Genomic DNA, 71,174 nt, shown 5'->3' with positions numbered 1-71,174 from the left:
AAGCCAGTACAGTGACAAATCTTGGAAAGTCGCGCGCGGGTCACTTTGAGTACACCTGGAGTCGAAAAAAGTGACAATGGCAAGTATTCGCTATTTCCACAATTCGGATTCAGACGATTTGGAATTTGACGTTAATCTGTACATGTTTGAGCCAGAATGTATGGATGAAGAATTGCAAGACATGTAGAGAAGACAGACTGAGCAGCAACAGTTAGATGACAGTACTCCGATTGCACGCACTCGCCGTGGAGAGACTTGGTGCTGCTCCTGTGAATGTTGCCAGTCCATGTCAACAGAGGAAGAAAGCCTTTGCTGCATGGAGTGGGACCTCATCCAGTCCAGTCAAGAAGAGTCCTGGGACAGTTGTGTCACCTGCGCAGAGGACTATACCAGTCTCCTTTTTTTTTTCAAAAAATCAATTGGAAGAGGCAACCAAAACCGGAGTGGCCCAATGGCCAGCTATCTGCAGAGTAAGTAGCCTATAATTATCTGAATAGCATTACAATCATTTCTTGTAATAAAACTGTCCAAAAGAAACTGCATACCATTTGTTTGCGTAGATATTTCATGGACTGTATACAGGATAAATAACCAAGACGTTTGTCATGTCTTTCCCCTCCCCCAGCCAATACAGATTAGTGGCCTATCGAGTTGTGCTTGAGTGGGCTCTGAAAGGTTAGCGCCTTGGCCGTGGCAATTGGAGAGAATTACCTAGCTGTGTTGTGACCGCCATCAGACAAAAATACACATCCCCCTCGGCAAGATACATCAACTTCAAAAAGGCAGAGGCTTTTTGGACTTACACCATGCATGTAGCACAGTTCTGTTTTGGTTTTTCTTTTCTCTTCATTTGTTTTTATTATGACAAGCTTGTTATCCTCCTCCTGAACATGGTTACCTTTTATGAACATCCACGAAATGTAGAAATCTTTTTCTTTATCAAAAGAATGTTATTATAATAAAAAGAACATATTTACACATTTAAAGTTTGATCTTGTGTTTTTACTTGAACCACAGTAACGGGATTATGGGACATGGAATTTTAGCACAAGAACTATATACAATATAACATATTTACAGAGCCATACAATACAACATATTTACAGTACATATTTAGTACTTCTGAATTCTGATGTGTGGGCCTAAACTACTTTTCCATGAAGTGAGATCTGGATTTGGCAACCAACTCCGCCTTTTCTGGTCTTGGAACAGAGGATATATTACGTAAAAGTTTTCTTCGCCCTCTTCGATGGCGGGGCACAGTTTAAGAGAGCTTTACCCTTTCGTCTTCTCTTCTCTTCATAACCAGGTCAATCAGGTCATCCCAAAAAGACTGTGTGGTGGGCACGTACATGGGCTTTGCTCTCCACTGTTTGATCTGCTTTGAAAAAACAGCTCTGTGCTGTGGTTGTCCTGATAAAAAAAAAACATCTCAAATTACTCCAGCATTTCATTGACATAGCTGAATAGGTAGGATGCAAGAAATTATAGGTCAGTATATTAGGGTTGTGAACGATAAACCGATGCGACCGGATATTCGGTTCAACAAGTGAGAGATACGGCTGCATCGGTAGCAGCCTCCTCAATTGATACGAATTATCAATGAATTCCTAGATGAATCGGTTATAGAGTCATGGATCGGGTATCGCGAGACTTTGAAGCGGTTGGCGGCATTACACCAGCGTCTCTAAAACAACGCGAGAGCTGAAGCTGCCCGCGAAACGCCGTAGCTGCCTAGCTGGTATGAGTGATAAACAAGGGAAAACACAGAAAATGGAGGAGGCGGAGGTGGAGAGGCGGGCGCAGCACAGGTAGGCGGCTGCGACGCTGCCGTGTGACCGCAGGCACTCCACGACCGCACGTGAGAGACGGACGGCTTTGAATGTCAGTCGCTTGTGTCTCAACTTGCGCCACAAGAGGCGGCCGCAGCACGGGTAGCGTCCACGACACTGTCCTGTGACCGCCATCCAACCATTCAGCCAGACTTTTTTTGGTCCATGTCTAAAAATAAATACATTGACATGTGATTTTATTGTTCTGTTTTTTTTTGTCAGTACAGCCACAATGCTTGAGGATATGTGGTTTTTTTACATATTTGAAAAGAAACTATTGTACTGTCACTTTCATAGAATTGGCTTCTTTATTTTATAAAATATCTACAACAAATATTAACCGCAGAATCAAATCGTATCGTTCTTACACTGTATGGAATCGAATCGAATCGGTCTGTAATAAAAGGATATCGTTTTTGAATCGAATCGTAACCTGTGTATCTAGATGCATATCGAATCGTTTATCACAGAGAGATGTGCAACCCTACAGTATATACAACATTCTATGACCCAAAGGATACTTGCATAGTCCCACACAATTGCAGTCAAAACACCTCAGCAGACACCTACACTGCCTTTATATTATTATAGCCCTTTTCACATCGAACATTCTGCTATTAGCAGCATCTTTGCAGAATATTGATATCAGGCTAACCGACCCAAGGGTGATCCACATCTGCTGCTTTGTATCCGGACATCGCTGTCATTTCACACCTCAGTGGAACAGTCTACATTTCTGGGGGGTGGGCCGTCAATGGATTGGTTATGGTAGATCCGGCTATTCTACTGTGGCAATTCACATCGAAGACATTTGCATTGAAGCAGGCTAAGACAATATATCAGGGCTAGTATTTCTTTCAGAATATTTTCAAGATGTAAATGTCAGGGTATGTCTTTCTGATCTACAGGCTTTTGGAACACAGCAGACTGAGAGCAGGCTATTCTCCCTAGATGTGAAAAGGGTTTATTTATTTGGATATACAAGCACATGGATATATATTTTATATCATGTCATACCTTCTTTGGTTGTAGCAGGTGGTCTGCAAAAATTTGTGTTGTGGTCGATTACTGCTAGTTGTGTCCAAGCCCTCATGCCGTCATAGTGGTAGTGAAGTCTCTTTTCGGCATAGACTAAGACGCACCCGACCCTAAGCCGTCAGAGAGTTGGCTGTTCATTTTGTGTTCTGCTTTTGGTTACGTTGAGCTAAAATAAACGCTCGGAACCCCACACCACGCTGTCTCATCCTTCATTCCCCTCCCTGTGAGCATTGAGGTTCACATCTGGCGCCTGAACAGGAACATGGAAGCCCAGTCGCCGCTGTCGCTGGCCCTGCAACACCTCGCGGCGATGCAGGAGAGCACCACCACGCTCCAGCAGCAGCAGTCCCAGGCCCTGATGGACATCGCGTCGGCCCAGCAGGGCGATCATGCTCTCCTGATCCTGAGCGGCCGGCAGCCCGGGGGGCCCCTCAGATGCCAGGGCAGGTGTGCTGGTGGTGCGAGCAGCCCGGCCATCTCCAGGCAGAGTGCCCGCTCATGGATGTGGGTCAAGTGGTTCGGGTTGCGGGACCGCCAGCCCCCTCCCTCGGTTCGGAAGGGATGTACCGTATGTATACAGGGGGGTACACACCAGGGTCTGCTGGACTCGGGTTGTGAACAGACCATGATCCACCAGCGCTTGGTTCACCTTGGGGCATTGCTAGAGGCATCTTGGGTGAAGGTGAGGTGTGTGCATGGGGATATACATGGTTATGCGATGGTGGCTCTGGAAATGTATTTTAAGGGGAAAAAACCTAGGGTCAAGCCTGGAGTTAGCACTCGCCTCGTGCACCCTCTAATCTTGGTCACGAATTGGCCGGGGTTCACTAGCTTAGCGGGGGAAACTATGAGGGTGCGGTCACGTATGTCAGGGAAGTGTGAGTCGTGTGCTGTTCTCAGTGGTGAGACAGAGGTGCCGACAGCCTGGTGGAGCGGTTCAATAAGACACTAAAGAACATGATTCGTAAGTTCGTGCACAAAGATAGCCGTAATTGGGATAAATGGTTGGACCCTCTGTTGTTTGCAGTGCAGGAGGTTCCCCAGGCCTCCACGGGGTTTTCCCCCTTTGAACTCCTGTTCGGCAGAAAACCCCGGGGTGTCTTGGACCTGGTTAAGGAAAGCTGGGAGACGGGTCCAAGCACCAGCAAAAACGAGGTACAGCACGTCCTGGACCTGCGCCAACAACGGCTGTACGACAGAGGGGCCAAACTTAGACAGTTTTCGACCGGAGATAAAGTGCTTGTATTTGTGGCACCCCTGAGAGGGAATGGCCACATTAATATTATTTTGTATAACGTGTTATGGGACACTTTCATTAATATATGTATTTATTTTCATTCATTTTATTTAAATATAGAGAACCATATGAAAAGGGTCATTTTATTTTGAAAAGCAGTGGGGCGGAACATTTGTGGTTGCTCCAGGTGTTCGGGGGGGTACGGTAAAGGAGCCCCACCTTCCGCTGCGACCTCAGACACGTTCTGGAGGAAAACAGAGACGCATGGTGTCTTCATTACTCCGCTCTTCACCTGCTTTTACAGGTCGTAAACGGTGTGAGAACGGGAAAATGTTGTTTGTGTTGTCGCCTTGTATCCATGCTAATGTTAACAAGAGAGTTTAAGATGGTTTGCTTGAGTTATTTACGGGTAAAATGCACTAGAAACGGGCGAAATTTCCCGAGCGGCCGCCATTACGGCCCGAGTTAGTTCAGGTCAAGTGCTCGTTAATGAGAGTCTGTGCCCGTTATACACTCTAAAAAAACCCACGGGTTATGTTTTGTATCTTTTTTATTGAAATGTATTTTTGTTAATGTGAATATTTACATTAATATTATACACTCAACAAAAATATAAACGCAACACTTTTGTTTTTGCTCCCATTTTTCATGAGATGGACTTAAAGATCTAAAATTAATTCCAGATACACAATATTACCATTTCTCTCAAACACTGTTCACAAATCTGTCTAAATGTGTGATAGTGAGCACTTCTGCTTTGCTGAGATAATCCATCCCACCTCACAAGTGTGCCACATCAAGATGCTGATCTGACATCATGATTAGTGCACAGGTGTACCTTATACTGCCCACAATAAAAGGCCACTCTGAAATGTGCAGTTTTGTCTCACAGCAAAATGCCACAGATGCCACAAGCATTGAGGGAGCGTGCAATTGGCATGCTGACAGCAGGAATGTCAACCAGATCTGTTGCTCTATATGGAATGTTCATTTCTCCACCATAAGCCGTCTCCAAAGGCGTTTCAGAGAATATGGCAGTACATCCAACCGGCCTCACAACCGCAGACCACGTGTAACCACACCAGCCCAGGACCTCCACATCCAGCAGGTTCACCTCCAAGATCGTCTGAGACCAGCCACTCAGACAGCTGCTGAAACAATTGGTTTGCATAACCAAACAATTTCTGCACAAACTGTCAGAAACCGTCTCAGGGAAGCTCAACTGCATGCTCGTCGTCCTCATCGGGGTCTTGACCTGACTCCAGCTCGTTGCCGTAACAGACTTGAGTGGGCAAATGCTCACATTCGATGGCGTCTGGCACGTTGGAGAGGTGTTCTCTTCACGGATGAATCTCGGTTTACATTGTTCAGGGCAGATGGCAGACAGCGTGTGTGGCGTCGTGTGGGTGAGCGCTTTGCTGATGTCAATGTTGTGGATCGAGTGGCCCATGGTGGTGGTGGGGTTATGGTATGGGCAGGCATCTGTTATGGACGAAGAACACAGGTGCATTTTATTGATGGCATTTTGAATGCACAGAGATACCGTGATGAGATCCTGAGGCCCATTGTTGTGCCATACATCCATGAACATCACCTCATGTTTCAGCAAGATAATGCACGGCCCCATGTTGCAAGGATCTGTACACAATTCTTGGAAGCTGAAAATGTCCCAGTTCTTGCATGGCCAGCATACTCACCGGACATGTCACCCATTGAGCATGTTTGGGATGTGCTTGACCGGCGTATACGACAGCGTGTACCAGTTCCCACTAATATCCAGCAACTTCGCACAGCCATTGAAGAGGAGTGGACCAACATTCCACAGGCCACAATTGACAATCTGATAAACTCTATGCGAAGAAGATGTGTTGCACTGCATGAGGCAAATGGTGGTCACACCAGATACTGACTGGTTCTGAGTCCCCAGACCCCCAATAAAGCAAAAAAATGCACATTTCAGGGCGGCCTTTTATTGTGGACAGTCTAAGGCACACCTGTGCACTAATCATGATGTCAGATCAGCATCTTGATGTGGCACACCTGTGAGGTGGGATGGATTAACTCAGCAAAGCAGAAGTGCTCACTATCACACATTTAGACAGATTTGTGAACAATGTTTGAGAGAAATGGTAATATTGTGTATCTGGAATTAATTTTAGATCTTTAAGTCCATCTCATGAAAAATGGGAGCAAAAACAAAAGTGTTGCGTTTATATTTTTGTTGAGTGTATTTGAAAGTGACTGAGTTTATTAGCTAGTGTAGCACAAGCACTATGAGCACTTCTGCATAGCTAACAGATGCTTTTAAAGGGTTATTCCAACATCTTGGATTTTCATGATACACTGTGTGTGGATAGTGATTTCTACCAGTAAAATACTGAATTAGACAAACATGTGATGTATTTACTGATACTGTTTTTTGAATATAACTGTGTAGGAGAAGAAATATGATGATTAGAGAAACTGAAATAGCTTAAAGAGAACATATTCCACTGAGGTTGTGGAATAGTTGAATGTAAATGACTAAGAACTAAGAACCAGCTGAATTGCATAGTGAAAACTTGTGTAGTGTTTACATAGCTTGTATTTTGTGTAAAATAAATCAGACTCAGACACGTTCTGGAGGAAAACAGAGATGCATGGTGTCTTCATTACTCCGCTCTTCACCTGCTTTTACAGGTAACATATTTGTCACCACGGTCCTCATCCTTAGGACCCGTAACAAATCTTGGGGGCTCGTCCGGGATCGCCGCCACCTTCCGGTTTGGGGCTGATCCACTAATGACATCTGGGACCAGGACTGGAGCTGATGCTGGTTGAGCGACCCAACCAGCATCAGCTCCATCGAGTGACCTATCGAGTGGGACAGTGAGGAGCTACAGCCATGGCCGAGAATGGGAGGAAGAGCCTAGTGTGGGACATTAGGAAAAGCCTACTCACCCTGTCGGCAGAAGAACTCTACGAGGTCACCAAAAACGTGGGTTCAGCAGGACCGGATCAGCCAGAGCTCAACGCGGAAGACCAGGAGGACTGCTTCGAACACATCAGTTCTTTTATGTACAGTAAGCCATTGCTTGAGTCAGAGGATGGTGGGATGGTGAACTTGTTAATGTTAAAGGACTACTTTGATGAGGTGATTGAGAATCGACAAGCACAACATACAAGTGATGATAGTGAGGCTGTAGATTCATATACTACACAGACAGTTACACCAACTGTGCAAACAACTCACTCTTCAGTTGACATGGGTGTTAGCCCTATACAGACTGTTCCTGTGACCACTACAGCTTGCAGGGTTAACCAGTCACAAGTTGTAGGTGCGGCTAGCCAGACTGGCCCAGCCAGCTCTATTCCTGATAGCAAGTCCAGTGATGCTTCCACAGTTAGCTCTGTGAGAAAATCAGCCAAAACTGTCTCTGATATCACTAATACTAAACTACAGGAAATGTTAAGTAGCTATGAGGAGCTTGGTAAGATACTTAGGCAGAGCATGATGGTGCCTACTGAACAGTCACCACAACACCCTACAGGGTTACCAGTCCAAACTAACCAAACTCAAAGTGACTCATTTCGACCTAGTCCACACGGGCAGCCAAGGGCCCAGCCCACCCGTGAGGGGACAATCTCTCTGAGAGATATCTCTTATCTCCAGAGAAGAGAGTTTAAAGTGCAAGGGGGTCAAGTTGGGGATCATTCATCAGACATTAGCTACAACAATATTTGCAAACAGATGGATGAGGCGATTAGAGAAGGCTTCCCTGATGCTGAAATAGGTTGTGGTGTTCTCAGAATAATAAAGCCTGGAACTTTTAAAGATATGCTAATCAATAAAGAGGATCTCACCTTAATGGAACTGAAGGGGTTCCTCCAGGTCAACCTGAGAGAGAAACCGAGTTAATAGCACCGAGTTATTTCGGAGCTTAGCACCGTCCAGGAGTGCAGTAAGCACGATAGACCAGTTCACACAACAAAGACTGACCCAATTAAAGAACTCACAGCTAAAGTTTATGAGCTCGCTGGTCTGGTGGAAGCAATGAGACAGCAGACCCTATCGCGACCATTAGATCCAGTGAACCCATATTCACAAAACAGGGCAGGAAACAGAAAATACAAAACCTTTGGGTGTCCAAATTGTGTTGAACAGAACCGCTCAGATTGTTGCCATTGATTCATCTGTGGGGAAGAAGGTCAAGAAGCAGGGGTTGGCTGCTTAACAAAACCAAAACTCAGGGAAACGCGAACCGGTCTCTGCCGCGGGGCAATCAGTGACCAAGTTGAAAAAAGAGCCCCAGAGTGAGCACTTAAGGGAGGTAATGACCCAACCTAGCCATAACAACAGCAAATCGGGTTCCCCCTTGTCAGTAACACCAGCAGGAGCTAACCATCAGCAAAGTGAGTCACTTGCTCCGTCTCGTGTTTTGTCACTCCACACTAAACGTGGAGCAGTTGCTAAGCTAATCGGAAAGAAAGCCCTCATACAATGTAATTTGAACGGCTTAGCAGTGAAAGCATTACTTGACACAGGTGCTCAAGTTAGTATCATAAGTCGACATTGGAAAGACAAATACTTACCCGACTTAGTCATGCGACCTCTGTCAGAGATCATCAAGGAAATGGACGAGTTGAAAGTGTGCGCGGTCAACGGGGAAACCATACCATTTGATGGCTGGATACCCATCATGATCAACTTACCTGGGGGTGAGGACCCCAAACTCTCCATCAGTACCCCGGTCCTCGTCAGCACTTTGCCTATGGACAAACCATTGATTGGTTTTAATAATCTGGAACAGATCATTGAGGGACAACCAGAACGGTTGATACCTACTCTTGTCACCTTGCTTTGTAATGCCATTCGTCTTCCCCCTGAGAAAGCGGAAGTGATCGTAAGCTTCATCCAGACGGTAGAGCCAAACATGACAGCAGGGCGCTTAAGAACAGGTGAAAGGGACGTGGTTATCCCTGCTGGACAGGTCACCTGGGTAAGGTGCCGGGTTCCATCAACCATGAATCCGTCCGATTGCCTGGTATTGTTTGAGGCTGATGAGGGCAGCCAGGCCCTAGAGCAGTTAGATGTCTTGACAGGGTTAGTTCAAATACAAAATCAAGCTAAGCCCTACGTCACAATCGCTCTAAGTAATGACACTAAACATGACATTACCGTGACAAGAAAGACGGCCTTGGGCACCTTACAGCCGGTTGAACGTATTGTGGAGGCTGAAGCCCCAAACAAACCTCAACCTACCGTAACAGTTCGCGAGGTTACAGTCGAACCAGCTGAACCTCCTCCACCTTCGTGGTATCCGCCGGTGAACCTTGATCATTTGGAGGGGAAACAACAAGAGATTGTCAAGAAAATGTTGTTTGATGAGTGCAGGGCTTTCGCGAGGGACGGAAATAACATTGGTTGTAATCCCGATCTGAAAATGGTGATACATTTAAAAGATGATATACCAGTGCAGAGAGCATACACTTCCATACCGAAGCCACTGGTGCGGGAGGTTAAACAATATGTTCAAGACCTCCTGGTGAAAGGATGGATAGTAAAATCCAAGTCCTCTTATGCTGCTCCCATTGTGTGCGTGCGGAAGAAAGACGGTTCACTCCGTCTCTGCATAGACTATCGTCTATTGAACCAGAAAACAGTGCCGGACCGACACCCACTACCTCGGATACGAGACCTGCTCGATACCCTAGGTGGATACTCTTGGTTCAGTATCCTTGACCAAGGTAAGGCCTACCACCAGGGGTTTGGGGATGAAGGCTCCCGCCATCTCACCGCCTTCACAACACCCTGGGGCCTATACGAATGGGTGAGAATCCTGTTCGGTCTCACTAACGCACCCGCCGCCTTCCAGAGAAGTATGGAAGAGATATTGTGTTCTCTGAGGGATGACTGTTGCATACCATACCTTGATGACATCCTTTGCTACTCCCAATCTTTTGAGGCTCATGTCGAGGTGGTCCGCAAGGTGCTTCAGGCCTTACAAGTTCATGGTGTGAAGCTTCGGCCTAAAAAGTGTGAGCTATTTAAAGCTGAAGTTCGTTATGTGGGGCGCCTGGTTAGTGATGAGGGCGTCAGGGTTGACCCAAGAGATCTCGAGGCCGTCTTTGCTTTGAAGGCCAAAGCACCACAGACTGTAGGTGATCTTCGGCGTGTCCTTGGCTTCCTTAGCTACTATTGTTCGTACATTGAGAACTTCTCAAGAATAGCTCAGCCACTGTACGAGTTACTTCAGGGCAAGTCTTCAGAGCAGTTCGCTCATGGTCGTCAGGGGAGGACCAAAGGGCCCCAAATGCCATCTCGGGCGCCCATAGTCTGGACTACTGAACATCAGAGGATACTTGAGCAACTGGTCGACATGCTAACCCATCCTCCCGTTCTAGAATATCCGGACTTTGACCAGCCATTCGTCTTGCACACTGATGCATCCGAGCAGGGACTTGGCGCTGTTCTCTACCAACAACAGGATGGGAAGTTGCGGGTCTTTTCTATGCACCACATTTCACAATTTACACTGACAACAACCCACTTACATAAATCATGAGCACAGCGAAACTCAACGCGGTCAGTCATCGTTGGGTTGGGGAACTGTCGGATTTTCGATTTAGCATTAAGTACAGACCGGGGAAAACTAACATAGATGCAGATACCCTGTCCCGTGTTCATCCTGACATGAACAACTTCACGTCAGTGTGCACAGAAGAACTGTCACAGGAAGTGGTAAGCGTGGCTTGGGAGGGAACACGAGTAGCCCAGCAGAAAGAGGTTGCTTGGGTGGCTGCCCTTTTGGCTTCCTCTCAGGACGTTGTGTTGCAGCCTTGTGCACCCCTCCAGGAAATCAAACCTGATGATCTGATGGAGGCGCAAAGGGATGACCCCACCATGAGGGAAGTCATCAGACTAAGTCTAATGCCCAACTCACTGAAAGTATCAGGAGGTCGTTGAGAGGATCCGCTTGTAAATTTCTCCGCGAGTGGGATCGATTACACCTTGAGAACGGGATCTTGTACCGACGAACACCGGAAAGAAAACAACTAGTCTTACCTCCCCTGTACCAGTCCATGGTCTTAAAGCATCTTCATGACCATATGGGCCATGTTGGTACCGAGAGGGTACTTCATTCGCGAGAGAGAGGTTCTATTGGCCTCACATGAAGAGGTGTATCGAGGACTACGTAACAAAGAAATGCTGTTGCATTAAACAAAAAAAGCCAACAGTTCATGTGCGTGCACCCATGAGTAGCTTGAAGTCCAACTCGCCACTCAAACTTGTTTGTATTGACTACCTGCATCTCGAGAAAAGCAAAGGGGGGTACGAATACATTTTGGTTATGGTCGACCACTTTACGCGGTTCGCTTAAAGGGACTTAGGGCAGGATCAAGAAATAAGACTCAACAGTGACACGACGGCCGTTAGGGTAACTGCAGCCATATGCCAAGCCGGCGCGGGAGCGCGCATGAACTCTTCAGTGCAGCTGATGCTGTGACACGGTTATTTATTTACTCGCTGTTCACGTGACTGTTTACTACAAGACCTCCGAACATGCCTCCGCGGAACTACGTTGGTAGCATACATCTGCGAACAGCATCATGTCAAGCGACGAAGTAAGTAAACAAGTGTTTATTTTAGTGTAACTTTAGGATGTTTCTTTGACAACATTAGCGCATTCATTCAGCAAAATGACAGTTGTAATGTAAAGTACGTTTACCTTACACTGGCCAAATGGTTACTAAAGTTCAAACTTCACCAGCCACGGTGAATAACGAGCTAGCGATAACCATTGTTTTGTGACTGGTGAGCGAAGCTAATGTGCCTGCCACCAACGTTATGGTATTTGAAGAGCATTTGGCTTTGTGGCTGCAGCTAATTTCTGACTGTGGTAATTACCAACATAGCTAATATTTATAACATTGGATAAAGCTTGCTAACAAGCTGACATAAGTGTACAGTCATTATCATGTAACAGCAGTAGTATGATTCAATGTCTCAAGCTAAGTGTTATGTGCCAGTGTCACTGAGATAATTTGTGAAACCATTTCCATTATAAGACAATATAAATGGTATGAATAGCACTGATGAAAACAAAGTAAATACAAGAAAAACAGAAATGTCAATATGTCATAACTGGTATTATACTAAGTTGAATCAGAATAAAAATAACATAAAATAAAATCATAACATCCCTTTGAGGATTACTAAAGTTATTCTTATTATTATTGTTCTCAATGTTTTTGTTTCAGGATTTGGAATTGACTCTGGAAGGAGTGGCACACATGTTCCAGATAGAGGGCAGCCTGCTTGGTGCACCTGCCTGAACTGCCGACGCATGCCAACCCAAATGGAGAACTTGTGCTGTCGGCAGGCTCCGGACCAGTGTCTGAGCAGGAGTGCCCATCTGGAGATGTACTTCCTGGATGAGGGTACACTGCGTCTGGTCAGGATGACGTGGAACGACATCTTCGCTCTGGAGGACAGCCAAGATGTGGGCAGCGATAACAGAGAGTTTCGGTTTGCTGCCTACCGGCAATTTACGATATGGCAGAATGGGCGTCTGGGAAGAGGGAACCGGAGGCCGATACCGAGCTGCTATGTTATTCGCATCCGGGCCAAATTCCCTGACCCTTTTGCGAATTACACAGGTTACAAGGAAGCTCCATTTAGGGTGCCGGACTGACAATTTCTACAATACCTCAAAAAATAACATTTTTCAGCCAAAGATTTCATCCAAAAATAAAAACCATTTATGTACAGTCTATATTTTTATATTTATTTTCAAAGTTTACAGAAAAACAAAGTATTTTTCAAATTTGCAGTATGTACATAGTTTTATTTTGTATTTATTTTTTATATGTTTATAATAAAATAAATGTCTGGTAAACAAGACGGTCTTGTCTTCTCTCTTCTCTTGCTCACATCTCTGGATCATGTAGCTGAGGCCTTTATGGAGAGAAGAGAACAGTAGCGTTAGAACACATACCAATGCTCCAACTCCAGCCATTAGAATATCTTCCCTGTCAAGATAATGTCACCAGTGTAATCAGTGGTGTGTGTGTAGTTGGGAAGTGTGGCTAAATACATGTCAGCACTTCATGTTATTTTATATTATAATATTTTTCAATGTTTTGTCTATATTCTGAAAAGATTGAAATTCCTGAAAACATACTAACCCCTCAGACACTGGTTCGATTGGTGATAATCGATGAGAGATTTTAGCAGCTGTCCGCTTGCTGGGTGTTGATGTTCTCATCTCCTTACTTCCCTGAGTAGCTGCTTCAGGAGTTTGCTTCTTCTGGTAGCTGGAAAACAGCAATATTTTAAAAAGTTACAGTCTGAGTCAGCAAGCTGGCTGTGACTTTGCTACCTTGGTGTCTTTTCTCTTTGGCCAGAACAACTATGGCCATACAATGTTTGCCTGCAACAATAATAATATGAAAATACGCGTCTCAGTCGTTCGGTAATATTGTGCGCTTCACTTTTACAAACAATTTCTTCTGCTTTACATACAACGCAATGTATGATGTCTGGAGCAATCTTGTGTGGAAGGTAGCCTACAACACAAGTCAAAAAAAAAAAATGCTAAAAGCTCTCTCTCTGAGCTTGTTTACATGCGATTGTGCACTTCACGGTTAGCTCTAAATGCCTTTTATTCAGCTACATCACAACAGTATCATCAACACGTTAACACAATAGCCCCTGACACACAGCCTGTAAATACCGTTACTGTACCCCCTAAATACTGTATTTCCCGGGGACGGGAACGAGACGGGAGCCGGTGCTGTGTGTATGATATAGCTTTATCCCCTACACTCACGAAGCAGCCGGGGAGCCGGCTCGCTGTGTGTAGCTAGCGGCTAATATGACTACACAGACACGAACAAATCGTTAGCCTGTTGCTACAGCCAGCCGCTAACGTCACCTCCCGGATAACAGTTGGGCTTTCGGTCCCATATACAGGGACATATTTATAACTATTCGGTTTCAGACCAAAGGACCGTGGACAATGCGCAGTCTGTAATTATTCAGTGTTACACAGCGTTGGACTAAGTTACATGTTAGAAGCTAACGCTACTTTGCACTTTAGCTCATTCCGAGTCCTCGGTGATCTCATAAGATTTTCAAATCAAGCCGTAAACATGACCTGTAATGTATTCTTACCTGGTTACTAGCCATGTCGGCATCTGTTTTCAGTTCAAATTGAAGCAGCCTCCATGAGTCGAACGCATATCCAATGTTTATCCGGGTGCCAGCCCGGCTTTGGTCATAACTTCGTTTGGACTCACGGCTTGCCGCTGATAAAACCTTCGTTTTCTTCTTGGTATTACTTTTTAGTGGACTTTGTGTGGTGGTGGGTCATTTTCCGGCCGAAGCAGTGTCCATTACTACACATACAGTACTTGAATCCACCGCGCTTGTCTTCTTCCGGTCTCCAAGCCGTCGAGTACGCGCATTCAGCGTCATTTGACGTCACGTCCGCCGGACTGCGCGGGAAATTCGGACCACGAATTGCAGTACATCATGCAGCACACAGCCTGTTCAAGGCAATGGGGAGATATGTGTGTGGTCTCATTCTTTTTGGTTTTGAACGCTTCATCACCCATTAGCATTAAAAGACTTAAAGTGAATGTTTATTTTTTCACAAATCCTGCCCTAAGTCCCTTTAAGCCTACCCAACCAAGAACAAATCCGGTCGTACAGCAGCTGAGCGGATCTATAATGATTTCATACCTCGCTTCGGGTTTCCCAACAAGCTCCATCAAGATCAGGGGCGAGAATTCGAGAACGAGCTCTTTCGGACTCTCGGGCAGCTCTCAGGGGTTGGTCGTTCTCGAACATCCCCATACCACCCCCAGGGAAATCCCGCAGAACGCTTTAACCGCACTTTGCTACAGATGTTGCGTACCCTGACAGACATAGAAAAAGAAACATGGAAAGATCATCTTCTGCAAGTTATACACACGTATAACTGTACTCGTCATGAGTCTACCGGTTACTCGCCACACTTCTTGCTTTTTGGTTGTCACCCCCGTCTTCCGGTGGATCTCTTGTTTGGTTTAGCTGAGCAGGCTGACCCTGTGTCGCACAAGGGATATGCTGAAAAATGGCGTAAAAGAATGACAGAGGCCTATCAGGTTGCTAACAAAAATAGCCTCTCAGCTAGTGCTAAGGGAAAGTCGCACTATGATCAGAAGGTGAGGGGAGTAGTACTGAAACCAGGGGATAGGGTGTTGGTTAGGAACCTAGGAGAGCGGGGCGGACCTGGCAAATTACGCTCTTACTGGGAGAACAGGATATATGTGGTCAGGGAACAGGTTTCAGATAACCCAGTGTATGTCGTCCACCCAGAGGGTAATGGTCAGGGAAGGACTAGAACCTTGCACCGAAACTTGCTCCTGTTGGTCAATGATTTGCCAGTGGAGTTCCCACAACAACCAACTAAGCCAACCTCAAGACCAACGCCTAGACAGGCAAATGATCGAGTGAGGGTTAAGAACCGTGACGAACAGACAGGAAATGCTGAGACCTCGGATTCAGATGATGATTCAGGTAGTGGCTATTGATTGAGAATACCACCAACCTGGGCTGAACCCAGAACAGCAGTTGCTCCTAAGAAGCCAGCTGTTAGCCAGAACGGGAGGGAACCAGTGAGGCAGACACAGGTTCAGTCTGAGGAAAAATCTGTTCAGGGTTCGAGGAGTCATGATGAGTCAGGGCGAAGGATGCCTGTAATGGAGGCCGCAGACATTGTTGAGAGCCTGCCAGATATGACTGGGGTCCATGAGGGATGTCAATTGGGAAGAGAGGGTCAGGTGGCACCTGAGACTGGTCCCACACTACTAGTGGATGATGTTGTGGTGGTGGAGGAGGCAGGCCGAGATGAGTGGCAATTGAGGGATGAAGTTGAGACTTACCAAGATGACTTAGAGAGCAGTGATAGTCCAGCAGCCCTTAACTTACCTCAGTCAGATGCCGAGCCTGAGTCCCCTCAGCACAGGTGTAGTGAGGAGCAGATAACAGACGCTCAGTCTAGCCCACCAACCCCACTGAGGCGTTCCACTCGACAGAGGCGTCCAGGCCAAATGCTCACCTATTCATCCTTAGGTCATCCAACATATCAGTCACGGCCCACTGTAAATACTGTAGGTACTTACCTTGTGCCTTCTGCTGACCTGTGGCATCCACAGCCATACTTACCTTCATTCCAAGATCCACCTTTCGTCCAGTTTCCGTATCTATCTTTTCTTTATCCCATATGTAGTTATTAGGAAGAAATAGCTGCCGTAATGCACGTATGACACACACATAAGCTGTAACATACGTTGGTTACTTACCTACCCGGGAACCAAACATTCCTAAGTGCTTTTAAGTTTTGATTTGACTTGAGAATTTTGAGTATTATCTGTTGAGGTTTGGTAAGAATACAGGGACTTTAAGTAAAAATTTGTTTAAAGTGTCAGGAGCCACTTTTGTTGTCGGGGAGCGTGTGGCACCCCTGAGAGGGAATGGCCACATTAATATTATTTTGTATAACGTGTTATGGGACACTTATCATTAATATATATTAAATATAGAGAACCATATGAAAAGGGTCATTTTATTTTGAAAAGCAGTGGGGCGGAACATTTGTGGTTGCTCCAGGTGTTCGGGGGGGTACGGTAAAGGAGCCCCACCTTCCGCTGCGACCTCAGACACGTTCTGGAGGAAAACAGAGACGCATGGTGTCTTCATTACTCCGCTCTTCACCTGCTTTTACAGGTCGGTAAACGGTGTGAGAACGGGAAAATGTTGTTCAGTCAGGACCACTTTGTCAAAAATAATCTTTATTTATTTGCACAAGTTTCATTTGGCGGTATGGTACTGTTCTGGGACTCCCTGCTCTTCCATCCGCTTGCGTGGAAAGCCTGAGGCAGGAAGAGCACTTTCCTGCCCTTCATGAGCCATCACGAACGGCATAAGCAGGGAGCGTAGCATCAAAGAAAAACCCCCAGACAGAGCAGAGCAACCAACAAGAACAATGGTAAGGTACATGACAGATGATGGGAGGAGCTGGGGTGGAGGTGGGTTGAAGAAGCCGGCAGAGGAAGCAACGAGGGAGGTCAGGCTAGAGCAGTTTAAATAGCGCGCTCTGAATGCAATTTCCCAATAGGAAGCGAGCACGGGGAGTCAGCTGAGCCGTCAGCTGATCTCCTCGGTTTTGACAGCTACGCTGTTGCTGCTGATTTAGAGCTTGACGTCGTGGCCTGCCAGAACTAACGCTACGCTTGATTTCAGTCAGGACCACTTTGTCAAAAAGAATCTTTATTTATTTGCACAAGTTTCATTTGGCGGTATGGTACTGTTCTGGGACTCCCTGCTCTTCCACGCGCTTGCGTGGAAAGCCTGAGGCAGGAAGAGCACCTTCCTGCCCTTCATGAGCCATCATGAACGGCATAAGCAGGGAGCGTAGCAGCAAAGAAAAACCCCCAAAACGACCACACCGGCAATTTCCCTGACCCTCTCGCTACGAGAGATGTCAGGGGGCTATCTGAGTTAAAATAAATGTAGCCTATTTAGGTAGGAGATTAGCAGATCCGTTGCCCCTCAGCTTGATGAATAAGGAGGAGACAGACGTATCCTATCTGCTCTTCCACACGCTTGCGTGGAAAGCCTGAGGCAGGAAGAGCACCTTCCTGCCCTTCATGAGTTATCATGAACGGCATAATATATTAATAATAATAATAATTATAATAATTATAATAATAATGATAATAATACATTTATTTGTTGGCGCCTTCCAAACACCCCAGGTCACCTTACATGATAAATTCAATTCAATTTTATATTGTCAAACAACAGAGGTCATCTCCGGACACTTAATATTGAGCAGGACTAGAATACGCTCAAAATTTCAAGAGTCACCACAATTTCAAAGTCCCAACATCACCCAGGGGCAAGCTTTACAGCGACAGTGGTGAGAAAAAACTGCCTTAATAGGCTTTTAGGCAGAAAACTCGTGCAGCCCAGGCCCTTGGGTTCCAACTGCATTTGGTGTTGGTAGTATAGTAGTAGTAGCATTAACAGTAGTGGTGGCATTAACAGAAGCATGTATCAAGTAGTAGTCCATGGCAGCAGGCACAGCCAGGCCGGGAGCGCAGCAGCAAAGAAAAGGCCCCCAAAACGACCACACCGGCAATTCCCTGACCCTCTTGCTACAAGAGATGTCAGGGGGCTGAGTTAAAAATGAAAATAGGAGATAGGCCGATCAGTTACCCCTCAGCTTGGTGAATAATAATATTTTGATTATACTTATGTACTTCCAATATTCGGCTCATGGCTTGAGCATCTAGGATGGCGCAGATAACGTTCATAAGCAGGTGAGGACCATCTGCCCATGGCTTTTAGGTTGGACACATTGCTGCTGTAGTTGCTGCTCCAAAGCGGAACGAATGAGCCATGCAGCGTACTGGAGGGAGGCCGCAGAATTTGCAGAGGCGGCGGAGGCAAGAGGTGAACCAGGCTCATGACAGGGGTTCTCCTCACTCCGTGATGAACAGCGGCTCCTGTGGGCTGGCTGGAGCACGGCTCCCAGATAGCGGGCCATGGAAGACAATGGACAAAATCAGAGTTAGTTTGGGAAATAGGAACAGATATTTCGCTTCTGTCTCTATCAGTTTTGGAATGTTTCAGGAACACAAAGGTAATGACTGTGGAGAGTTACATGGCCTATGGTGAGGTCTTGGGAGGGGTTGAAGACCTTAGAGACTAGGAGTTGACAAATTGCATACGTTTTTATGGATTTGTGGAACATTGGAGTCCAAAAAGATGTCACCTTATCCTCATCGGCTTTTGGGCCTGCCGGCGGATGGACTAGGCTATAGCCACGGGTTTGGGACACAGCTTGCATGGTGTGAGAAAGAACTGCGAATGGTGCAAGAAAGAGCTTAGCGGCCAGTGCAGTGCCTGCTGATTAGAGCCAGGTCGACCACAGACCAGTCCAGTCTTTGGTTAACCTCTGAATGAACATGGCAGCCCTGGCAGAGAATGATTTGTGGTATCCATAGACAGAGTTCCCCCGTATGACATGGCAAGATCGGCAATGATGGAAAGATCCAGTTCGGCTGGACGGGATGGATAGACTTCGCAGATTACATCTCTGTATATGCCATAACAACGGAGAATCCTGCTAGTGTCAGAGTCTTTCCAGGTCTAGGATCATTAGGCTATCTTTTAACATCACGGACACATCACCACAATCTACCACACGCTTATCATTAGGCTTGTTCAGGATGGTCTTGGCTTGACTTGACTTATCACGCCGACGAGAGCTGCAGGTGTCTGAGGGGGCGGGCACAAGAGACTGTAGCCGAACGCCGTCAAGTCTGACAGCAGAGTCAACGTGACTCAAGCGATAGGCTATATGCAGCGGTACTCAATAGGCGGCCCCCGGGCCGCATCCGGCCCGCCGGCCACCTATTTGTGGCCCAGGAACTATTATTTTTTCAGTATGTGTTTTGGTTGGGTCAACACGTGTATCGGGACTTGTCTCCATGCCAACGATACACAGACAGCCTGTTATTGGGTCGCGCTGCGAGCGCATTTTTAAGTTTCACTTTCGTTTTTGAAGCGTTCGCATATGTGTGAAAATCGCCAATTTAAAGAAGAATGGACTGAAAGTTTGCATTCATTCTTCCTCCAACCAGCACAAGACCCGTGCTTAATATGCCAGGAGACTATCTGTGATGAAGATTTCCAATTTGAAACGGCATTATGAGTCAAAGCATACACATTTTGAAGAAACATATCCTCAAAATTCAGAGGTAAGAACAACAAAAGAAATGCACTAAATACGGTCACATGTGGCCTGACCGACCTCAATAAATGGACGTTTGAGTCATTGAAAAACATCTTTGTGGTCCTTGAGGATTTGTATTTGAGTACCCCTGCTATATGCTATATATACACATATATACACACACACATGTACAAGCACACGCAAGGCGACGTGTGTTTTTTTTTTTCTTTTCTTTTCAGTATATTTGTATAATCATCCTATGTTTGAATTAACCGGACCTCACATAATATAAATAGGCCTACTCACAACACAATGCACAGAACTTTGGATCAAGCCGTGAGATTAGCGACCAAAATAAAGGCAAAGCATTTCACCACAGGTGGCCGCCGAGTGCGGACCTGAATACACGTCATTGAACTTTTAACCAATAAGAACCATTCCGCTGTAGCGGAGGTGTCGAATTCGCCTACTGAAATCAGAGCGCAGCAGGGTTTGACTAGATTGACATCATTACCTGCGACTGCGGGGATCTGGCTTCTCAGGTTGCCAGATCTGAGAAGCCAGAATAGAGACGCCGTCGGGGGGTGTCGGAGTGACGTCTTCGGCCCGCGTCGAGGAGGAAGCGGCAGGTTCCCGGGATGTAAACACAGCGGCCTGGAGAAGAGCTGGAAGGTGAAGCGGTAGCGGCCTCTAAGCTTTGGATCCTGGAATTAATGCTGGAAATGGATAACTGGGTGGAAGACAGCGCTGCCATGATGGCGTCGTTTCCCGGAGCTGCAGAGGCGACTGCTGGAGTCGGGGCTCTAGCTCTTTTGGCCAGCGGGGCAGCAGCTGGAGTCGGAGCGAATGCTGAGTTCCGGGAGCTGTGTTTGCGTTTGCTGAAGCTTTCCGAGGAGCGGAGACAGGAGCTGATCGGCGGGTGGAGGTTGAAATTTAAAATAAAGCTAACAGTTCCTGGTGTGACGCTCCGACCGGAGCGGTAACATCGTTGGCAAACAGAAACTCCAGCGGCTTGGAATCGGCCAGTCATCGAGCAATCTGTGGCGTTACCTTTGCCTGCCGGGCGAGAGTTTCGACGGAGAGATGGAGCCCTCTCATCGTCGTAGATTCGTCGGCTTCCTCTGTTTCGGGGTTTTACTGAGGCTCCGTACCGTCATATTGCCGCGGGTCTTCATCATGGACGGAGAGCGACGACATCAGCAGAAGCAGGGTGAGTACGAACGTGAATAGCGAATTCTCTTCGAACGGGAGCTCGTCTTGAAAACGCCGGCAGAGGAAGCAACGAGGGAGGTCAGGCTAGAGCAGTTTAAATAGCGCGCTCTGAATGCAATTTCCCAATAGGAAGCGAGCACGGGGAGTCAGCTGAGCCGTCAGCTGATCTCCTCGGTTTTGACAGCTACGCTGTTGCTGCTGATTTAGAGCTTGACGTCGTGGCCTGCCAGAACTAACGCTACGCTTGATTTTGTGTTGTCGCCTTGTATCCATGCTAATGTTAACAAGAGAGTTTAAGATGGTTTGCTTGAGTTATTTATGGGTAAAATGCACTAGAAACGGGAATTTCCCGAGCGGCCGCCATTACGGCCCGAGTTAGTTCAGGTCAAGTGCTCGTTAATGAGAGTCTGTGCCCGTTATACACTCTAAAAAAAAACACGGGTTATGTTTTGTATCTTTTTTATTGAAATGTATTTTTGTTAATGTGAATATTTACAGTTATATTTAAAAGTGACTGAGTTTATTAGCTAGTGTAGCACAAGCACTATGAGCACTTCTGCGTAGCTAACAGATGCTTTTAAAGGGTTATTCCAACATGTTGGATTTTCATGATACACTGTGGATAGGGATTTCTACCAGTAAAATACTGAATTAGACAAACATGTGATGTATTTACTGATACTGTTTATTGAATATAACTGTGTAGGAGAAGAAATGTGATGATTAGAGAAACTGAAATAGCTTAAAGAGAACATATTTCACTGAGGTTGTGGAATAGTTGAATGTAAATGACTAAGAACTAAGAACCAGCTGAATTGCATAGTGAAAACTTAGTAGTCTTTACATAGCTTGTATTTTGTGTAAAATAAATCAGACTCAGACACGTTCTGGAGGAAAACAGAGACGCATGGTGTATTCATTACTCCGCTCTAAAAGCAGGTAACATATTTGTCACCACGGTCCTCATCCTTGGGACCCGTAACATATTGCTCCCCTCATCTAGCTCCAAATTGCTCGCCAAGTGGCAAGGGCCCTTTGTGGTCACACGGCGAGTGGGGGATGTTGACTATGAGGTGGTGCGTTCTGACAGGGGTGGGGCCACACAGATTTACCACCTCAACCTCCTTAAAGCCTGGAGGGAGGTGACGCCTGTTTCTCTGGCAACCACGGTGAATGAGTTGGGACCAGAGGTGGCTAATTCAAACCGGTCAGCGCCGGTCCCCACTGATGACCACCTCTCGCTGAGCCAGAGAGCGGACGTGGCCTCATTGCAGCAGCGTTTTGCTGATGTGTTCTCTCCCCTGCCAGGACGCACCTGCCTCATACACCACCACATAGAAACACTCCTGGGTGTGACAGTCCGGTCACAACCCTATTGGCTGCCGGAACACAAGAGGGAAATTGTTCGGGCGGAGCTTCAGGCCATGTTGGAAATGGGAGTGATAGAAGAGTCCAACATTGACTGGTGCTGCCCCATCGTGCCGGTTCGCAAGTCCAATGGGTCAATACGGTTCTGTGTGGACTATCGCAGGGTAAACGAGGTGTCCAAATTTGATGCCTATCCAATGCCCTGGGTCGATGAACTCCTGGATCGGCTGGGCACGGCTCGCTTTTATACGACACTGGATTTGACCAAGGGCTACTGGCAGATTCCCTTGTCACCAGAGTCCAAGGAAAAGACGGCCTTCTCCACTCCGTACGGTTTGTACCAGTTTGTCACACTTCTGTTCGGATTGTTTGGGGCCCCGGCCACATTCCAGCGCCTCATGGACCGGGTGCTGCGGCCTTACTCTGCATATGCTGCAGCCTACTTGGATGATGTGATCATTCATAGTCAGAACTGGGAGCAGCATATGCAGCAGGTGGGGGCAGTGCTCGACTCCCTGAGGCAGACAGGGCTCACAACCAATCCGAAGAAGTGTGCGGTGGGATGGAGGGAGGTACGGTATTTGGGGTACCACCTGGGGGGTGGGCAGGTACGGCCACAGGTGTAAAAGACCACAGTGGTGGCGGCCTGCCCAATACCCAGGACGAAAAAAGAGGTCAGGAGGTTTCTGGGCTGGCCGGTTACTATAGGAGGTTCATTCCGGCCTTCTCGGAGCTGACCAGCCCAGGGTGCCTCAGATCTGGTCCGGTGGACAGAGCCGTGCCAGCTGGCGTTTGAGAGGGTAAAGCAAGCCCTCTGTGGGGAGACTGTGTGCCTCGAACAGTGGGCTGGGGGCCGTTTTGTGTCAGGAGGTGGAGGGGTCGACAGCTTTTCAAGTTCAAGGTGATCCATAGGCCGGGTAACATGGCTGACTTCCTCTCCCACTCCGCGGAGGGGGGGGGGGGGGGGGGGGGGGGGGTTTGCGGCCGGTGGGATCCCGGCCTAAGTCGGCGGTGGGGGCATGTGGCAGTGGGGTGTGGTTAGGGTGCTGGCTGCTGGGGGAGAGGGAGGAGTGGCTAAGCCGATGCTCAGACAGCTGGACAGAATCAGGTAATCAGTCAGCTATATAAGCACGCTTGTTACCTGGTTCTGGTCTCTTGCAGTAGGCTGGGTCCTGTGAGAGGACTGGAGCGGAGAAACCCAAGGAGCGCAGATGCACCCGACCCTCAGCCGTCAGAGAGACGGCTGTTAATTTTGTGTTCTGCTTTTAGTTACGTTGAGCCACATTTTGTGCGATCTAAAATAAACGCTCGGAACACCACACCACGCTGTCTCGTCCTTCATTCCCCTCCCTGTGAGCACTGAGGTTCACAGGTAGTGGTCATGATACCTAGTTTTTCCCACACATTGACGAGCCTATGGCGCACTGCCATAGTCTAATTTAGGCCACCATAGTCTCAATATTCGCCCAAAATTATTTTATCAAGGCAAATGGACTTAACTAGCTGCTCTAATGATAGGCCCAAACAGGAGGGCAGCAGTGCTTATTATAAGGGGAAATCCTCGCGGCTGGTTTGGCTGATCAACGTTCTGTTTTCCCCCATCGCCATGGCAAGGCATCCCCCGCGCCTACCCCCCTTAGCTGCGCGAGTTTGACAGTGCGTGCGCGTATGTCAAAACCAAAACACCAAGGAAGGCTGAGGAATCGTCACCCACCTATATTAATAATGACAATAATAGTCATAATCAGTGTTGGGCAAGTTACTTCAAAAGCATGATGCATTATTTATTACTTGTTACTGTCATTTCAAAGCAATTAGTTACATTACAATATTACTGACTTTGAATTGTAAGGCATTACACTACTTTTACATTACTTTTGCATTACTTTTCGCCAAAATAAAAGGAAATATGGATTTTGTGTTCTCAGACATAAAAGCGGTTAAAAACCGACGGGGAGAATCGGAGACTCCGCTTCTTCGCCCCCGCCTCTCAGCTGTTTATCCTCGGTGTGACGGCCGGGGTCGGCTGTGCTCTGACCGACCGGGAGCCGCTCCTTAAGTCAGTGTCCAGCTCATGGACCCTGCTAACAACAGCGATTCATTAACATAGTGTAGACGGACCGGCTTTCACACTTTTCCAAAAATGGAGCGTATGCCCATCTCACGCGAATGTAGAGTCCGACTCTGCTGCTGCCGTCATCTTCTCCTCAATCGGATAAAAACAACACACCAATTGATTTCGGGTTTAAAATGCATTGTACCGTGTGAGAATTGTACCGAGTAAAATATTACCAATTTTTTTTTTCGTAATGCCTTACATTACCGCGTTACAGCAAAACGTAATGCATTACAGTAATGCATTACTTTTGTAACGCGTTACTCCCAACAGTGGTCATAATAAACTAATAGTATAAAGCAGCCATCCCCAATTAGCGGCCCGCGGGCCAAATCCGGCCCACAAGAGCAAAGTGTCCCATGCGGACCCAGTGACACTATGCAATAACCTGCCATAAGGTGAAAGTAAGTGAGTTCGGTAAAGTTGGAAATATATTCACAGATTTGAACTTCTGAAGTGAAAGTTGTGAACAAAGTTGTGAAAGTTTCAAACACAAATGATGCCTCTGTCCCACCGTAATATCATAGACTACTAGGTACAAGGACCAAAACCCAGATTTTTTACAAAAATAAGCCGCCCTCCGAGCTGGACGGAGAACATTGATCTCGATGCGCAGCCAGCAGCCGAGCGAGTGTGCAGGGACCGCCTGCAAATTGCAAGACAAAAGCAAGACGCTGCAAACAAAAATCTTTACCTCCACTGTTCTTTTTTTCCTCTTGTGCACCACTTGCTGTAGTGCTGTTAATTTTTGTTGTTGATCAAACTGGTCATATTTTGTTGATCAAACTATTCTCCAGGGGAATTCAAATAAATAAATCATTGATATTGGACTCATTTTCTTTTAAGTGTGCATTTGTATCTGTCCCTCAACACAGACTACGACTACTACTACTACTATATCTGCTACTACAACCAACTACCACTGGTAGCACCAATCATTACAATAATAATACTTCTAATAATAGCAGAAACAATAATAACATTTGCACATAAAACAATGTTTAATGGTCCAATGAAAAAAAACAGACAATTTGGCCCTCGACTTGGCAACCTGGTCATAATTTGGCCCTCAGTGAAAACTAATTGGGGAACCCTGGAAGGCTCAGCACTGAGTTTTAGTCATTTTTGTTTTTGTTTCCCCCCCCCCACCATAGTCTCCAAAAACTGCTATTGGTACACAAAACTGGTAGATCGGCCCATTAGTCATGATTGATTCTGGGCTGGACCAATTACAGTCAAGGGCCGATGCCCGACAGTGTACAAGCATTGTCTCAAAAAAGTTTGCTTTCATTCATAGGCTTCATTGTCTTTCCATCGATACCTGGTGGGCCGGTCTCATCTGAAAATGCCTGGGCCAATTTTTTGTCCCAGTCCAACCCTGGTTGTAATCACTTGCATTGTGTATTCCACATAAATATTGTTGTGCACCATGAGTTTAATTGTATAGGATGCCTTGTGTATCATAAACTTTATCATGTAGGATGCCTTTAATCATGTTCATAGTAGAGAATATCTGTTCTCATCCTAGTGTATTTTATATTGTGTACAGTTTGTGTGTGTTTCTGTGTAGGGTGTAATTCGTTTTGTGAGTACTTTGTTGTTTTTTTGTCTACCTGTTTGTATTTTATTGTGTACTCTATTTTGTTGTGTCTGCTTGTTTTGGGGACTACAGATGGAAATTAGTTTTTTACCAAATCTGGTGCCTGCATCTTTATATTTTCCGAATAATCAATGTAATGTGCAAGTTGTCCCTTGACAAATAAACATAAATTAAAAAAGGAGCATATCAATCAACTGCTTGAAACAGGCAATCAGAGAGCGCAGTAGCCCTATGCTTCCCCATTGTGCTTGTCTGCGAATGTGCATCGATTACTGGCAGCTACATAGCAAAACCAGGAAAGATTAGTTTCAGCTGCCATGCATTGAGGATTCCCTGGATGCTATGACTGGCATCAGCTTGTTCTCCACGATGGACCTGGCCAGTGGATACAACCAGATCCCATTCACAGAGGAGGACCAACCAAAGACAGTGTTTTTGCACCCCATTCAGTTTATTTGAATGGAACTGTATGCCCTTTGAACTCCCAGTACCCCAGTACCTTCCAGAGACTTATGCAAAGGATATTTGGTGACCAACAATGCATCCATCATCACTTCTGTACCTTAATAATGTCGAGTTCTAGATCCCCACTGATAAGAGAAGGATCTCCATCAACAAAATAGCTGAATTCTGAAAGTTAAAAAACAAAGTATTTAATACGTACTGGATAGCAAAAATATACAAGTACAAATATGCTTTGCAAAGCAGAGCACACTCGCTTCAACTTGACAGACCATACACGGTCAACTGCCCAGTCTCCACGAATGCACTCCCGAACATTCCATTGTATTTCAGGACATTACACTTGGTTTTAATATGTCTTACAAAGGTCAGCGAGGAGTCCAAAATGACCCCTAAATATTTAAACTCCTCCACATTTTTTATAATTTGCCCATCAACATAGATGTTAGGCCACACACTGTAGTTTCTTTTTTCAGAGAGGTATGGATACTGTTTTCTCTGAATTCAATGTAAGGCATGATTGCCTGAGCCACTCATTAATTTTATTTTGGGCTCTATACCGTGTCTTTGATAGTTGCCGTGAAACCAATGTGAGATTGTGGTCTGATACGCCATACAATTGTCTTAGATATATTGCCAGTTTTATTTGTAAAAATTAAATCCAACAAGGTTTTTGAGGATTTTGTTATTCTTGTTGGGTTCTTAATTCCATTGCCTTGCCTGACATGGCCTGGGGTCTGCACACTAGCGTGGTGACAAATGCCTGCACAAAGGCCTTTGGAGCCTCCATAACAGAAGACAATTCAAATAACAATGGACCATGCTGAACAAAGCGCTCCCTGTAGCATTTATGGATCACCTTCATCCCCAAAATACAAGGAATCTGAGATGAGACCAGGATCCTTCACTACCAACACACCACACTGTGGCATTAGCTACCATCAGCGCAACACTTAGCTCTAGGTAAGACGCTCATGACCCCAAGGTTCAAAATGCTGGCAAAAAAAACTCTCCATACCAGTAGAGACCATAGAACCAGTATCAACCAAACATGGCACTTTAACACCACCCATGTCTATATCTAAATCTGGACATGAAGAAATAAATTTTGAAGCAACTACCAAACTACTTGATGCAATTCATTGGGCACTAGTTTTCCAAAGCTGGAGTGGAACGAGGCTGCCCATCTTAATATTGGGGAGTCAGTGGAGAGAAATGGGAGTGGGGAGGAACAAGCAGCCAATCACAATCCCTAGCGAAATCAGGCTGCTGGCAGCGTCTACAGATTAAAATACCACGCTGTTGAGAATCCTGCGAAGTGGCTGAAACAGCGTTATTTCGCTCTCTTACATCCCCTAGCAGACCCTCACATTTCCACCCAATTGCCTTACCTTACCTTGAGTATCTGTGGGCTGCCTGCACACTTCCTGATTAAGTTCAGGTGCTGTCTAAAACCTGCTCCACAAACTGGTCTCTCCACAAGGTTATGCCTCCTGCAAGGCTACATAGAACTCTGCGCACTCATAAAGCTCCTGCAACATGGCAAATATCCTATCTGGATCTCCTTGTTCTGCACCAGGATATTTTATCTCCTCACATGCCTTTCCGTCTAAATGATCAAACAAGGACAAGGCCTGATCCGCAACAGATAAGTGATGTGCCCTCATACAGGCCTGTACCTCCTCAGTCAGGGTGAAGTATCAACATCACATGCAAGAAGAACGTCAACCGTTCGTCAGCTAAATTACAGCCATCCGATTGGAGCTGAGCGAGTGGGCAGTGAAAGCACACAGCTGCATTTTTATTATGAAAGTACCGGTCCAGTTCCCATCCTGTTCCACTCCGGCATGCGCACATGTTTCTAGTCAACACAAGCGGAGCTGAGCAAGAAAGTGGCCACGAGCGGGCAGCGAATTTTGCAGAGCGGCATTGTTATTATAAAAGTACGGGTCCGGTTTCCGCTCCAGCCCAAGCCCGACCCTGTGTGCTACACAGTCATCAACAGTATTTTCAGTAATAAAACGGCTCGATAGCAGGGGGAGATTAATCAAAAAATTAAACAATACTCAGAATATAGCACTTACACTAAACTTGCAACTATGTCAAAGTACCGTCAAAGCAAAGCAAAGCAAATCAGCTTCAAACAAAGCAGTGGCATCTCAGTCTCCGACACTAGCGGGCAATGAGTTCCTGTGCCAAGGTCTGGAGGAACTTTCCCTCCGTGCCTCTGTCAGGGACGACGCCCTGTCCTCCTTGCTTGTCACATGACTACATTATCCTCGGAGGCATTGGAGAATATAGACGTCGTTGTTATGTTATTTTTTTAATTTAAAAAAAAGCCTGCTGGGTCCATTTTATGGTCAGTTCATTCTGTCAGGATTTTGTGGAGTGAAAGTGGTATTGGATCCAAAAGCAGGCAGAGGCAAAAAGGTAAATAAAAATGAGCAAAGAAACAGCATTCAAAAAAGAAATGAGAATTAGACAACAGAAAACAGAAACTTACAGGGCAGGCAAAAATCCAAAAAGACATGGGAAGGCTGGAAGACGTGCAACATCACTACCAGGAATGAACTGACAATGAGACAGGAAACACACAGACTATATTATGTACACCAGGAATGATTAGGAATGTGCACAGCTGAGCAGACAAGAGGGAAAACAGACAAGACTAATCACAGAAGGGGGAGACAATGGCTGTGGTCGAATATTTTTTTTCCTTAGGAAGGTTCCTAACTGAAGAAATGATCTAAAAGTAAGTAAGTGGCCGTTCACATTATTATACATTATTGGTCTGTTGGTTTACAGAGTAGAGTTGATTTTAACAGCAACAGGCAGGAGGAGCTGCTGGAACTGAAGCTGGTCAGTGAACAAGCTGTTTATAGAACCAAAAACATGGGAATAAGTGGACAATGTGCTTTTTGTAGTCCATTGTTGTAGTTTCTCCACCCCAGACCCAAGTCAATCACCAGTGTTGTTCATCAGCTGTCAATCATCAGCAAGCGCATTATAATTATGTAGCTTAGTCAAAGTCTGGTCAGATTCTCTTAGCACCGCGGTCATCTTTTTCTAAATTCTGATGAGTTCTCCTCCTCCTTTGTGACGTTTTCCCCCAAGGTCAAGAAAAAAGCATTAGGAAAAGGCGTTAGGACCTAATTTTTTGACTATTCGATCCCAACCAATGAGACACATGAGGGCAGGGGAAGTACAAAACAGGATATCAAACACACAACCAACTAAGAGGGGAAATCATATGACAACCCCATATCATGACTGATCTGATTGGGTTTTTTTAAGAAAACACTTCATTGACACTGTTTTGAGACATCTGATACCTATGTTGACGTGTTCAAATGGAATATGTCCCATTATATTCTCATGAGGAATGTGGCTGTACATTAACTTTTCAACCAAATAGATGAGGTTTACCATTGCTCTTGAAATAAGGATTGATATTCTTGGACAAACAATTCTGTTTCAAACACTGAACATCTGGTCATCATATGAAACATGAAAAGCACTTCAGACATCAGACAGATGAGAGACGTAATTGTTGTTAACCAACTGATTTCTATGAGTATCTCCGTCTTCATATGAATGTCGGCTGAGGTTCATGTGGATATCAAAGTTATTTGGAATCCTCAGCACTACTGTTGGAAACAACAAGGGTTCTTATTTTGGAATCATAAGATAAATCTATGTTGTGAACATCTCATGTAAAGCATCATTGAGTACTAGCGCAGTCCAGAAACCACCAGGTCCTTCTTTAGCTTGGAAACTGAAGGTGTATACAAGATTACAATTGAGGTTTTTGTGCTCCTATTGGTCAATACCATAAAACACATCTCAGAGGGATCTGTCCTCTGAGACACAAGAAAAAATGCTACTCTTTCTATCAGGACATTGTGAGGCGTCATACATGAAGTGTTTGTTGTCACCCACTGCAAGGTACCCCATCACTGAAAAATGAACATAACCTCTGCATTCTGTTGGCTTCAATAGTAAGTTGCTGAGTAAAGGGGTTCTCTGAGGGGGAGGAGTCACTGATTCTTTACCTCTGGTCAGGTATAAAAGGAAAAGGTTAAACCAGTTAGGCAAGCAGTTCAGGAGCAACAGCACAGCTACACTCAGCATGAGCAACACCGGCATGAACATGAGGGGCAAGGTACTTTTAAATATCTTTTTATAATAAGGGCAAAGTACTATAGCCATATTCACCTTGCTGCTTTATATTTCACTATTATAATCAACTTTTTTCAGATCATCTTCTACGAGGAGAGGAACTTCCAGGGTCGTTCCTATGAGTGCATGAGTGACTGCTCTGACATGTCCTCCTACCTGAGCAGGTGCCAGTCCTGCAGGGTGGAGAGCGGCTGCTTCATGGTCTACGAGCGTCCCAACTACATGGGTCAGCAGTTCTTCATGAGGAGGGGCGAGTACCATGACATGCAGCGCATGATGAGCATGGGCATGATGTTCGACAACATCAGATCCTGTAGAATGATCCCCTATGTAAGAGATTTCCTTACATTTACAATTTGTTTTTAGTTTCAAAATGTGTGTCCATACTTACATTTTCCCTGTCTTGTATTACAGCACAGAGGCCAGTTCAGGATGAGGATCTACGAGAGGGAGAACTTCGGTGGTCAGATGCATGAGCTGATGGACGACTGTGACAACATCATGGACCGTTACCGTATGAACGACTGCATGTCCTGCAACGTGATGGACGGCCACTGGCTGATGTACGAGCAGCCCCAATACAGAGGCAGGATGATGTACATGAGGCCCGGAGAGTACAGAAGCTTCAGGGACATGGGCATGAGCGGCCAGAGGTTCATGAGCATGAGGCGCATCACTGATATGTGCTAGACTTCTGTAACTGACCTAAGTAAATAAAAACAACATGTAATTCATACTGTAACCACATTTGTCAAGCGCTTACTTCTTTTGTGTGGTTCGTCCTGGCAGTCGGCAACATTTGTTTGATCATATTCACTGAAACCGACACTATGCTCCGATAGAACAACATAAATCATCCCGTTTTAGAAAAAAAACGCGCCTCTACCTGCACCTAGAGATTGTTTGTTTTGAAAACAATCCACTACGCCCGTATCATCCTATCCACTCAGTGCAGTTGACAGTTCGTGCACACGCCACAGATCCCACCTCCCCCCTCACGCATGTTACAATATCACAGGCACACGCCTCAAGCTAGGCATACGTTAAATGACGTTAGCAGTTGCTATCTATGAGTAAGTTAGCCAGCCTACCTCTGTGTAGCGTGTACTCCATGCCGTTTTATCGATGAGAGAAGAAAAGGGTGTGTTCACAGGAATCTGGTGCACGCGCACTGACGAGCACTCGATGGGAGGGAGCGGAGGAGCTCGGTGGTAGAGGGGGAGGGGCGTGAGTGTTGTAAACACAGAAATTTGACTGAGTCAAGTCGATCTGCCAGACTTGCCGACTGCAGCTTTAAGAATGTTATACTTCCTCGGCCTGGCATGATTGGAAGAGGTGGATTGCAGTTCATTTTTATTTTAAATGGCCCTATGAATCAAAAGACACGCTCAAGAATTACGTTTTGAGTTATTGTTCAAATATATACACTTCAGTATAAATACCACAAAACTGTACTTTATAACCCTGTGAAAAGCAGAAAAAATGTTTACTCTTCAGGTTACTTTTTGTGCCTTTTTGCCTTTTTATTCAGTGAGGACTTAAGGGTAGAGGGGGAGAGGAGAATGATACTCAGAAAGGGCGGCTGGTCGGATTCGAAACCCAGGGCCGAGTGAGCCAGTGAGGACTTTGCCTTGGGGCACCAACTCTACCACTGAGCTATCTGGCGCCCCAACTTAATAAAATTTTCAATTCAAGTTTCAATTCAATTCGATTTTATTTATAGTGTCATATCACAACAGAAGTCATCTCAGGACTCTTAACACATTGAGCAGGACTAGAATACGCTCAAGATTTCCAGAGTCAATAAAATTTCAAAGTCCCAACATCACACAGGGGCAAGCGTTACAGTATGTAACTATGTTTCATATTTTATCCCACAACACTTTTTCTCAACGAGGATGGCAAAGAATGAGCAAGACCTGTTGTTTGTTTGATTTCATCCCAGTGCAAATTGTACAAGCATCATAGCTCAGTGTCATACATCACTTACACGATTTTTGTCTTTGCTGTCTTTCTAATTGCGTATAGTCTTGCAAATAAAGTATTAACCTCTGGTCTTTTTGTTGGAAGCCAAAGGATAAACCAGAGAACTCTTCAGTTCACAGATATCAGGTCACAGGTAAAGTATGGCAGCGCTGGGCTCGGAATGGAAGAGCTCCCGCAAGATCTCAGTCAGAGTGAGCCCCGTTTCCTGGTGCTGGACACATTATATCTTCTTGGGCTGGGTCTGCCCCGTACAGAGGTTGGACATTCATACAACCGAGTCTTACTGGTCAGCTATCTCTGACGTGAACTTACAGAAATGTGAAATTAAACATGTAGGCCTATGGGTGTTGTCCTTGAGGCGTGTATCTATTCTAGCAAACCTAATTGTCAGAACAAAGGGGGCCTTGAAGATTCAACGGGTTCCTGCTTATCAGGTTAACTGTCACACTGTTCTAATGAGCACAACCAGTGATTAATGAGTTCAGTGAAAAAGTACAAGTCTAAAAAGAACAAAGTAAAAGCCAATTTTAACAAAAGCAATACTAGAAAATGCAATTTTCTTGACGTACAAAATTCTCTGATACACATCTTTTAAATATGACAAACATCATGTGAGAAAATAGTGGCACAATTTAAACAGGATCAAACCAGTCCTGCAGAGTGGAGAGCAGCCGCTTCATGGTCTACGAGCATCCCAACTATGGGAAACCAGTACTTCATGAGAGTTCAAATCATCTTCTACAAGGAAAGGAACTTCCAGGGTCATTCCTATGAGTGCATGAGCAACTGCTCTGACATGTCCTCCTACCTGAGCAGGTACCAGTCCTGCAGGGTGGAGAGCGGCTGCTTCACACATAGTAAAAGCAAATACAACCCTGAGAAAATATAAATATGATGTCAAGTTGAGCATGTAAAATTAATAGAATAAAATGGTGAAAAAACCTTTAGTTTTTTGTCCCACACACATACAAGTCTAAAACAAATCTTTGTGTGTTAAATATTTCACAGGGTATGTTGATGAGTTGACGGATGTCGTCTTTGACGAAGTCTTTATGGACCGGCAGCATGAACAGATGAAGTATTGAATATTTCCATCCCAGAGGACCTTGTGACACAGTCTGAGCATCTGGACAAGGGCGAGGTCGCCAGCAGCTACGTTTCTGGTTCAATCAAGCGGCGGTCTGATCTCTACATAGCCTTGAACGTCTGAAAACACCCTTCAAGTCTGAAGTACCTCACATGCTGGAATGAAGACCCAGATCCTCTGACCAAGGAAGCCCCAAAGCTCCTATAGATACCTTTTAAGACTTTAATAACTGGACACAATGTTTGTATTTATTTGTCATGAAGACATTTATTTATGGTGTCTTTTTTCTATGGATTAAGTGAATCCTTGGCTTTTATCCCATTACGCAAGTTATTGTGACAAAACAGTTCATAGTGTGACTATTAACTTATGTGATGACAATAAAAGCTTTATATGATTTATAAAATGTGTCATGTTTCTATATACAATAAATTAGATAACAGACAGGAAGACTGCATAAAATATTTCATAGAGGTTTTCATGTTCACAAACAGCATTACCTTTAATTATATATTTTGATTAATAGGAATAGGTCTTTATTTGTCATTGTCACATGTACAACGAAATTTAAAGTGCTCTCCAGTCAGTGCAACATTATGAGTCTAAAAATATATAAAAACAATTTAGTACTAATGTTACTAGTTCTAAAAGAAACATATAGCAGCATAGGACATATAGCAGCATACACACTCAGTTATCCATACCCAGTCACACATAGTTAAAACAGTACATACATGCATACATACATACATACATACATACATACATACAAACATACATACTGTACACACATACCTACAGACGTATGGACATGTACATAGTTAGCACAGTCAGAACACACATGAGTGTAGGTTGGGAACAGTTCATCCAATACAACCATGTACACTGTTTTTGCTCTCTGGTAGCATTGAGGATGGTTATTGCAGTTGGATAAAAATTGTGATTGAGTCTGTTTGTCCTTGTGTTCAGTGACCTGTACCTTCTGCCCGAGGGCAACAGTTCAAACAGTAAAGCAGGTGTAAAGCACCAAGTCAGCTCTGTCTATGTCTGATGCAATCTGAAGGGACAAAACATTCAATCACACATTGTCTGACACAGAATGTATACCGTATGTCTCAAATTCCACATGTGACCCTGGACAAATTTAATTTAACAAATCTCTGAGTGTCTCAGTCTCCATATGAATGTCGACTGATGCACATGTGGGTATCAAAGTTATTTGGAAACCTAAGCCATATTAAACTGATGGAAACAACAAGGTTTCTCAATTGGAAAAGATCAACCTATTATGATAATTATTTTTGTTAAATTGTTAAGGAGACTCTTTTCCTTCTATGTCAAAGTAACATTGAATGATATTATTAACAAAAACTTTCGGAAACCACCAGGTCCTTCCTTAGCTTGGAAACTGTAGTGACGGTGTACACAAAATGACAATAGAAGTGTCCATGGTTCTATTTGGCCAACACCACAAACCACATGGACTCTGTCGTACTCTGCGAGACAAGAAAAAGAATGTTGAAGACAAAGTATGTGATTGTGAGGCGTCATTGATGCAGTGTTTGTTGTCACCCACTGCAAGGTACCCCGTCACTGAAAAATGAACATAAACTCTGCATTCTGTTGGCTTCAATAGTAAGTTGCTGAGTAATGGGGTTCTCTGAGGGGGAGGAGTCACTGATTCTTTACCTTGGTCAGGTATAAAAGGAAAAGGTTAAGCCAGTTAGGCAAGCAGTTCAGGAGCAACAGCACATCTATACTCAGCATGAGCAACACCGGCATGAACATGAGGGGCAAGGTACTTTTTATCTTTTTATAATAAGGACAAATAACTGTAGACATATTTACCTTGCTGCTTTATATCTCACTATTACAATTGACTTATTTCAGATGATCTTCTACGAGGAGAGGAACTTCCAGGGTCGTTCCTATGAGTGCATGAGCGACTGCTCTGACATGTCCTCCTACCTGAGCAGGTGCCAGTCCTGCAGGGTGGAGAGCGGCTGCTTCATGGTCTACGAGCGTCCCAACTACATGGGTCAGCAGTTCTTCATGAGGAGGGGCGAGTACCATGACATGCAGCGCATGATGAGCATGGGCATGATGTTCGACAACATCAGATCCTGTAGAATGATCCCCTATGTAAGAGATTTCCTTACATTTACAATTTGTTTTTAGTTTCAAAATGTGTGTCCATACTTACATTTTCCCTGTCTTGTATTACAGCACAGAGGCCAGTTCAGGATGAGGATCTACGAGAGGGAGAACTTCGGTGGTCAGATGCATGAGCTGATGGACGACTGTGACAACATCATGGACCGTTACCGTATGAACGACTGCATGTCCTGCAACGTGATGGACGGCCACTGGCTGATGTACGAACAGCCCCAATACAGAGGCAGGATGATGTACATGAGGCCCGGAGAGTACAGGAGCTTCAGGGAGATGGGCATGAGCAACATGAAGTTCATGAGCATGAGGCGCATCACTGATATGTGCTAGACTTCTGTAATTTACTTAAGTAAATAAAAAAATGTAATTCATACTATAACCACATTTGTCAAGCACGTACTTATTTTGTGTGGCTCGTCCTGAGCTGTGAAAATTACTAAGAACGCACTCACACTAGGCCAACAAATACAGCGCCCAGGCAAGATTGAGCCTAAAGTCTGGATTGTTTGGCCAGTCTGAGCGCTCCGTTATGTTCTTAAGAACGGTTTGCTTCCTCGGCCCGGCATGATTAGAAGAGGTGGATTTCAGTTCTTTTTTTTTTTTTAATGGCCCTATGAATCAAAGGACACGCTCAAGAATCAAGTTTTAAGCAATTGGTCAAAGATATACCCTTCAGTATCAATACCAAAAAACTGTTTGGCGAACAACTTTATTTGTCAGTAACACTTTACTTTTCATGCTGTGAGTTATGGACATTAAAGCTTGGGTTGGTAACAATGAAGAGACCATCAATAAAAAGATTTTTAAAATGATCCAAACTAAAAGTCTTAGCCCAGTGTTGACAACTCTTTTCCAATTAAATAAGCTAGCAGCACAGGTCCAAAAGTCACTAAATCTAAAGCTAACTTCTTATATTATCTTACGTATTTTCCCCAAAATATTTACAAGTTGGTATACTTTTAATGAAAACAGTAAGATTTTGATGACGCCTTTGTGATAATTACATCCAAAACAAGTGTAGGCCTAACAGTTAAACAGCAAGAATTCCCTTTATGCTAATGTTGTAAGGGGGTGCTATGCTTTTAACCCATGCTGCTTGTTGCTATTTGGAGTATGCAGATCATTTCTATTTACCTGTAGAGATAATTTTGTGTAGTCTGGATAAGTGTTACTGCTACTAGCTGCAGTATCTCACTGGATGATGGAGAGACAAAGGGCCCTAGTTTCGTGGCGCAGCGCAGGGCGGTGCAGGGTGGCGGAGCCGGCGCAATGCAAGTTTCGACCCGCGCAGCCTTGCGCACAGTCAGTTTGGCAGTTTGGTGGATCGCCTGCGCCAAGATGGGTGTGGCGGCGCAGCAGGGGGAGGCGTCACAGATTCAGCTTGGCGTAGCGGAAGTTTCGTGGCAAAAAGCCTCGCCGAGACTGCGCTGAAAGCTCGCCAGCTCCAACCTGGTCTACTCTCGGCGCAAGGCGCAAGGCGTAAATATAGTCCATTCATTCAAGGGGAATCACAGCTGGCGGAGTGGAAGTTTGGCTGACGGCGCGCAGTGCGCACACGTCACCGAGACCTCACAGGCAGGTTTCCACAGTTCCAGGCACATTTAAATGCAATAAATAATCACAACAAACACTATTTAATGCAACTTATTGAATCACCACGTGAATTTATATCTATATAGATTGTCCCGTCACATCTGACGTCAGATCAAAGGCGGATTGCACGCGTAACGGAAACTCAGCCTCTTGGACCAAAACATCTCCCTCTCTCTCTCCTGTTTTTTATAATATCGGCATTGTTATTATTATGATACGCACGCACAGTGCATGATGCGCGTGGTTGGAGCGGCGGCGCTGCTTCTGTCATCGGGTTGTCAAGTGACGGAACTTGCACTGAACCTCCCCTAACGCATTAAAGGTGAGGAGAGGAGCTCATTTGATTGGTGAAGATCTGAATCGGCTGTATTAATCCCAGTCCACGCCTAGTCTCCTCCTCGTCTCCCACTCACGCCTTCTTCTCCTCCCTCTTACCACTTGCGCGGGTGGGAGTGACGGGAGGTGTGCCTGCGCGAGCCCGCGGGAGCCCGCGCGGTGCACGAAACTTGCAAAGTCCAGGCGGACACACCCCGTCGGCGTGGCGCAGGTGCGCTGAGAGCTGACTGCGCCTGGTCTACGAAACTAGGGCCCAAAGTCACATCCCTTCTGGCATTCTGCGGTCTGGCTCAGAAAACTCCACTGGTTTTGCATCAACATGGCCGTGACCGTTCAGTACTAGCTAGCTACATAACTTTCTTTTTTTCAAGTTATTTTTGGGGGCTTTTTGCCTTTTTTATTCAGTGAGGACAATATGAGAGCGAAAGGGGAGAGGAGGATGACACGCAGAAAGTGCGGCCGGTCGGATTAAAACCCAGGGCCGCTTCTGTGAGGACTTAGCCTCAGGGCACCAACTCGACCGCTGACCTATCCGGCGCACCAACGTAGCTATGTTTCATGCACATATTTTATCCCATGAATCTTTTTCTTAACAAGGATGGCAAAGAATGAGCAAGACCTGTTGTTTGTGTGATTTCATCCACATGCAAAACACACAAGCATCATAGCTCAGTGTCATACATCACTTACATGAATTTTGTATTGTTGTCTTTCTAATTACTTATTTGCACAGTCTTGCAAATAAAGTTAGACTACAAAATGCAATTTTCTGGACGTACAAAATTCTCTGATACACATGTCAACCACCTTTTAAATATGACAAAAATCATATGTGAAAATAATGGCACAATTTAAACAGGATCAAACCAGTCCTGCAGGATGGAGAGCAGCCGCTTCATGGTCTATGAGCATCCCAACTACATGGGAAACCAGTACTTCATGAGGGGGGTGAGTTCAGATCATCTTCTACGAGGAGAGAAACTTCCAGGGTCTCTCCTATGAGTGCATGAGCAATTGCTCTGACATGTCCTCCTACCTGAGCAGGTACCAGTCCTGCAGGGTGGAGAGCAGCTGCTTCACACACAGTAAAAGCAAATACAACCTTAGAAAATATAAATATGATGTCAAGTTGAGCATGTAAAATGAATAGAATAAAATGGTGAAACAACCTTTAGTTTTGTCCCACACACATACAAGTCTATAAATCTTTATGTGTTAAATATTTCACAGGGTATGTTGATGAGTTGATGGACGTCGTCTTTGACGAAGTCTTTATGGACCAGCACCATGAACAGATGAAGTATAGAAGATCTCTATCCTAGAGGACCTTTCTAAACAGTCTGAGCATCTGGACAAGGAGGAGGTTGCCAGCAGCTACGTTTCTGGTTCAATCAAGCGGCGGTCTGATCTCTACATAGCCTTGAACGTCTGAAAACACCCTTCAAGTCTGAAGTATCAGGCTGAGTGACAACTCGGACAGTACTGTACAACACTTCATAGTGTGACTATTAACTTATGTGATGACAATAAAAGCTTTACATGATCTGTAAAATGTGTCATGTTTCTATATACAATAAATTAAGTAATGGACAGGAAGACTGCATAAAATCTTGCATAGAGGCTATGTCAACCTGGACAAATATAACAAATCTCTGAGTGTCTGGGTATCCATATGAATGTTGGCTGAGGCACATGTGGATATCAAAGTTATTTGAAAACCTAAGCCATACTAAACTGATTTGGAATCATAGGATATACCTATATTGTTAATTATTATTGTTAAATTATTGAGGAGACTCTTTTCCTTTTACGTCGAAGTAACATTGAATGATATTATTTACAAAAACCTTCGGAAACCACCAGGTCCTTCCTTAGCTTAAACTGTAGTGACGGTGTATACAAAATTACAATAGAGGTGTCCGTGCTTCTATTGGCCAATACCACGAAACACATGGACTCTGTCGTAGACTACTCTGCGAGACAAGAAAAAGAATGTTGAAGACAAAGTATGGACATTGTGAGGCGTCATTGATGCAGTGTTTGTTGTCACCCACTGCAAGGTGCCCCGTCACTGAAAAATGAACATAACCTCTGCATTCTGTTGGCTTCAATAGTAAGTTGCTGAGTAATGGGGTTCTCTGAGGGGGAGGGGTCACTGATTCTTTACCTTGGTCAGGTATAAAAGGAAAAGGTTAAGCCAGTTAGGCAAGCAGTTCAGGAGCAACAGCACAGCTACACTCAGCATGAGCAACACCGGCATGAACATGAGGGGCAAGGTACTTTTTATCTTTTTATAATAAGGACAAATAACTGTAGACATATTTACCTTGCTGCTTTATATCTCACTATTACAATTTACTTTTTTCAGATGATCTTCTACGAGGAGAGGAACTTCCAGGGTCGTTCCTATGAGTGCATGAGCGACTGCTCTGACATGTCCTCCTACCTGAGCAGGTGCCAGTCCTGCAGGGTGGAGAGCGGCTGCTTCATGGTCTACGAGCGTCCCAACTACATGGGTCAGCAGTTCTTCATGAGGAGGGGCGAGTACCATGACATGCAGCGCATGATGAGCATGGGCATGATGTTCGACAACATCAGATCCTGTAGAATGATCCCCTATGTAAGAGATTTCCTCACATTTACAATTTGTTTTTAGTTTCAAAATGTGTGTCCATACTTACAATTTCCCTGTCTTGTATTACAGCACAGAGGCCAGTTCAGGATGAGGATCTACGAGAGGGAGAACTTTGGTGGTCAGATGCATGAGCTGATGGACGACTGTGACAACATCATGGACCGTTACCGTATGAACGACTGCATGTCCTGCAACGTGATGGACGGCCACTGGCTGATGTACGAGCAGCCCCAATACAGAGGCAGGATGATGTACATGAGGCCCGGAGAGTACAGGAGCTTCAGGGAGATGGGCATGAGCAACATGAAGTTCATGAGCATGAGGCGCATCACTGATATGTGCTAGACTTCTGTAATTTACTTAAGTAAATAAAAAAATGTAATTCATACTGTAACCACATTTGTCAAGCACGTACTTATTTTGTGTGGCTCGTCCTGAGCTGTGAAAATTACTAAGAACGCACTCACACTAGGCCAACAAATACAGCGCCCAGGCAAGATTGAGCCTAAAGTCTGGATTGTTTGGCCAGTCTGAGCGCTCCGTTATGTTCTTAAGAACGGTTTGCTTCCTCGGCCCGGCATGATTAGAAGAGGTGGATTTCAGTTCTCTTTTTTTTTTTTTAATGGCCCTATGAATCAAAGGACACGCTCAAGAATCAAGTTTTAAGCAATTGGTCAAAGATATACCCTTCAGTATCAATACCAAAAAACTGTTTGGCGAACAACTTTATTTGTCAGTAACACTTTACTTTTCATGCTGTGAGTTATGGACATTAAAGCTTGGGTTGGTAACAATGAAGAGACCATCAATAAAAAGATTTTTAAAATGATCCAAACTAAAAGTCTTAGCCCAGTGTTGACAACTCTTTTCCAATTAAATAAGCTAGCAGCACAGGTCCAAAAGTCACTAAATCTAAAGCTAACTTCTTATATTATCTTACGTATTTTCCCCAAAATATTTACAAGTTGGTATACTTTTAATGAAAACAGTAAGATTTTGATGACGCCTTTGTGATAATTACATCCAAAACAAGTGTAGGCCTAACCGTTAAACAGCAAGAATTCCCTTTATGCTAATGTTGTAAGGGGGTGCTATGCTTTTAACCCATGCTGCTTGTTGCTGTTTGGAGTATGCAGATAATTTCTCTTTACCTGTAGAGATAATTTTGTGTAGTCTGGATAAGTGTTACTGCTACTAGCTGCAGTATCTCACTGGATGATGGAGAGACAAAGTCACATCCCTTCTGGCATTCTGCGGTCTGGCTCAGAAAACTCCACTGGTTTTGCATCAACATGGCCGTGACCGTTCAGTACTAGCTAGCTACATAACTTTCTTTTTTTCAAGTTATTTTTGGGGGCTTTTTGCCTTTTTTATTCAGTGAGGACAATATGAGAGCGAAAGGGGAGAGGAGGATGACACGCAGAAAGTGCGGCCGGTCGGATTAAAACCCAGGGCCGCTTCTGTGAGGACTTAGCCTCAGGGCACCAACTCGACCGCTGACCTATCCGGCGCACCAACGTAGCTATGTTTCATGCACATATTTTATCCCATGAATCTTTTTCTTAACAAGGATGGCAAAGAATGAGCAAGACCTGTTGTTTGTGTGATTTCATCCACATGCAAAACACACAAGCATCATAGCTCAGTGTCATACATCACTTACATGAATTTTGTATTGTTGTCTTTCTAATTACTTATTTGCACAGTCTTGCAAATAAAGTTAGACTACAAAATGCAATTTTCTGGACGTACAAAATTCTCTGATACACATGTCAACCACCTTTTAAATATGACAAAAATCATATGTGAAAATAATGGCACAATTTAAACAGGATCAAACCAGTCCTGCAGGATGGAGAGCAGCCGCTTCATGGTCTATGAGCATCCCAACTACATGGGAAACCAGTACTTCATGAGGGGGGTGAGTTCAGATCATCTTCTACGAGGAGAGAAACTTCCAGGGTCTCTCCTATGAGTGCATGAGCAATTGCTCTGACATGTCCTCCTACCTGAGCAGGTACCAGTCCTGCAGGGTGGAGAGCAGCTGCTTCACACACAGTAAAAGCAAATACAACCTTAGAAAATATAAATATGATGTCAAGTTGAGCATGTAAAATGAATAGAATAAAATGGTGAAACAACCTTTAGTTTTGTCCCACACACATACAAGTCTATAAATCTTTATGTGTTAAATATTTCACAGGGTATGTTGATGAGTTGATGGACGTCGTCTTTGACGAAGTCTTTATGGACCAGCACCATGAACAGATGAAGTATTGCCAGAGGAGGTTGCCAGCAGCTACGTTTCTGGTTCAATCAAGCGGCGGTCTGATCTCTACATAGCCTTGAACGTCTGAAAACACCCTTCAAGTCTGAAGTACCAGGCTGAGCGACAACTCGGACAGTACTGTACAACGCTTCATAGTGTGACTATTAACTTATGTGATGACAATAAAAGCTTTACATGATCTGTAAAATGTGTCATGTTTCTATATACAATAAATTAAGTAATGGACAGGAAGACTGCATAAAATCTTGCATAGAGGCTATGTCAACCTGGACAAATATAACAAATCTCTGAGTGTCTCGGTATCCATATGAATGTTGGCTGAGACATTTTGTCTGGAGCAAGGAAGGAAGCTGCTTTGTCTGTTGTTGGTAAGTCAGAAACTAATTGTAGATTTGGGTTCAGGCATTGTGTGAGTAAAGCTAGTGCAACATTAGTCGTGTGCTGATAGCTTGTTGTTGAAATCGTCGTGAAACTGCATATGTTAAGTGATTAGAGTAATCAACTAAGTTTGAGCCATCTCAGGTGTAGTGAATAGACTTGATTAGAGGGAGGGGTCACACACAGTGCTTAAAGGGCTGCCAGTAGACCTCCTTCAAACCACATTTTGTCTGGAGCAAGGAAGGAAGCTGCTTTGTCTGTTGTTGGTAAGTCACAAACTAATTGTAGATTTGGGTTCAGGCATTGTGTGAGTAAAGCTAGTGCAACATTAGTCGTGTGCTGATAGCTTGTTGTTGAAATCGTCGTGAAACTGCATATGTTAAGTGATTAGAGTAATCAACTAAGTTTGAGCCATCTCAGGTGTAGTGAATAGACTTGATTAGAGGGAGGGGTCACACACAGTACTTACGGTAAACTGAGCACTTAAAAAGCTGTCACTACAGCGTCAGCTGCAGCGTCTGGCCATCTGAACGAAGACAGCTGAACAAAGACAAGGGAGTCTATCTGTGGGAGTCAAGACAGCTGAACAAAGACAAGGGAGTCTATCTGTGGGAGTCAAGACAGCTGAACAAAGACAAGGGAGTCTATCTGTGGGAGTCAAGACAGCTGAACAAAGACAAGGGAGTCTATCTGTGGGAGTCAAGACAGCTGAACAAAGACAAGGGAGTCTATCTGTGGGAGTCCATCGAGGACGTCCACCGAGGTAGGCATAACATCTTACCCCCCCTCGCAGCCATGTGTCTTATCCCAGTCAGGACATCACACTGGAGAAGATTTCACCGAAGACCCTTCACTCGAGGCTGTAACCCATCCAATCTCTGCTACCCACCATTCTCCACCGGTAAGAACCTTGAAGTACTAGGGGCGCTATGGAACTGCCAGTCTGCAGTCAAGAAGGCGGACACCATTTCAGCCTATGCCTCCCTGCAGTCTCTCCACTTCCTGGCCCTCACAGAGACCTGGATCACCCCGGAAAACACTGCCACTCCAGCTGCCCTTTCAACTGCCTACTCGTTTTCACACTCCCCAAGACGAACAGGGCGAGGAGGAGGAACTGGGCTCCTCATCTCACCCACATGGTCCTACCAGGTCCTTCCTCTAGACCACCTACCCCGATCTACACTTGAATTCCACGCCGTCTCTGTCACCCTTCCTTTCAAACTCAACATCATAGTGATCTATCGCCCACCCGGTCCTCTCTGTGACTTTTTTGATGAGATGGATGCCCTCCTGAGCTGCTCCCCTGATGATGGCACGCCACTCGTCGTCCTCGGTGACTTCAACATCCACTCGGGAAAGCTGCACTCATCTGAATTCATCGACTTCTTTTCCGCATTTGACCTTACGCTCTCCCCCTCTCCACCAACTCACCGCGCCGGGAACCAACTTGACCTTGTCTTCACAAGATCCTGTGGCATCTCGGCACTCTCTGTTACCCCGCTCACCATGTCCGACCACCACTTTGTGACTTTCTCCCTCCCCATGGAGCCCACCACATCCCTCCCCTCTACGCCTCGAATGGTCACCAGCCGCCACAACCTGAAATCCCTCACTCCCTCCGCTCTCTCCTCAACTGTTATCTCCTCGCTACCATCCTCAGAACAGTTCTCCCTAATACCTACTGAGGAAGCCTCCTCCATCCTGATGTCCTCACTCTCCTCTTCTTTGGACACTCTCTGTCCCCCTATCTCACAACCTGCGCGATCATCTCCCCCCCCCCCCCCCCCTCCCTGGCTGTCTGAACCTCTGCGAACCAACAGATCATTGTTGCGAGCGTCAGAGAGAAAATGGAAGAAATCGGGCCAGCACGAGGACCTTGCTCACTACCACCGCCTCCTCTCTGACTTCACCTCAACTGTTTCGGCAGCTAAATCTGCCTTCTACCTGGCAAAGATCAACTCTTCTGCCTCCAACCCCAGGAAACTCTTCTCCGTGTTCTCCTCCCTCCTCACCCCTCCTACCCCTCCTCCCCCTTCCTTCCTTACTGCCGATGACTTTGCTACTTACTTTACCAAGAAAGTAAATGACATCAGCTCCTCATTTACGCCTATTCCCTCCCAGAAGACATCTCCCCCAACCCTCAACTCGGATGGTCTTACCAGCTTTACCCCCCTCACCTCTGAAGATGTTCACGCACTTGTTACATCTAACCGTGCCACCACCTGCTCCCTCGACCCGATCCCCTCCTCTCTTCTCCAAGACATCTCACACGACATCTTGCCATTCCTCACCACCCTGATCAACTCCTCCCTCACCTCAGGTGTCATTCCAGCGGATTTTAAGACAGCTACCGTGAAACCTCTCCTTAAAAAACCCACCCTAGACGCTACTGACATCCAAAGCTACAGACCTGTATCTCTTCTTTCATTCCTCTCTAAAACCTTGGAACGTGCCGCCTACAACCAACTGTCATCCTATCTCTCGCTGAACAACCTCCTAGACCCTAATCAATCAGGATTCAGGACTGCTCACTCCACTGAGACGGCCCTCCTCACAGTGACCGAGTCCCTGCGAGACGCCAGAGCCTCGTCCCACTCCTCCGTTCTCGTTCTCCTCGACCTATCTGCTGCGTTCGACACAGTCAATCACCAAATCCTCCTCTCCACTCTGGCTGAACTTGGCATAACTGACTCTGCTCTCGCCTGGTTTACATCATACCTGACAAATCGCACCTTTCAGGTCACATGGAATGGCTCTATGTCCAAACCCTGTTCTCTGGACACGGGTGTCCCTCAAGGCTCAGTATTAGGACCGCTTCTGTTCTCACTATACACCAGATCACTAGGTTCTGTTATCACATCGCATGGATTCTCCTACCATTGCTACGCAGATGACACCCAGCTGTTCCTCTCTTTTCCCCCGTCCTCTGACACCCACATTGCAACTCGCATCTCGGACTGTCTGGCTGACATCTCTGTCTGGACAACTGCACATCACCTCAAGCTTAACCTGAATAAAACCGAACTCCTCTTCATCCCAGGAAAAGACTGCCCTCGCATGGACCTGTCGGTCACTGTCGAGGGCATCACAGTATTGCCGTCGTCAACTGCGAGGAACCTGGGTGTAATCCTCGATGACCAACTATCCTGCACCCCCAACATCACTGCTGTGGCCCGATCCTGCAGATTTGCCCTCTACAACATCCGCAGGATTCGGACCCTCCTCACAAAGGACGCAACGCAACTCTTGGTCCAAGCACTGGTCATCTCCCGCCTTGACTACTGCAACTCTCTCCTGGCCGGACTCCCGGCCTCTGCGATTAAACCATTGCAGCGTATCCAGAACGCTGCAGCACGTCTTATCTTCAATCTACCCAAATTCTCCCATGTGACCCCCCTCCTCCGTGACCTCCACTGGCTCCCTGTTGCAGCACGCATCCAATTTAAGACGATGACACTGGCCTTCAGGGCCATCAATGGAACGGCACCCATCTACCTTCAAACACTGGTCAAACCTCATGCCCCGAAGCGAGCACTTCGCTCCTCTACTTCAGCTGGCCGGCTGGTACCACCATCGCTGAAATCAAACAAATGTCGCTCAGCAAAGTCCAGACTCTTCTCTGTTCTGGCGCCTCAGTGGTGGAACGAACTCCCGACTAATGTCAGGACAGCTGAGTCATTTGCCATTTTCCGAAAAAGGCTCAAGACTCACCTGTTCAGACTTCACCTCGACTAGCATGACCCCCCCCCCCCCCCCCCCCAAAAAAAAAAACAACCTTACCTATAGCACTCTGATCGTAGCACTGTTGCTCTTGAACTACTAGTTTACTCAGATGAGGACCTAACACTTGTTCTACTTTTAGCTCTTACTTTATCGGCAATGATTCGTTGTGGTTTCCTTGTTTCCTTCTTTTAACAAATGTACTTATTGTAAGTCGCTTTGGACAAAAGCGTCTGCTAAATGACCTAAATGTAAATGTAAATGTAATGTGGATATCAAAGTTATTTGAAAACCTAAGCCATACTAAACTGATGGAAACAACAAGGTTTCTCATTTGGAATCATAAGATATACCTATATTGTTAATTATTATTGTTAAATTATTGAGGAGACTCTTTTCCTTTTACGTCGAAGTAACACTGAATGATATTATTTACAAAAACCTTTGGAAACCACCAGGTCCTTCCTTAGCTTAAACTGTAGTGATGGTGTATACAAAATTACAATAGAGGTGTCCGTGCTTCTATTGGCCAATACCACGAAACGCATGGACTCTGTCGTAGACTACTCTGCGAGACAAGAAAAAGAATGTTGAAGACAAAGTATGGACATTGTGAGGCGTCATTGATGCAGTGTTTGTTGTCACCCACTGCAAGGTACCCCATCACTGAAAAATGAACATAACCTCTTCATTCTGTTGGCTTCAATAGTAAGTTGCTGAGTAATGGGGTTCTCTGAGGGGGAGGGGTCACTGATTCTTTACCTTGGTCAGGTATAAAAGGAAAAGGTTAAGCCAGTTAGGCAAGCAGTTCAGGAGCAACAGCACAGCTACACTCAGCATGAGCAACACCGGCATGAACATGAGGGGCAAGGTACTTTTTTATCTTTTTATAATAAGGACAAATAACTGTAGACATATTTACCTTGCTGCTTTATATCTCACTATTACAATTGACTTTTTTCAGATGATCTTCTACGAGGAGAGGAACTTCCAGGGTCGTTCCTATGAGTGCATGAGCGACTGCTCTGACATGTCCTCCTACCTGAGCAGGTGCCAGTCCTGCAGGGTGGAGAGCGGCTGCTTCATGGTCTACGAGCGTCCCAACTACATGGGTCAGCAGTTCTTCATGAGGAGGGGCGAGTACCATGACATGCAGCGCATGATGAGCATGGGCATGATGTTCGACAACATCAGATCCTGTAGAATGATCCCCTATGTAAGAGATTTCCTCACATTTACAATTTGTTTTTAGTTTCAAAATGTGTGTCCATACTTACAATTTCCCCGTCTTGTATTACAGCACAGAGGCCAGTTCAGGATGAGGATCTACGAGAGGGAGAACTTTGGTGGTCAGATGCATGAGCTGATGGACGACTGTGACAACATCATGGACCGTTACCGTATGAACGACTGCATGTCCTGCAACGTGATGGACGGCCACTGGCTGATGTACGAACAGCCCCAATACAGAGGCAGGATGATGTACATGAGGCCCGGAGAGTACAGGAGCTTCAGGGAGATGGGCATGAGCAACATGAAGTTCATGAGCATGAGGCGCATCACTGATATGTGCTAGACTTCTGTAATTTACTTAAGTAAATAAAAAAATGTAATTCATACTGTAACCACATTTGTCAAGCACGTACTTATTTTGTGTGGCTCGTCCTGAGCTGTGAAAATTACTAAGAACGCACTCACACTAGGCCAACAAATACAGCGCCCAGGCAAGATTGAGCCTAAAGTCTGGATTGTTTGGCCAGTCTGAGCGCTCCGTTACGTTCTTAAGAACGGTTTGCTTCCTCGGCCCGGCATGATTAGAAGAGGTGGATTTCAGTTCTTTTTTTTTTTTTAATTGCCCTATGAATCAAAGGACACGCTCAAGAATCAAGTTTTAAGCAATTGGTCAAAGATATACCCTTCAGTATCAATACCAAAAAACTGTTTGGCGAACAACTTTATTTGTCAGTAACACTTTACTTTTCATGCTGTGAGTTATGGACATTAAAGCTTGGGTTGGTAACAATGAAGAGACCATCAATAAAAAGATTTTTAAAATGATGCAAACTAAAAGTCTTAGCCCAGTGTTGACAACTCTTTTCCAATTAAATAAGCTAGCAGCACAGGTCCAAAAGTCACTAAATCTAAAGCTAACTTCTTATATTATCTTACGTATTTTCCCCAAAATATTTACAAGTTGGTATACTTTTAATGAAAACAGTAAGATTTTGATAACGCCTTTGTGATAATTACATCCAAAACAAGTGTAGGCCTAACCGTTAAACAGCAAGAATTCCCTTTATGCTAATGTTGTAAGGGGGTGCTATGCTTTTAACCCATGCTGCTTGTTGCTGTTTGGAGTATGCAGATCATTTCTCTTTACCTGTAGAGATAATTTTGTGTAGTCTGGATAAGTGTTACTGCTACTAGCTGCAGTATCTCATTGGATGATGGAGAGACAAAGTCACATCCATTCTGGCATTCTGCGGTCTGGCTCAGAAAACTCCACTGGTTTTGCATCAACATGGCCGTGACCGTTCAGTACTAGCTAGCTACATAACTTTCTTTTTTTCAAGTTATTTTTGGGGGCTTTTTGCCTTTTTTATTCAGTGAGGACAATATGAGAGCGAAAGGGGAGAGGAGGATGACACGCAGAAAGTGCGGCCGGTCGGATTAAAACCCAGGGCCGCTTCTGTGAGGACTTAGCCTCAGGGCACCAACTCGACCGCTGACCTATCCGGCGCACCAACGTAGCTATGTTTCATGCACATATTTTATCCCATGAATCTTTTTCTTAACAAGGATGGCAAAGAATGAGCAAGACCTGTTGTTTGTGTGATTTCATCCACATGCAAAACACACAAGCATCATAGCTCAGTGTCATACATCACTTACATGAATTTTGTATTGTTGTCTTTCTAATTACTTATTTGCACAGTCTTGCAAATAAAGTTATACTACAAAATGCAATTTTCTGGACGTACAAAATTCTCTGATACACATGTCAACCACCTTTTAAATATGACAAAAATCATATGTGAAAATAATGGCACAATTTAAACAGGATCAAACCAGTCCTGCAGGATGGAGGGCAGCCGCTTCATGGTCTATGAGCATCCCAACTACATGGGAAACCAGTACTTCATGAGGTGGGTGAGTTCAGATCATCTTCTACGAGGAGAGAAACTTCCAGGGTCTCTCCTATGAGTGCATGAGCAATTGCTCTGACATGTCCTCCTACCTGAGCAGGTACCAGTCCTGCAGGGTGGAGAGCAGCTGCTTCACACACAGTAAAAGCAAATACAACCTTAGAAAATATAAATATGATGTCAAGTTGAGCATGTAAAATGAATAGAATAAAATGGTGAAACAACCTTTAGTTTTGTCCCACACACATACAAGTCTATAAATCTTTATGTGTTAAATATTTCACAGGGCATGTTGATGAGTTGATGGACGTCGTCTTTGACGAAGTCTTTATGGACCAGCACCATGAACAGATGAGGTATAGAAGATCTCTATCCTAGAGGACCTTTCTAAACAGTCTGAGCATCTGGACAAGGAGGAGGTTGCCAGCAGCTACGTTTCTGGTTCAATCAAGCGGCGGTCTGATCTCTACATAGCCTTGAACGTCTGAAAACACCCTTCAAGTCTGAAGTACCAGGCTGAGTGACAACTCGGACAGTACTGTACAACGCTTCATAGTGTGACTATTAACTTATGTGATGACAATAAAAGCTTTACATGATCTGTAAAATGTGTCATGTTTCTATATACAATAAATTAAGTAATGGACAGGAAGACTGCATAAAATCTTGCATAGAGGCTATGTCAACCTGGACAAATATAACAAATCTCTGAGTGTCTCGGTATCCATATGAATGTTGGCTGAGGCACATGTGGATATCAAAGTTATTTGAAAACCTAAGCCATACTAAACTGATGGAAACAACAAGGTTTCTCATTTGGAATCATAAGATATACCTATATTGTTAATTATTATTGTTAAATTATTGAGGAGACTCTTTTCCTTTTACGTCGAAGTAACACTGAATGATATTATTTACAAAAACCTTTGGAAACCACCAGGTCCTTCCTTAGCTTAAACTGTAGTGATGGTGTATACAAAATTACAATAGAGGTGTCCGTGCTTCTATTGGCCAATACCACGAAACGCATGGACTCTGTCGTAGACTACTCTGCGAGACAAGAAAAAGAATGTTGAAGACAAAGTATGGACATTGTGAGGCGTCATTGATGCAGTGTTTGTTGTCACCCACTGCAAGGTACCCCGTCACTGAAAAATGAACATAACCTCTTCATTCTGTTGGCTTCAATAGTAAGTTGCTGAGTAATGGGGTTCTCTGAGGGGGAGGGGTCACTGATTCTTTACCTTGGTCAGGTATAAAAGGAAAAGGTTAAGCCAGTTAGGCAAGCAGTTCAGGAGCAACAGCACAGCTACACTCAGCATGAGCAACACCGGCATGAACATGAGGGGCAAGGTACTTTTTATCTTTTTATAATAAGGACAAATAACTGTAGACATATTTACCTTGCTGCTTTATATCTCACTATTACAATTGACTTTTTTCAGATGATCTTCTACGAGGAGAGGAACTTCCAGGGTCGTTCCTATGAGTGCATGAGCGACTGCACTGACATGTCCTCCTACCTGAGCAGGTGCCAGTCCTGCAGGGTGGAGAGCGGCTGCTTCATGGTCTACGAGCGTCCCAACTACATGGGTCAGCAGTTCTTCATGAGGAGGGGCGAGTACCATGACATGCAGCGCATGATGAGCATGGGCATGATGTTCGACAACATCAGATCCTGTAGAATGATCCCCTATGTAAGAGATTTCCCCACATTTACAATTTGTTTTTAGTTTCAAAATGTGTGTCCATACTTACAATTTCCCTGTCTTGTATTACAGCACAGAGGCCAGTTCAGGATGAGGATCTACGAGAGGGAGAACTTTGGTGGTCAGATGCATGAGCTGATGGACGACTGTGACAACATCATGGACCGTTACCGTATGAACGACTGCATGTCCTGCAACGTGATGGACGGCCACTGGCTGATGTACGAACAGCCCCAATACAGAGGCAGGATGATGTACATGAGGCCCGGAGAGTACAGGAGCTTCAGGGAGATGGGCATGAGCAACATGAAGTTCATGAGCATGAGGCGCATCACTGATATGTGCTAGACTTCTGTAACTGACCTAAGTAAATAAAAACAACATGTAATTCATACTGTAACCACATTTGTCAAGCACGTACTTATTTTGTGTGGCTCGTCCTGAGCTGTGAAAATTACTAAGAACGCACTCACACTAGGCCAACAAATACAGCGCCCAGGCAAGATTGAGCCTAAAGTCTGGATTGTTTGGCCAGTCTGAGCGCTCCGTTACGTTCTTAAGAACGGTTTGCTTCCTCGGCCCGGCATGATTAGAAGAGGTGGATTTCAGTTCTTTTTTTTTTTTTAATGGCCCTATGAATCAAAGGACACGCTCAAGAATCAAGTTTTAAGCAATTGGTCAAAGATATACCCTTCAGTATCAATACCAAAAAACTGTTTGGCGAACAACTTTATTTGTCAGTAACACTTTACTTTTCATGCTGTGAGTTATGGACATTAAAGCTTGGGTTGGTAACAATGAAGAGACCATCAATAAAAAGATTTTTAAAATGATCCAAACTAAAAGTCTTAGCCCAGTGTTGACAACTCTTTTCCAATTAAATAAGCTAGCAGCACAGGTCCAAAAGTCACTAAATCTAAAGCTAACTTCTTATATTATCTTACGTATTTTCCCCAAAATATTTACAAGTTGGTATACTTTTAATGAAAACAGTAAGATTTTGATAACGCCTTTGTGATAATTACATCCAAAACAAGTGTAGGCCTAACCGTTAAACAGCAAGAATTCCCTTTATGCTAATGTTGTAAGGGGGTGCTATGCTTTTAACCCATGCTGCTTGTTGCTGTTTGGAGTATGCACATCATTTCTCTTTACCTGTAGAGATAATTTTGTGTAGTCTGGATAAGTGTTACTGCTACTAGCTGCAGTATCTCACTGGATGATGGAGAGACAAAGTCACATCCATTCTGGCATTCTGCGGTCTGGCTCAGAAAACTCCACTGGTTTTGCATCAACATGGCCATGACCGTTCAGTACTAGCTAGCTACATAACTTTCTTTTTTTCAAGTTATTTTTGGGGGCTTTTTGCCTTTTTTATTCAGTGAGGACAATATGAGAGCGAAAGGGGAGAGGAGGATGACACGCAGAAAGTGCGGCCGGTCGGATTAAAACCCAGGGCCGCTTCTGTGAGGACTTAGCCTCAGGGCACCAACTCGACCGCTGACCTATCCGGCGCACCAACGTAGCTATGTTTCATGCACATATTTTATCCCATGAATCTTTTTCTTAACAAGGATGGCAAAGAATGAGCAAGACCTGTTGTTTGTGTGATTTCATCCACATGCAAAACACACAAGCATCATAGCTCAGTGTCATACATCACTTACATGAATTTTGTATTGTTGTCTTTCTAATTACTTATTTGCACAGTCTTGCAAATAAAGTTATACTACAAAATGCAATTTTCTGTACGTACAAAATTCTCTGATACACATGTCAACCACCTTTTAAATATGACAAAAATCAAATGTGAAAATAATGGCACAATTTAAACAGGATCAAACCAGTCCTGCAGGATGGAGGGCAGGCGCTTCATGGTCTATGAGCATCCCAACTACATGGGAAACCAGTACTTCATGAGGTGGGTGAGTTCAGATCATCTTCTACGAGGAGAGAAACTTCCAGGGTCTCTCCTATGAGTGCATGAGCAATTGCTCTGACATGTCCTCCCACCTGAGCAGGTACCAGTCCTGCAGGGTGGAGAGCAGCTGCTTCACACACAGTAAAAGCAAATACAACCTTAGAAAATATAAATATGATGTCAAGTTGAGCATGTAAAATGAATAGAATAAAATGGTGAAACAACCTTTAGTTTTGTCCCACACACATACAAGTCTATAAATCTTTATGTGTTAAACATTTCACAGGGTATGTTGATGAGTTGATGGACGTCGTCTTTGACGAAGTCTTTATGGACCAGCACCATGAACAGATGAGGTATAGAAGATCTCTATCCTAGAGGACCTTTCTAAACAGTCTGAGCATCTGGACAAGGAGGAGGTTGCCAGCAGTTACGTTTCTGGTTCAATCAAGCGGCGGTCTGATCTCTACATAGCCTTGAACGTCTGAAAACACCCTTCAAGTCTGAAGTACCAGGCTGAGTGACAACTCGGACAGTACTGTACAACGCTTCATAGTGTGACTATTAACTTATGTGATGACAATAAAAGCTTTACATGATCTGTAAAATGTGTTATGTTTCTATATACAATAAATTAAGTAATGGACAGGAAGACTGCATAAAATCTCGCATAGAGGCTATGTGAACCTGGACAAATATAACAAATCTCTGAGTGTCTCGGTATCCATATGAATGTTGGCTGAGGCACATGTGGATATCAAAGTTATTTGAAAACCTAAGCCATACTAAACTGATGGAAACAACAAGGTTTCTAATTTGGAATCATAAGATATACCTATATTGTTAATTATTATTGTTAAATTATTGAGGAGACTCTTTTCCTTTTACGTCGAAGTAACACTGAATGATATTATTTACAAAAACCTTTGGAAACCACCAGGTCCTTCCTTAGCTTAAACTGTAGTGATGGTGTATACAAGATTACAATAGAGGTGTCCGTGCTTCTATTGGCCAATACCACGAAACACATGGACTCTGTCGTAGACTACTCTGCGAGACAAGAAAAAGAATGTTGAAGACAAAGTATGGACATTGTGAGGCGTCATTGATGCAGTGTTTGTTGTCACCCACTGCAAGGTACCCCGTCACTGAAAAATGAACATAACCTCTTCATTCTGTTGGCTTCAATAGTAAGTTGCTGAGTAATGGGGTTCTCTGAGGGGGAGGGGTCACTGATTCTTTACCTTGGTCAGGTATAAAAGGAAAAGGTTAAGCCAGTTAGGCAAGCAGTTCAGGAGCAACAGCACAGCTACACTCAGCATGAGCAACACCGGCATGAACATGAGGGGCAAGGTACTTTTTATCTTTTTATAATAAGGACAAATAACTGTAGACATATTTACCTTGCTGCTTTATATCTCACTATTACAATTGACTTTTTTCAGATGATCTTCTACGAGGAGAGGAACTTCCAGGGTCGTTCCTATGAGTGCATGAGCGACTGCACTGACATGTCCTCCTACCTGAGCAGGTGCCAGTCCTGCAGGGTGGAGAGCGGCTGCTTCATGGTCTACGAGCGTCCCAACTACATGGGTCAGCAGTTCTTCATGAGGAGGGGCGAGTACCATGACATGCAGCGCATGATGAGCATGGGCATGATGTTCGACAACATCAGATCCTGTAGAATGATCCCCTATGTAAGAGATTTCCCCACATTTACAATTTGTTTTTAGTTTCAAAATGGGTGTCCATACTTACAATTTCCCTGTCCTGTATTACAGCACAGAGGCCAGTTCAGGATGAGGATCTACGAGAGGGAGAACTTTGGTGGTCAGATGCATGAGCTGATGGACGACTGTGACAACATCATGGACCGTTACCGTATGAACGACTGCATGTCCTGCAACGTGATGGACGGCCACTGGCTGATGTACGAACAGCCCCAATACAGAGGCAGGATGATGTACATGAGGCCCGGAGAGTACAGGAGCTTCAGGGAGATGGGCATGAGCAACATGAAGTTCATGAGCATGAGGCGCATCACTGATATGTGCTAGACTTCTGTAACTGACCTAAGTAAATAAAAACAACATGTAATTCATACTGTAACCACATTTGTCAAGCACGTACTTATTTTGTGTGGCTCGTCCTGAGCTGTGAAAATTACTAAGAACGCACTCACACTAGGCCAACAAATACAGCGCCCAGGCAAGATTGAGCCTAAAGTCTGGATTGTTTGGCCAGTCTGAGCGCTCCGTTACGTTCTTAAGAACGGTTTGCTTTCTCGGCCCGGCATGATTAGAAGAGGTGGATTTCAGTTCTTTTTTTTTTTTTAATGGCCCTTTGAATCAAAGGACACGCTCAAGAATCAAGTTTTAAGCAATTGGTCAAAGATATACCCTTCAGTATCAATACCAAAAAACTGTTTGGCGCACAACTTTATTTGTCAGTAACATTTTACTTTTCATGCTGTGAGTTATGGACATTAAAGCTTGGGTTGGTAACAATGAAGAGACCATCAATAAAAAGATTTTTAAAATGATCCAAACTAAAAGTCTTAGCCCAGTGTTGACAACTCTTTTCCAATTAAATAAGCTAGCAGCACAGGTCCAAAAGTCACTAAATCTAAAGCTAACTTCTTATATTATCTTACGTATTTTCCCCAAAATATTTACAAGTTGGTATACTTTTAATGAAAACAGTAAGATTTTGATAACGCCTTTGTGATAATTACATCCAAAACAAGTGTAGGCCTAACCGTTAAACAGCAAGAATACCCTTTATGCTAATGTTGTAAGGGGGTGCTATGCTTTTAACCCATGCTGCTTGTTGCTGTTTGGAGTATGCACATCATTTCTCTTTACCTGTAGAGATAATTTTGTGTAGTCTGGATAAGTGTTACTGCTACTAGCTGCAGTATCTCACTGGATGATGGAGAGACAAAGTCACATCCATTCTGGCATTCTGCGGTCTAGCTCAGAAAACTCCACTGGTTTTGCATCAACATGGCCGTGACCGTTCAGTACTAGCTAGCTACATAACTTTCTTTTTTTCAAGTTATTTTTGGGGGCTTTTTGCCTTTTTAATTCAGTGAGGACAATATGAGAGCGAAAGGGGAGAGGAGGATGACACGCAGAAAGTGCGGCCGGTCGGATTAAAACCCAGGGCCGCTTCTGTGAGGACTTAGCCTCAGGGCACCAACTCGACCGCTGACCTATCCGGCGCACCAACGTAGCTATGTTTCATGCACATATTTTATCCCATGAATCTTTTTCTTAACAAGGATGGCAAAGAATGAGCAAGACCTGTTGTTTGTGTGATTTCATCCACATGCAAAACACACAAGCATCATAGCTCAGTGTCATACATCACTTACATTAATTTTGTATTGTTGTCTTTCTAATTACTTATTTGCACAGTCTTGCAAATAAAGTTAGACTAAAAAATGCAATTTTCTGGACGTACAAAATTCTCTGATACACATGTCAACCACCTTTTAAATATGACAAAAATCATATGTGAAAATAATGGCACAATTTAAACAGGATCAAACCAGTCCTGCAGGATGGAGGGCAGCCGCTTCATGGTCTATGAGCATCCCAACTACATGGGAAACCAGTACTTCATGAGGTGGGTGAGTTCAGATCATCTTCTACGAGGAGAGAAACTTCCAGGGTCTCTCCTATGAGTGCATGAGCAATTGCTCTGACATGTCCTCCTACCTGAGCAGGTACCAGTCCTGCAGGGTGGAGAGCAGCTTCTTCACACACAGTAAAAGCAAATACAACCTTAGAAAATATAAATATGATGTCAAGTTGAGCATGTAAAATGAATAGAATAAAATGGTGAAACAACCTTTAGTTTTGTCCCACACACATACAAGTCTATAAATCTTTATGTGTTAAACATTTCACAGGGCATGTTGATGAGTTGATGGACGTCGTCTTTGACGAAGTCTTAATGGACCAGCACCATGAACAGATGAAGTATAGAAGATCTCTATCCTAGAGGACCTTTCTAAACAGTCTGAGCATCTGGACAAGGAGGAGGTTGCCAGCAGCTACGTTTCTGGTTCAATCAAGCGGCGGTCTGATCTCTACATAGCCTTGAACGTCTGAAAACACCCTTCAAGTCTGAAGTACCAGGCTGAGTGACAACTCGGACAGTACTGTACAACGCTTCATAGTGTGACTATTAACTTATGTGATGACAATAAAAGCTTTACATGATCTGTAAAATGTGTCTTGTTTCTATATACAATAAATTAAGTAATGGACAGGAAGACTGCATAAAATCTCGCATAGAGGCTATGTGAACCTGGACAAATATAACAAATCTCTGAGTGTCTCGGTATCCATATGAATGTTGGCTGAGGCACATGTGGATATCAAAGTTATTTGAAAACCTAAGCCATACTAAACTGATGGAAACAACAAGGTTTCTAATTTGGAATCATAAGATATACCTATATTGTTAATTATTATTGTTAAATTATTGAGGAGACTCTTTTCCTTTTACGTCGAAGTAACACTGAATGATATTATTTACAAAAACCTTTGGAAACCACCAGATCCTTCCTTAGCTTAAACTGTAGTGATGGTGTATACAAAATTACAATAGAGGTGTCTGTGCTTCTATTGGCCAATACCACGAAACACATGGACTCTGTCGTAGACTACTCTGCGAGACAAGAAAAAGAATGTTGAAGACAAAGTATGGACATTGTGAGGCGTCATTGATGCAGTGTTTGTTGTCACCCACTGCAAGGTACCCCGTCACTGAAAAATTAACATAACCTCTTCATTCTGTTGGCTTCAATAGTAAGTTGCTGAGTAATGGGGTTCTCTGAGGGGGAGGAGTCACTGATGCTTTACCATTTGTCAGGTATAAAAGGAAAAGGTTAAACCAGTTAGGCAAGCAGTTCAGGAGCAACAGCACAGCTACACTCAGCATGAGTAACACCGGCATGAACATGAGGGGCAAGGTAGGCCTACTTTTAAATATCTTTTTATAAGGACAAATTACTGAAGCCATATTCACCTTGCTGTTTTATATCTCACTATTACAATACACTTTTTTCAGATCATCTTCTACGAGGAGAGGAACTTCCAGGGTCGTTCCTATGAGTGCATGAGCGACTGCTCTGACATGTCCTCCTACCTGAGCAGGTGCCAGTCCTGCAGGGTGGAGAGCGGCTGCTTCATGGTCTACGAGCGTCCCAACTACATGGGTCAGCAGTTCTTCATGAGGAGGGGCGAGTACCATGACATGCAGCGCATGATGAGCATGGGCATGATGTTCGACAACATCAGATCCTGTAGAATGATCCCCTATGTAAGAGATTTCCTTACATTTACAATTTGTTTTTAGTTTGAAAATGTGTGTCCATACTTACATTTTCCCTGTCTTGTATTACAGCACAGAGGCCAGTTCAGGATGAGGATCTACGAGAGGGAGAACTTCGATGGTCAGATGCATGAGCTGATGGACGACTGTGACAACATCATGGACCGTTACCGTATGAACGACTGCCAGTCCTGCAACGTGATGGACGGCCACTGGCTGATGTACGAGCAGCCCCAATACAGAGGCAGGATGATGTACATGAGGCCCGGAGAGTACAGGAGCTTCAGGGACATGGGCATGAGCGGCCAGAGGTTCATGAGCATGAGGCGCATCACTGATATGTGCTAGACTTCTGTAACTGACCTAAGTAAATAAAAACAACATGTAATTCATACCGTAACCACATTTGTCAAGCGCTTACTTCTTTTGTGTGGTTCGTCCCGAGCTGTGAAATAATTAAATAACTAATTGAATCCCATCATGAAAATCCTACAGATTTGGCATACTTTATAACCCTGTGAAAAGCAGAAAAACGTTAACGCTTCAAAAATAGTCTCTTCTTTTCTGTAGTAAAAAAAACCTGGCAACATCACAAAACAGTTTGGCGAAATGCACAACTTTATTTTTCACTAGCAGATTTATGGACATTAAAGCTTGGGTTGGTAACAATGAGGAGACCATCAATATAAAGATTTTTAAAATGATCCATCCTAAAATTCTTAGCCCAGTGTTGCCAACTCTTTTCCAATTAAATAAGCTAGCAGCACAGGTCCAAAAGTCACTAAATCTTAATTTAACTTCTTAAATTATCCAACGTATTTTCCCCCAAAATATTTACAGGTTGGTATACTTTTAATGAAAACAGTAAGAATTTGATGATGCCTTTGTGATAACATCCAGAAGCTTTTAACTCACACTGCACATTGATAGTTTGTAATACATGCAGATCATTTCTCTTTACCTGTAGAGGTAATTTTGTGTAGTCTGGATAAGTGTTACTGCTACTAGCTGCAGTATCTCACTGGATAACGGAGCAACAAAGTCATGCCCCTTCTGGCATGCTGTGGTCTGGCTCAGAAAACTCCACTGCTCTTGCACCAACTAGATTGTTACCTTTTAGTACTAGCTAGCTACATAACCTTTTTTGGGCCTTTTTGCCTTTTTTATTCAGTGAGGACAACAGGAGAGGGAAAGGGGGTGAGGGGGATGACACACAGAAAGGGCGGCCGGTCGGATTTAAACCAAGGGCTGCTTCTGTGAGGACTTAGCCTCGGGACGCCAACTCTACCACTGAGCTATCCGGCGCCCCGACTTAACTATGTTTCATGCAGTTATTTTATCCCACGACTCTTTTTCTTAATGAGGATGGCAAAGAATGAGTAAGACCTGTTTGTATGATTTCATCCCAGTGCAAAACACACAAGCATCATAGCTCAGTGTCGTACATGACTTCCACATTTTTTTATTTGTTGTTTTTCTAATTACATATTTGCACAGTGTTGCAAATAAACATTTATACTAGTAGGGCCGCTTCTGTGAGAATTTAGCCTCGGGGGCGCCAACTCTACCACTAGAGTAGACAGCTATGTTTCATGCACATACTTTATCATAAGATAAACCTATATTGTTGATTGTCAAGGTTTCGTGTAGTGAAAAGGGGAAAAGAGGGTTGGACCCAAATGCAGACAACTGGACAAAAAGTACAAGGCAAAAATGTTTATTTAACTAATAAAACTAAATATCAACTAAGGGAGGCCACAAGGGTAAAACAACATTAAAAAATAAACACTTACAATGGCTAGGCTGGACACAGGAGTTACTCCACGGAACACAAGGTAATGCAGCATGCAGGTAACGAACAGCCATGACCACATACAATGACACAACAGAGAGACAGGGGAAACTACGACGGCGTATTAGGGCCACTGTCGAAAAAAAAAAAAAAAAAAAAAACGGAGCCAAGAGAGGTGGGCAATATTCAGAGATTAAAAGTCACAAATTTGCGAGTTTTAAAGTGGCAAATTTGCTAGTTCATTACGATGCTAACAACCGGCATTTATGCTAGCTAACTTCCCATGAATGTAGCTTTTATCTTTCTAATTAATCCATCCGTGTGTCAATGCTTTACTAAGGTCCTTAGGGTGATGGCTCTTGATGGTTAGTGTTGGTTAATTTTATATGGGCCAAATTGTCATTTTACGGTATGTGTGTTTGTTGATCGGGTGGTTTGGCTAAGCTAGCGGTCATAGAGGAAGTAATCACGTAGCTTGACCCGGATGTTTGCCGTTGCTATGACAACAAGTGAAAGCTACCGCTAGCTTAGGCAAACTACCTGCTCAATAAACACAAATAAGATGACAATTTGGCCCATTTAAAATTAACCAACAATAACCATCACCAGCCATTACCTTAAGGGCCTTAGCAAGGCGTCACACGTTGGGATGAATTAATTAGAAAGATAAAAGCGACATTCGGAAGCGAAGTTAGCTAGCATAAATGCAGGTTGTTAGCATCGTAATAAACTAGCAAATTTGCCACTTTAAAACTCGCAAATTTGCTAGTTTTAAAGTCGCAAATTTGCCACTTTAAAACTAGCAAATTTGTGACTTTTAATCTCAGAATATTGCCCACCTCTCTCGGCTCCGTTTTTTTTCGACAGTGGCCCTAATACGCCACCGTAGGAAACACGCAGTCTGCGGTCGAAGAGTCAAAAAATTCGGTCCTAACCCCTATTTCTAACGCCTTTTCCATGACTTTGGGGGGAAAACGTCATGGGGTTAGGTTGGTCAAGTTGGAAGGAGAACGCAAAAAGATTTGGGATAAGACAACCGCCATGCCCAAATAATCCAACCGGACATTCACTAAGCTACGTCATTATAATGCGCCCGCTGATGATTGACTGCTGATGAACGACACTGGTGACTGACGTGGGTCTGCGGTGAAGAAACTACAATAATGGACTACAAAAAGCGTGTCGTACACTTCTCCACATGTTGTTGGTTTTATAAACAGCTGGTTCACTGACCGGCTTCAGTTCCAGCAGCTCCTCCTTCCCGTTTGACCATTTGCTGTATTTACATTTCATTTTTGGTTTTAGTTTAATTTTTGTCAAAAATTTGTAACATGATTGAAGTAAATAAAAACTACCATTAAATTATTAACACTGTCCACACATATTTATTTATTTATATTTATACGGCCGAGGTGTGCGGAACTCTAAATGTTGCTCTCCCAAGGAATTGTGGGGCGGCGTAATCTCCTTTCCTTTAGTAAAAGAAGATCTGTTGTATCCTATGCTAAAGGAGATCTGAAAAGAAGCATTGGAGCTCCTTTCCTTTGCATTTAGATAATTCGAACAGCTCTTACCATGGCGGCCAGTTGTTTACTTCCAGGTCATCTCTTCAGTTAGGAACCTTCCTAAGCAAAAAAGACTTTTCGACCGCAGCCAAGGTCTGGTTAAATGTGAGATTGCTCCAACAATTATGATGCAGTGTTTTGTTTGACAGTGATGAAGCATTGTATATTGAATTACGGCTGAGGCTCACGTCAACAGTTTACAGTTGCGCACAGAAGAGTGCTCTGTTCTCCTACTGGTCAATGACATAGTAGGCTACACAAGGAATTTGTGTGAGAAAGGGAAAAATACACTCATGTCTATTGTTAGGATGTTGTGGGTGTCCCAGATGTAGTGTTAGTTGATAACAGAATAAAACATTATTTTGCCATGCCCAATGCCCATGTCCGTGGTACCTGGTCAAAAGGGTAACATTTCTAAAGTCTTTGGGGGCCCGGTCATTATGCAACACAGTAACACAGGCCTTTACAGTGCTCTATACCATGGTGCTGGCTCAGGGGTTTCAACAATGGGGGCCCACTGACATTGTAGGGTTTCATAGGGTATAAAAGCAAGGGTTAAACCAAACAGGACAGCAGTGCAGCAGTAGCAACTCAGCTCATCTACAAGTATGACCACCACTGACATGAGCATGGGCAAGGTAAGCTCTGGGATAATTTCATCAACATAAATCACAAATACTACAAATGTTGGAATTTAAACAAAATAAACAGTAGCTATGCTAAATTAAATCATGCCCGTGTTCATCAACTAATGCATCCCTTGTTTTTTCAGATCATCTTCTACGAGGACAGGAACTTCCAGGGTCGTTCCTATGAGTGCATGAGCGACTGCTCTGACATGTCCTCCTACCTGAGCAGGTGTCACTCCTGCAGGGTCGAGAGCGGCTGCTTCATGGTCTATGACCGTCCCAACTACATGGGAAACCAGAACTTCATGAGGAGGGGCGAGTACGCCGACTACATGAGCATGATGGGAATGAGTGGTGGCATCAGGTCTTGCCGTATGATCCCCATGGTATGTATCTAACAGCATCCGTCATAATATGTTACTACTATGAATGACAACCCTCACAAAACTTTTCTAACTTAATTTGTTTATATTTCCTCCAAAAACAGCACAGAGGCCAGTTCAGGATGAGGATCTACGAGAGGGAGAACTTCGGTGGTCAGATGCATGAGCTGATGGACGACTGTGACAACATCATGGACCGTTACCGTATGAACGACTGCATGTCCTGCAACGTGATGGACGGCCACTGGCTGATGTACGAGCAGCCCCAATACAGAGGCAAGATGATGTATCTGAGGCCCGGAGAGTACAAGAGCTTCAGGGACATGGGCATGAGCGGCCAGAGGTTCATGAGCATGAGGCGCATCACTGATATGTGCTAGACATAACATTTTGAAATAAAAGATGAAAGATAAAACAAAAACTTGTGACCTGTTTTTCCTGTTTAATGACTACAAAAATGTGTTAATGTTATGTATTCCACTGAATAAACAATGAGGATCACTAATAATAATTAAAATAGAGGTGCCCAAACCCTTGAATAATCATGAAATGAATAAAAAATAAATGATGACATCACAGACACAACACATTGTAAAATAATACATTGAAGACTTACATGAATGTTTGTTTTATAAAAATAATTTGTATACAGATATTCTGCAAAAGAAGGCGTTTATGTAAATTACATTTTAGTAAATCAGAATTACTTTTTCAAGGCATGAACGTCATTCCAAAAAATCCATTTTGAGTAACAGGTTTATGAAGTTGTTTTATAAAATGCATATAACTGGACCTATGTGACACCTTGTCTTGTAAGTATTTATGACTTAATTTAAAAAGTAAAGCAGGCGTAGTAGCCCTGGAACAGTTTGAGGGACGCTCAGTTCAATACTATCCAATATTCATTATTATTATTATTATTATTATTATTATTATTATTATTATTATTATTATTATTATTATTGGATAATTGTATTTTCACTTATTAAACCAGGTAAACATCTCATTGTGACGGAAAACTCTTTTCAAGACAAACCTGACGGTACTATAAATATAATAAATACAATACAAACACCAGTGTACATGGTATAAAGAGTATAAACAATATGCAGTTAAGAAGCATAAACAAGTATGCGTCCCCATCTTAATTAATGTAAGAACAACATTTATCGATATATAATATAGTTCACTATTTCCTGAGTGTCCTTCTTTGTAGTGATGCATATGCTATCATATACATGATACGATCCCACCATGTCATATTAAAAGTATATTAACTTAAAGCATGCATTGCACAAAGGTCAACTACTGTAATTATGCAGCCAATAACATTGTCTAGTTGTCGTGTACAATAAGTCCAAATATGTAACGGGCAGATCAAATGTTATGAAACATAAGTGAAGGTTACCGAAAGCCTTTATAGAATTCAAACTGTCAAAATTGCACCAGCACTTTTGGATAAGCTCTTGAGACCATTGATGTTCAACCATTGATGTTCGAGGTTACATTATTGTTTGAAACCATTTTAGTGTCAGTCAGCATTTGTGATAACAGAAAAAAAACACTATACCTTAAGTTTCATCTTTGTATTTTTATATACCATATACGTTAGTTTTTAGTCCTCAAGATGATCCAAACACATACTTTCAACTTTTCCCCCCTCAGTATGTTACTTCTAAACCAAAAAGAGTTGAATCATCTAGATAATATTCAAATCACACATTTTAAAAGACAGATACAGAAGCCATTTGATCTAGAATGATAGCGCCTGTGAGAGGATGCATAATAACCCTTTCCATCAGCATTCACAAACAGAGGGTCCAGCATCGCATGCTGCTGACTCATGGCTTCCATACAATGGTGCCATCGATTGTTTGGATCCCACGTTAGGTATAAAAACGGCTTCAATCCGGGATAGGATTGCTAAAGCATCAGTCAATGTATCAGCCACCATGCACGGCAAGGTGAGTGTAATTGTGGATCTATTTTACTAGAATTGTTTCTCCTGTTTGCTGTTTGCACACATTGAGTCTTTCTCTTTACTTTATTGTAATTATATGTTGTGATGCATAGCGCAAAGAAATGCATCCTTCAGGGCACTAAGATAATGATTGCACAATGAGCAGCTGTTTACATTCGGGTTGATCTAAATATGTAATACTGAACTTCTGCTGCTCTGTTGGGTCCTAGATAATCTTCTACGAGGACAAGAACTTCCAGGGTCGCTCCTATGAGACCAGCAGCGACTGCGCTGACATGGCCTCCCACCTGAGCAGGTGTCACTCCTGCAAGGTGGAGAGTGGCTGCTTCATGGTGTACGACCGTCCCAACTACATGGGAAACCAGTACTTCATGAGGAGAGGAGAGTACTCTGACTACCAGCGTATGATGGGTTTCGGTGACTGCATCAGGTCTTGTCGCATGATCCCCATGGTATGAAGCTCAGAAATTAAGAAATACAGCATTTCTCAAATGACTTCTAACAGGAGCTAGGTTTCCTTCAAAATTACTAAAAACATCTATTTACTCTCAACAGCACAAAGGGTCCTACAGAGTGAAGCTCTACGAGAGGGAGAATTTCGGAGGTCAGATGTATGAGCTGAACGATGATTGCGACAACATCCAGGATCGTTTCCACATGTCCGACTGCCAGTCCTGCAACGTGATGGATGGCCACTGGCTGATGTACGAACAGCCCCAATACAGAGGCAAGATGATGTACCTGAGGCCCGGAGAGTACAAGAGCTTCAGGGAGATGGGATATGATGGAATGAGATTCAGCTCCATCAGGCGCATCACTGACTCCTGTTAACTTAACAAATTGTTTTAAAACAAAACTCAGAAATAAAACAATTCCCATATTCAACATGGCATAAGCAATCTTTATTGTTTCTTATCTATTAATGAGATTAAATCGTGTATAATGCATCATTGGAACACAATATTTGACACGATAGAAAACCAGATCTATTAATCATTATTGTTGCTCATTAATTGGTTCTCTTATCTACATTCATCATTTAAAACCTTTTCACCGTAAGATGTTTTTGCACATTCCACATTCAATATTATTCATAAAATAAATCATAATATAGTCATAATAATCAAATAAATAATCATCTAGATTTATAATGTATTACATTTTTAATAATTTATAATTAGCTTAAATTGATTGTTTTAAATATTATTTGTAGCAGCAGTCGTAAAAGAATAATTACTGATTTTGTACTGGATTTTAACATTAAATTAAAAAAATGTTTTTAAAGTGTAATGTGGATTTTTTTTCACATAAAATAGCACAATGTGATAATATTCCTCCGCCATAGTTATGTTTAACTAATTGGCTGTTTCAGTTGTTAAAGGCACAATTCATGAGTGGTGTGCAGCACACATTCCCCTCCAACATCAGAGACTAACGTGGATTCAAATTCAAAAGGATAGCGACTGCATGCAGGCCATTTAGACTCAATTGAAATGGCGCTGTGCACTTTATATGGACTGGGAATTTAAAATGATGTCAATATTATAGATGTCAATATAAAGCCTACACAATAAACGCAGTGTTCAGTAACTTCTCTTCACCTATTATTACTGTCAGCATCAGAAGTCAGCATGGTTCGTCTAGTTTTCGTCTCTGATCCACATGCCAAAGTATCCTTGGGCAAGATACTGAACCCCAAAATACCATCTGTGTGTGAAATAAGATTGGATCCTGATGGGCAGGTAGCTCCTCTGCCCTCAGTATGGGAATGTGTGTGATTGGTTAAATGTACTGAATGTAGTGTAAAGTGCCTTGAGTGGTTGAAAAAAGTAGAAAAATGCTTTAGAAATGCAGGTCCATTGCCTTAAACAGTGAGTGTGCACCCTCCACATCTGGTATGGCATACCAGAGAAAAGATGCTGCCACCACCTTCCAGCAGAGACCAAAAAGGATGTCCATGAAAAGTTAGCCTTAGAATTTCATGAGCAGAAAATTAAATATCCAAAAGGAGAGCATGACAGGAAAAGGAGAATTCTACGGGTCAAATTGGATATGAAATTAGAAGAGAGCTGTTCAAAGAGAGATGCATGAGAGAATGAAATGAAATATGTTGTGAAAATAAAATGTTTCTCACTTGACAAGAGTGTGAGTATTGTAGTCACCACAACCTACATTTTAGAACAGCCTTGGTTAAGTTTCTCATTTAATTTTTCAGCACACTATATACGTTGTACACAACAAACACTATTAAGGCAAAAACAAGCCATAATCAATACATTCCATGGTTAAATGTATCTTTTTTCTAACTGAAGTGCTGCAATGTGAATTCAGCTCCGAGCGCAAGTCCTCCTTGGTTATTTCCTGCCACGGGCATGGGCACATCTGGATCATTTTGGTCTTCCATTGGAGGGTCAGGACAACTACACTGCTTCAGGTAGTTGTGCAGCACAGCTGTAGCAATGATCACCTTCATCTTCTTGACTCAAAACGAAGTGTATTGCCGAAGTGTACGAAGTGTAAGACTGGAATCAATTCTTCCACACTCCAAACATACGCTCGACCATCCCTCTACTGCAAATATGAGCTCTGTTGTATCTTTGCTGCTCAGTTGATGTGGGATGTGGCCACGGTGTGAATAAATAGGAACTCTGAGCATATCCACTGTCACCAAGTAGTAGTCCACTGTTGCCCTCTCCGAAACTCAGCACACAATGAAGAGTTGAGATAAATCCTTGAATCATGTGTTGCTCCTTTCTAATGGGCAAAAATGTTTGAAAACGCTAAATTGGGACTGCATACAGGCTGAACATTGATGGAAAACCAGTTCTTACGGTTCCTGAACTCCTCAGCATCAGGAGTTGATGGACACTTGATTTCAACATGACATCCATCTGCCAAACACTCTTATCGGACAGATTTCTCAGTTCACAAATGGCACTGCAGACATTGAGAACTAGTCTACACACTGTTGCTTCACTGACACCACACAGATCACCAGTCTCATGATGAAAGATTCCAGATGCCAAGAATCTCAAAGTGATCAGAACTTGGAGAGAACAGGGTACAGGCCTCGACAAGAGTGTGAGTATTATAGTCAGCACAACCTACATTTTAAAACAGCCTTGGTTAAATTTCTCATATATATATTGTACACAACAAACACTATTAAGGCAAAAACAAGCCATAATCAATACATTGCATTGTTAAATGTATCTTTTTTCTAACTGAAGTGCTGCAATGGGCCTGCTTCTTTGCAGGTTTTGTCAGGCTTGGACAGAGAGGATTCAGATGCCGATTAGGAATGGGTTAAACAGGCTTTTATTCTGAATTAAAAAGTGCCAACACAGGGAGGAAAAACAAGGGCTATGAACTCGATGGAAGCTAAACCTGAATAAGACCAATAAAACAAGTACTATGAAAACCACAAACTCAAAGTCGCTCACTCGGAGGATCAAGGAAAAAGGCTACAAACTACTCTAATCTGAATAAAAAAAAGTAACAAACAAAAGATGCTCCACAAGATGCTCCACAGGGAGAAAAAACCACAAGGCTATGAACTTTAAGTGAAGGTTCGGAGTAAAATGCACTCTAGGTAATTTCCACCATGACATCCAGGCAAACACACCCTCAGAAGCATTTTTAGCGATGGTCAGCATTGGTCAAGATAGGGCTATCAGCCGAATGGCTTAGTACTTGCGCGATGGTACATTGTGTATATCTCGTATCAATGTAGATGCATTTACTAGGCCTATCTAAAAAAAAAAAAAAGAGAGAGAGAGAGAGAGAGAGAGAGAGTTCCGGCCAAAGAAAGAAGTTTCACAAATGTCCATAGTTGGGAATTGAACCGTGGCCGGCCGCGTGCAAAGCCAGCGCATTACCTCTACACTATCCTCACGATCATGACATCGTAGTCAGTGTTATATTAGAACATGTTACTCTTAATTGTACTTCCGTATTTAATCACTCGGCAATTCTTGCCCAAGCAGCCTCGCGATTTTTATTAATCACTACAGTATTCCCTTTTTTGGTTATGATGGGTTTGTACTCCTCGTACAGTTCCATCAATAATTTTTGCTCTGGTCTTTTCTGCCATTTTCTCGATGATTCGACATTCACGGTTCTGGTCTGGGTTCATATCCCGTGAACGGCGTAACACACGACAACGTTAACCTGGCTTGAATTAGCCTCAACAAGGCGCGGCTGAAATGCGTTAATGGAATTGGATTAGCCGCAAATGGAAGTTGGCGTTAGTTCTAACCAGGCTTAACCAGGTAAGCGCCGCTTTAATTAGCGAGTTTGGTGGAATACCCCTCAGGTTAACTTAAGGAATTATTTTTTATAAACACTTGCTTAGGTTAAGCAACAAAACCACTTGGTTAGGTTAAGGAAGGACATCCTGGTTGGGCTTAAAATAACTACATAAACTAAGCAACCCTAAGTATGGAAAACATGTAACTTCAAAATAATTTAACAATTAGGAACACTGGTCTCCTGTTTGAAAGTCATCACTCTCCCAGAGCATTTGCTCTGATACTGACATGGGTGGGTTTGTTTCTTGAAAATCTGGTCATCTCATACAGACACAAAAGGTAGATCTCTCTCTCTCGCTCTCTCTCTCTCTCTCTCTCTCTCTCTCTCTCTCTCTCTCGCTCTCTCTCTCTCTCTCACCATCATCACATACAGCATGGCAAACCCCAATTGACACTGCAGATGAATTTATCGTGTTGTTTTTGTCGTAGTTACAAATTAATTATTGTTAAAGTGATGTTAAATCATGTGTGGTTTCTGTTTTTGTCCAGATCACTGAGCCTGGATTGTGACAATAGCAATGAACCTCTAATGTTTTTTCAATATCAGATAAACAATCTGCCCAAGATGCATGAAGTAATTTTAATTGTTTGTTTTTATAACAGAGAGAGAGAGAGAAGTTACAGCCTTAGGATTCTTGTAAGACTCAAGCAGAAATGTTATACTTGAATGGAATTCACTCGTATATGTTAAAGGTGAGAGTAAATATATTATTATTATTATTATTATTATTATTATTATTATTATTATTATTATTATTATTATTATTATTATCATCATCATTATTATTATTATTATAAAACAGAGTAAATACGGTAGGTTATTAATTGTATATATATGAAAACACAACTTTTTGTATGAATGAAACATGAGCTATAATTGTAAATTATTTGAAGATTGTGAACAATAAATAAAAGGAAACTATTAGAAACAAGTCAGTTGGTTTTGTGTACTGTATAGTATTTCAAACCATGACATTCACTGGCAGTAATCACTAGTCATATTCAAATAGACATTGTTGACAAAATACAACTATGAATACATTGCAAAGCACTATTAGCAGTATACTATTATTATTAAAAAAGAAAGGTGCTGGTTTTGATAGATTTATATCAAAAATGAATGTAAATCATGAGAAAACAAAACAAGAATGACCAATCAAATGAAAAGTAAACATATTTTAAATGAACTAATTATATAATATATAATTGTTCAAAAAGGATGAGGCAGAAGTAAACACTTATAAGGTTCCACCACTTTCTAAAACTTACATAATGAATCAAATTTTACATAAATTATATACATTAATTAAAATGATATATGTTAATTCTATTTCATAAAATCATGTTTTTTAGGCTCTAACAGTTAATTCTGTCGCAGGAA

General features: G+C 43.6%; 9 protein-coding genes, 1 long non-coding RNA gene and 1 pseudogene across 11 annotated transcripts; 9 read left to right on the top strand and 2 right to left on the bottom strand.

Moving 5' to 3' along the window:
- Nucleotides 1–12,379: 12,379 nt before the first annotated feature.
- Nucleotides 12,380–14,006, bottom strand: LOC311022266. The gene is made up of 3 exons (XR_014598099.1): nt 13,824–14,006; nt 13,276–13,404; nt 12,380–13,045 (listed from the first exon to the last, which is right to left on the bottom strand). It is a non-coding gene; the product is annotated as an uncharacterized lncRNA (long non-coding RNA).
- A 16,739-nt stretch (nt 14,007–30,745) lies between these two features.
- Nucleotides 30,746–31,504, top strand: LOC311022242 (gamma-crystallin M1-like; the record flags this gene model as incomplete). Its single annotated transcript, XM_084023358.1, has 3 exons — nt 30,746–30,797; nt 30,893–31,144; nt 31,229–31,504. Exons 1-3 carry the CDS (start codon nt 30,765–30,767, stop codon nt 31,502–31,504), a joined length of 561 nt encoding a protein of 186 aa, XP_083879484.1. The 5' UTR covers nt 30,746–30,764.
- A 4,129-nt stretch (nt 31,505–35,633) lies between these two features.
- Nucleotides 35,634–36,389, top strand: LOC311022245 (gamma-crystallin M1-like; the record flags this gene model as incomplete). The annotated part of the gene is made up of 3 exons (XM_084023361.1): nt 35,634–35,685; nt 35,778–36,029; nt 36,114–36,389. The coding sequence occupies exons 1-3, from the start codon at nt 35,653–35,655 to the stop codon at nt 36,387–36,389; spliced, it is 561 nt and encodes a 186-aa protein (XP_083879487.1). The 5' UTR covers nt 35,634–35,652.
- A 3,822-nt stretch (nt 36,390–40,211) lies between these two features.
- Nucleotides 40,212–40,968, top strand: LOC311022241 (gamma-crystallin M1-like; the record flags this gene model as incomplete). Its single annotated transcript, XM_084023357.1, has 3 exons — nt 40,212–40,264; nt 40,357–40,608; nt 40,693–40,968. Exons 1-3 carry the CDS (start codon nt 40,232–40,234, stop codon nt 40,966–40,968), a joined length of 561 nt encoding a protein of 186 aa, XP_083879483.1. The 5' UTR covers nt 40,212–40,231.
- Nucleotides 40,969–47,829: 6,861 nt separating this feature from the next.
- LOC311022240 (gamma-crystallin M1-like) lies at nt 47,830–48,587 on the top strand (the record flags this gene model as incomplete). Its single annotated transcript, XM_084023356.1, has 3 exons — nt 47,830–47,882; nt 47,976–48,227; nt 48,312–48,587. The coding sequence occupies exons 1-3, from the start codon at nt 47,850–47,852 to the stop codon at nt 48,585–48,587; spliced, it is 561 nt and encodes a 186-aa protein (XP_083879482.1). The 5' UTR covers nt 47,830–47,849.
- Nucleotides 48,588–51,477: 2,890 nt separating this feature from the next.
- LOC311022250 (gamma-crystallin M1-like) lies at nt 51,478–52,214 on the top strand (the record flags this gene model as incomplete). Its single annotated transcript, XM_084023366.1, has 3 exons — nt 51,478–51,510; nt 51,603–51,854; nt 51,939–52,214. 3 exons carry the CDS (start codon nt 51,478–51,480, stop codon nt 52,212–52,214), a joined length of 561 nt encoding a protein of 186 aa, XP_083879492.1.
- A 2,893-nt stretch (nt 52,215–55,107) lies between these two features.
- Nucleotides 55,108–55,844, top strand: LOC311022249 (gamma-crystallin M1-like; the record flags this gene model as incomplete). The annotated part of the gene is made up of 3 exons (XM_084023365.1): nt 55,108–55,140; nt 55,233–55,484; nt 55,569–55,844. The coding sequence occupies 3 exons, from the start codon at nt 55,108–55,110 to the stop codon at nt 55,842–55,844; spliced, it is 561 nt and encodes a 186-aa protein (XP_083879491.1).
- Nucleotides 55,845–58,718: 2,874 nt separating this feature from the next.
- LOC311022243 (gamma-crystallin M1-like) lies at nt 58,719–59,481 on the top strand (the record flags this gene model as incomplete). Its single annotated transcript, XM_084023359.1, has 3 exons — nt 58,719–58,771; nt 58,870–59,121; nt 59,206–59,481. Exons 1-3 carry the CDS (start codon nt 58,739–58,741, stop codon nt 59,479–59,481), a joined length of 561 nt encoding a protein of 186 aa, XP_083879485.1. The 5' UTR covers nt 58,719–58,738.
- A 3,588-nt stretch (nt 59,482–63,069) lies between these two features.
- LOC311022248 (gamma-crystallin M3-like) lies at nt 63,070–63,904 on the top strand. The gene is made up of 3 exons (XM_084023364.1): nt 63,070–63,128; nt 63,263–63,505; nt 63,607–63,904. Exons 1-3 carry the CDS (start codon nt 63,099–63,101, stop codon nt 63,880–63,882), a joined length of 549 nt encoding a protein of 182 aa, XP_083879490.1. The 5' UTR covers nt 63,070–63,098; the 3' UTR covers nt 63,883–63,904.
- A 1,396-nt stretch (nt 63,905–65,300) lies between these two features.
- LOC311022237 (gamma-crystallin M3-like) lies at nt 65,301–66,354 on the top strand. Its single transcript, XM_084023347.1, has 3 exons — nt 65,301–65,466; nt 65,693–65,935; nt 66,039–66,354. The coding sequence occupies exons 1-3, from the start codon at nt 65,455–65,457 to the stop codon at nt 66,312–66,314; spliced, it is 531 nt and encodes a 176-aa protein (XP_083879473.1). The 5' UTR covers nt 65,301–65,454; the 3' UTR covers nt 66,315–66,354.
- A 1,431-nt stretch (nt 66,355–67,785) lies between these two features.
- On the bottom strand, nt 67,786–69,384 carry LOC311022333 (putative nuclease HARBI1; annotated as a pseudogene). The gene is made up of 2 exons: nt 69,368–69,384; nt 67,786–68,552 (listed from the first exon to the last, which is right to left on the bottom strand). The product of its transcript is annotated as a putative nuclease HARBI1 (transcript).
- Nucleotides 69,385–71,174: the final 1,790 nt, after the last annotated feature.

Source organism: Eutrigla gurnardus, assembly GCF_963514095.1.
Source record: "Eutrigla gurnardus genome assembly, chromosome: 12".
Taxonomy (NCBI): Eukaryota; Metazoa; Chordata; class Actinopteri; order Perciformes; family Triglidae; genus Eutrigla; species Eutrigla gurnardus.
This window is presented reverse-complemented; position numbering and strand designations above follow the sequence as displayed.

Coding starts and splice junctions, on each gene's coding strand:
- LOC311022248 (XM_084023364.1), top strand. CDS start 63,099: ATGACCACCACTGACATGAGCATGGGCAAG. Junction 63,129..63,262: donor CTGACATGAGCATGGGCAAG/GTAAGCTCTGGG, acceptor TTGTTTTTTCAG/ATCATCTTCTACGAGGACAG. Junction 63,506..63,606: donor CTTGCCGTATGATCCCCATG/GTATGTATCTAA, acceptor CTCCAAAAACAG/CACAGAGGCCAGTTCAGGAT.
- LOC311022237 (XM_084023347.1), top strand. Junction 65,936..66,038: donor CTTGTCGCATGATCCCCATG/GTATGAAGCTCA, acceptor TACTCTCAACAG/CACAAAGGGTCCTACAGAGT.